Consider the following 72089-nt stretch of genomic DNA (forward strand, 5'->3'; position numbering starts at 1 on the left):
TTATGTTGTTTCCATAATTTGGCTATTATAAATAATGCTGCAATGAACATGGGAGTGCAGATGTATCTTTGATATCCTGCTTTTATTTTCTTTGCATATATACCCAGAAGTGGAATTATTGAATCATATGGTATTTCTATTTTTACTTTTTTTAAAAAGATTTTATTTATTTATTTGAGAGAGAGAGAGAGAGAACATGAGAGGGGGGAGGGTCAGAGGGAGAAGCAAACTCCCCGCTGAGCAGGGAGCCTGATGCGGGACTTGACGTGAGCCAAAAGCAGTTGCTTAACTAACTGAGCCACCCAGGCGCCCCTCTATTTTTAATTTTTTGAGGAACCTCCACACTGTTTTCCATAGTGGCTGTACCAGTTTGCATTCCCACCAGCAGTACACAAGGGTTCCCTTTTCTCCATGTCCTTGCCAATACTTATCTCTTGTCTTTTGGATGATAGCTATTCTAAGATGTGAGGTTATATCTCATTGTGGTTTGATTGCATTTCCCTGATAATTAATGATGAGCATCTTTTCATGTACCTGTCAACCATTTTTTATGTCTTCTGTGGAAAAATGTCTATTTAGCTCCTCTGCTCATTTTTCAACTGGATAGTTGGTGGTGGTTATTGAGTTGTATGACTTCTTTATATTTTGTAGATATGAACCCCTTATATGAATCAGAGTATCTAAATCCTTAAGCAGATACTAAAAGCTCTGAAACGAGAAAGAGACAATAATACAATAATAGTAGGGGACTTCAGTACCCTACTTCTAGCAGTGGATATGTCATCCAGATAGAAAATCAAATCAATTATATTCAAGTTGTAGCTGTCCCATAGTCCTTGGATATTCTGTTCTAATTCTTTTCAGTTTTTTGTTGTTGTTTTTTTTTTTTTTTGCTTTTTGCTTTTCAATTTTGGAAATTTATACTTTCATATCCTCAAGCTCAGATATTCTTTCCTTAGCTGGTTCTACTCCACTTATGAGCCCATCAAAGATATTCTTCATTTCTGTTATAGTGTTTTTGATCTCTAGCATTTCTTTTTGATTATTTCTTAGAATTTCCACCTCTCTGCTTATACTAGCCATCAGTTATTATGTGTTGTCTACTTTTCTATTAAAGATCTTAGCATATTAATCATAGTTTTTTGTTTGTTTGTTTGTTTGTTTTTAGAATTACTGGTCTGATACTTCCAACATGCCTATCATATCTGACTCTGGTTCTGAGATTGTTCAGTCTCTTCAAACTGTTTTTTTATCTTTTAGTAAGCCTTGTAATTTTTTGTTGAAAGGTGGACATGATATATAAGGTAAAAGGATTGGTGGTAAATAGTCCTTTAATAAGGTAGTGATAAAATGTAAGTGGAGAGGGGAAGTGCTCTGTAATCCTATGATTAGGTCTCAGTCTTTTGGTGCCTGTGCTTGTCAACTATGAACTTCAGTGCTTCTCAATTTGTTCCCTTCTTTAGGTGGCTCAGGATGGCTGAAGGAGTCTAGAGTTGTGTATTTTATATCTTCCAGGTAGGTTAAGCTCTGATATAGTCTGATATGTTTTTTTTTTCCCTTAGACTTGTCCATATTGTGCCTTCAGTAGTTTGCCAATTATAATTCAGGTCTCCTTACCCTGGCACTGGTACCTGTGGAAGTTTCTACTCTGGTACGTTGTGATTCTCTGTATTTGCTTTCTGTTTGTATAATTTTCAGGGCAGCGATTTCCCCTATAGCCTCATTTGTCTGACAGATCTAAGAAGAGTTGATGATTTTTCAGCGTGTTCAGCTTTTTTACTTGCTGTGAGGATGGAGCGAGGACTGGAAACTGGAAGTTCCTTATCAGAGTGTTTTAAATTGGTGAATGGACTGATTCTTGGAAAGAGTGGGAAAAAGCGGGAAAGCTTTTGAGGCTAAAATTTGGTATTGCATAGATAAAATATGTTACACAGTAGAGGAGGAGAAAAAATGAGGTCCTGCCTGACACAAAAAATTGAGACTTTTTTGGATGACTGAGATCCTGAGGATGGGACCTGATTTCATTGAGGATGTAAAATAGAGTACTCCACCACCCTAGTTCCCCTCACTTATTCCACAAACATTTAGGCACTGGAGAGACAAATGAATGTATCTCTGCCTAAAGAGTTCACAATATATTAGACACTGTTGGTTGCCTACCTGGCTTCTAGACTCATGGCCTTCCTTTATTTCTTCAAGGGCACCATGCTGCCTTCCATGTCAGAGTCTTTACTCTATTTGCTCTCACTGGCATGCTCTCCCTGCCTGCTTCCCCCTTCCCCTTGACAAGTCTCTCCTATCTAGCACAGACACTGATGGTTGCCCACATGCCATCTAACCTTCATGTTCATTCCAACTTTTTAGTTATTCACTCCTTCTCCACATGATCATGTGCACCAGAGATAGAAACTACCTCCTCAGCACAAGGGCAGGTCCTGGCTTAAGTTTGTCATGGAAATCCCATTTCCATGTATTTGACCTAATTCTGGTTGCGAGTGTATTTGACCTAATTCTGGTTGAGAAGGCATGAGGAGAAGCCTTGCAGAGGAGTTCTGGGAGGGGTTTCTATGCCTCTAAGAAGGAGAGGTAAGAAAAATCCGTTTCTTTCTCTTTCTGCAGTCATGTCGAATGTGAGACCTGGAACTTTGGTAGCCATTTTACCAGCTTTACCAGAGGATGAAGCACACATGTGAAGGAAGACAGAGCCAGAATAGCTCCGCAGAGGTGGGAATGGGGATATACAGTATGGGGAAGCTCCTGGACTTGATGTTTTGTGAGATAAAAAGTTTCCTTATTGGGGTGCCTGTGTGGCTCAGTCAGTGAAGCATCTGACTCTTGATTTTGGCTCAGGTCAGGACCTCAGGGTCATGAGATTGAGCCCCGTGTTGAGCTCCATGCTCAGTGGGGAGTCTGCTTGATATTCTCTCTGTCTGTCCCTCCCCCTGCTTGCTCTCTCTCTCTCTCTCTAAATATATAAATAAATAAAATAAAATCTTTTAAAAATTTTCCTTATTGTTAGATTTAGAGTTTCTGTTGAGGCCAAAGTATCATCCATCATTGTATATTATTCTTCATCAAACAGCTCAAAAGCTGCTTCCTCAGGGAAGCCTTCCCTGAGCCCCCACTTTCTTAGTCCTATCCTCTTATTTTATGCTCCTGTAGCTTTTTGGACTTTCCACCTATAGCATTTGCCATAATTCAAATTATTTATTTCTGTGATTATTTGATCAATACCTGATATTCCCACTAGACCATTAACTCTAAGAGAGCCCTTATGTCTGTCTTGCTCATCACTGTATTACTAGTGCTCTAAATAGTGTCTGGTACATAGCACATGCTCATGAATATTTCTAGAATGATTGGAGAAATATACAAACCTGTATGTAAGGCTCAGTGGAAGCCAGAAGAAAGGCCACACTTAAGCCACACTAGAAGAATAAGGAAAGGTCTCACAGTGGAGGTGAAATTTAACCTAAATTTTGAAGGAGGAGGAAGAATTTTCTAGGCTTAAAAGACAGTAGGGAAGAATATTGCAGAGACAGCTGCAAGAGATTTCAGTTCAAATGTGTCCTCAAAATCATATTTAACATAAAGGGGTATTTTTGTTTATAAAATGTTTCCTGTTTCCTAGTTTCAATTTCTGAACAGTGAAATTACCCTCAGTGTCACTCAGTTTCTCCATGAAATTCCCTCTTTTGCATAAATTCCCTGTACCAATATTCACTTGCTCACCTTTTAGTGGTTGGCTGGAGGGAGAAATAGAGACCAGTGAAGATACTTTGTGACATGTCATTCTCGTGACCTGTGGAGTTATTCCGATTACTCCAGCCAAGCAGCTAATATTCTCCAAGTCAAATCAGAGCAATGGAACAGACAGTAAGAATCCCCGCTGCCAAATATGGGTAAATTCCAGTCCAAGTTACCTCAGATCTATTATGAGTTTGGGGGAAAGTCAAATCTTTAGACCATTATATCCAGGAAACCCAATCATCTTTAGTCGGCACCAGCTGCCGTAGCCCATAATATGTCATGTCCTTTATAACACTTCAGAAATTGTTGCAACTGCATCCAATACTTCTGTCCCTCCTTTCCAGGGCAGAAATAATTTCTGACAGAGAAGGAAACAGCCAGGCCATGGGGTGCTGGCTTGGAATGCTGTCTTCTAGCAACAAAATATGATATGTAAGAGGTCTAGCTGAGTTTGAATATAAGCCACTGCAAATTCTTTATGTTTAAAGTGTAACTGATTCCACAAACTAGGCCAGTATCACTAGCTTATCATCTTACCATGAGGCTTGTGACCTTGGTCACAATCACTAAATGTGTCCAGGAAAATAAGTGATGATTTCATCTGCCATCTATATACTTTCCAAATGGAGCTGTCCATTCCAGGTGTCTGTCCCAAGCTGTGTGTGTGCATATACATCCTGCTGCCAAGTGGACTAACTCGGGGGCAATTCAAATTCAGTCTGCTCAAAAGTGGATTTGTTTTCTTGCCCACAATCTTGTTTCTGCTGTTGTGGTTTCTCTCCTTGTACTTGGAACCAATGTTAATGTATCCTTCCCAAGTAGAAACCCAGGAGACGTCTTAAACATCTCCCTCCTTCTTTATGTACCATGGGTCCTCAGGTCCTCTAGATTTGGCTTCTAAGTATCTCTCCTCTCCTTGTCCCTCTCCCAAGCACTCTCATTCAATCCTTCCTAATTTCTCATCCGACTGCTTGCAGTAAATAGATTCACAACCTCGTAAGTGAATTTATGGTCTTGCTCATTTACAATTCCATCCACAATGTAGCCAAATGCATCTTTAAATAATGAATATCGGATCAAGGCTCTTTAGTGCTTAAAAACTTTTAAATGGCTCCTCATTGCTTTCAAGATAAAAATATCAGCTCTTTAGTGCAACATACATTTCGACATTTCATGACTTGGCCCCATCTCTGTCTCCAGCTTCATATATCTCTTTTTACCCTAATCTACCCTCTTCCTCTACAACCTGTGTTATAACTAATAATAGATAACATCTGTTGAGTACTTACTTTCAGCTAGAAACTGTACTAAATGCTTTACATCAATATTTTTCAAACTTTTCTGATGAGGCATATCACCTGGGATCTTTGATAAAAATATAGTTCCTGACCCACTGAATTATAATCTTTAGGGAATGAATCTAAGAAGTTGTATTAAAATACACGCATTCATAGAACTAGAACAAATTCTAAAATTTGTATGGAATCACAAAAGACCCTGAAGAGCCAAAGCAATCTTGAAAAAGAAAAGCAAAACAATTCCAGATTTCAAGTTATATTACAAAGCTGTAGTAATCAAAACAGTATGGTACTGGCATAAAAATAGACAGATCAATGGAACAGAATAGAAAGGCCAGATATAAACCCATAAATATATGGTCAATTAATCTTTGACAAAGCAAGAAAGAATATGCAATGGGAAAAAGTCTCTTCAACAAATGGAGTTGGGAAAACTGGTCAGCAACAATAAAAAAAAAAGATAAAAAGAAACTGGGTCACTTTCTTACACCATACACAAAAATAAATTCAGAATGGATTAAAGATCTAAATATGAGACCTGGAACCATAAAAATCCTAGGAGAGAACACAGGCAGTAACTTCTTTGACATCAGCCATAGCAATTTCTTTCTAGATATATCTCCTGAGGCAAGAGAAACAAAAGCAAAAATAAATTATTGGGACTTCATCAAAATAAAAAGCTTCTGCACAGAGAAGGAAACAATCAACAAAACTAAAAACAACCTAAGGAATGGGAGAAGATATTTGCAAATGACATACCTGATAAAGAGCTAGTATCCAGAATCTATGAAGATGTTCTAAAACTCAACACCCAAAAAACAAATAATCCAATTAAAAGATGGGCAGAAGACATGAGTAGACATTTTTCTAAAGACATCCAGATGGCCAACAGACACATGAAAAGATGCTCAACATCACTCATCATCAGGGGAATGCAAATCAACACCACAATGAGATATCGCCTCACACCTGTCAGAATGGCTAAAATTAGTGACACAAGAAATAACAGGTGTTGGCAAGGATGTGGAGAAAAAGGAGCCCTCATTGCACTGTTGGTGGGAATGTAAAGTGGTACAGCCACTGTGGAAAACAGTATGGAGGTTCCTCAAACAGTTAAAAATAGAATTATGCTATGATCCAGCAATTGTACTAGTGGGTATTTACCCACAGAATACAAAAACACTAATTTAAAGGGATACATGCACCCCTGTGTTTATAGACACATTATTTACAATAGCCAAGATATGGAAGCAGTCCAGGTATACAAAGAAGATGTGGTGTGTGTGTGTGTGTGTGTGTGTGTGTGTATACATATGTATATATATATATACACACACACACAATGGAATATTATTCAGCCATATAAAGTGAAATCTTGCCATTTGCAATGACATGGATAGAGCTAGAGTGTATTATGCTAAGTGAAGTAAGTCAGTCAGAGAAAGACAAATACCATATGATTTCACTCATATGTGGAATCTAAGAAAACAAATGAGCAAAGAAAAAAGAGAGGGGGACAAATCAAGAAACAGACTCTTAATTACAGAGAACAAACTGATGGTATGTTAACTGGAATTAAAATAAAAACTTAAAAAAACAAAAAAAGATGTATGTGTGTGTGTATATATATGCATGCACACACACACATAAACTTAACTTAAAAAACTTAAAAACAACACACACACAAATCAACGTGTGACTCATCATTTGAGAAGTCTGGGAAAACATTGCTTTACATGAACGTTCATTTAATCCTCATAAAAGTTTAATGAGATCAGAACTGTTACTAGTCTCACTTATAGATAGAAAAACTGAAGCTTCAGGGAAGATGTTATATGCTCAAATACACAGTTAAGTGTCATCATTATAGTTTGAACCTAGGCATCCAGTCCCAGAATTTACACCACTGCTGGTCCACGATTTTTCACTTTAAGTCAACACATGCACTCTGTTCACTCTCAGTTCTCTGTGCCTCTTCTGTCCTTCGACTTGGACTGTTATGTTCCCTTCTTTGCCTGAAAAACTACTATTGACACCCGTTCAACTCAGTCTGAAGCTTTGATCAATCTTCTCAGTCTGGCTTGGTTGCCTTCCTATGAACTATTCTGTTAATATAACATATCATCATCTATATCCTTATCTGTTCCCCTACCAGACTATAATCGGGCAAGTCTCAAGTCCTTCTCCGTCCTTAGTCTTGCAGAGTGCATGTCGTATACCAGCTATATGATAAATATCTGCTGAAAGAATAAAAGTATAATAAGTCACTTTAGCCTGGCAAGTGCCTAGGGTTTAGATGCTGTAAATGGATGAAGCTAGGGTCACTACAGAAAATTATTTTTAGCTATTGAATGCTGCCTGTTAGAATCAGGCCGTGCCTCTATTGAACTCACCTGTTCAATAGGAGTGCTTTACAAGAGATGGGGTTGAGAACCCAACCCATTCCTTTTAGTTCAAAGACACTAATCATACATGATATATTACCATAACCTCGATCAAGACCAGATGATAGGAAAGGACAACGAAGGCCCAGAAAAAGGCAGTGTTGTCAGGGAAAGGGGAGTCTGGGCTGGTGATGTGGACTCACTGAGTTTAGAGAATCAGAGGGGTGTGCTGATGTGGGCTCACAACACCTATGATCTAGCTTCCCAGTGCCATGGACACCCAGTGAGTGCAAAGTAGAAGTAACACATGGATGGAAGTAGAGTTTTCATTTGGTCTTAAGGCAACAGGTAGAGCTCCACAGTGGTGACAGTCATTAATACTTTAAAAATAAGAGGGCTGGTTAGGTCCCCACAAGTATCAACTAAAAATCTATGTATTACCATGATTTCAGCAAATGGTAATTTGCTTTCAGCAGGGGTAGGGGAGGGACTGGGCTTAACAGGAACGGGACTTTCATGGCTGGCAGTGACATCTGTGTTCCACCACTGGGGACAAGGAGTGGCCATAGAGGAAGGCAAGATCAGCAGGTGAAGCTGTCCTGAAGTTAGCAGACATCGTGTCTGTGTTTGGAGAGTTGCGTGCACCTTGGTTGTAACTTTCCTAGTTATTAATTGAAGGCAAGGAATGAGAACTGATTCACAGACAGGTGTAAGCTATTCTGGAAATCCTTAGGAATGTTTACTTAGGGCAAGAAAAACTTAGGGAGACTAGGTTTTTTTCTTAATTTGACATGTTTGGGTTTGGTGTCATAATTCAGCTGTTAAAGAAAATGTTGAGATCACATGGTGTTGAGGTCTGAAAATTTGGATAATAGAAATCTATAATAAAAGTGAATAAAACAGATCTTTGAAAATATAAAGCCTTCTTCCAATCACGCTAGGGACAGTCACATGCAGTCATGAAAACTGAGACTCTACAGGCAACAGAGCAGAAACATGTTTTATTTGAGACAAGTTTTATTTGAAACACAACCTTTATTTGAAACAAAAGCTTTATTTAAAAAAGGCTTTATTTGAAAAAGTTTTATTTGATACAAAACTATTTGTAGGCATTCTGGAGACTCTCATATACAGGCAAAAGAAATTAGATCATACATGCAATAGAGCAGAAGAGATGCTTTATTTGAAAAGAACACTGCTAAAACATCTAAAAAATTGGCATTATATATGATTATGAAGAAAAGAAAACCCGCCCAAGAAAGGTGACATGTTCAATGTGAAAGAAATTAATATGTAAATGACATGGATCCTGGTCTGTGAAGACAACCTTGCCATATCTTATAATTGGAATCTTACTGAAATTATAGACAGGAGATTCAGTTTCTGTTCTGGATACTCTGCCTTAAGATACGAAGCCTTGACATCACTACATCCCAGTCGGCATAAGCTCCTTCTAGATGGCGGGATATCTTAGTTCCTGCTTCATAGCTACGTCGGCCATGAAGTAAGCGCCAGTTATCAAAAGTAATCACATCACCTAGACAAAAGATTTTTTCAACATGAATAATCATGAGTTTAAATGATTTGCAGAGCTAGAAAATATAAAATGCAAAATAACATTGCTACTTTGTTCGCATCAAGAAACAGTTATGTTTATTTGTTTGTCTGGGTTTTTTGTTTCAAGTTTTTATCTAAATTCTAGTTAGTTAACATATAGTGTAATATTAGTTGCAGGAGTAGAATTTAGTGATTCATTACTCTCATACAGCACTCGGTGTTCATCACAACAAATGTCCCCCTTAACACCCATCACCCGTTTGGCCCATCCCCCCATGCACCTCTGCTCCAGCAACCCTCAGTTGTTCTCTATAGTTAAGAGTCTGTTTTATGGTTTGCTTCCCTCTCTGTATTCCCCCCTATATTCATCTGTTTTGTTTCTTAAATTCCACAGATGAGTAAAATCATATGTTATTTGTCTTTCTTTGACTGAAAACTGTGCATTTATTTTTCACAGAAATCAGGCTATTGGACACAAACTGCTTTAGACCTTTTGACATTTAAAGTACAGGCATCTGTAGACACTTTTATAATGTCTATTTAAAATACTATCTTCGTGTAAAACTTTGAATTGTTCTTCCTTGTTGTTATTTAGCTCTTACTTAGAAATGTTTATTTCCAGTTTAACAGCTTCAAATAATTTTAAGGATAGTGACTTGGTTTGTCTTCTATGTTCCCAGTATTTTGTGTACATTATTTCTAAGCCTCATAAAAATCCTGAAAAGAGTATTAGCTCATCTTTTCGTATGAGGAAACTGAGGCTCCAGGAAGTTGAGGAATTTGCCTGAAGCAACACTACCATTAAATAGTGGAGCTTGGATTCCAACTTCTATTTTTTTGGTATTTTTCTCTTCTGGTATTTCAATTTCATATGTTATTGCTCTTAAAAATCAGCCTGTGGTGACTGCAGATCAGTGGATTTATAGAGATTTCTAGTATTACTTTATCATGCCAAAGATCAATTCAAAAAATAATCAGAAGTTAAAAGTATCTCCCACTTGGCCAAATCAACAGTAGAGAGAAATCCTGTTTTTTACTAATAGATATGGAAAGCCTCAAGTTTGAGGTCACTTCACTGAGTAGAGATGGTCCAGAACAAATACAATGCTTTCTGTTCCTTTATTTCACATAGCTGGACTACTTCCAATACTGCTTTATTTTAGGTGGCACTATCTCTGCCAGATCAGATAAGTTAAATGAGTAAAAGTGACTCATGTACTTCATGAGTGAGAATCATGGGGATAATTTTATTTGTTTACTGGGATAGAAGAATCAAACAGAAACCTCAGTTCATATTGACTATCAGGACAGAAAATAAAAGTCATCAGTCTTGACCTCAGACATGAGATTTCATTTGGCTTGTAGCTTGTCTTTCACATATTTCTTCTTTAGGTTGGAGGTTATTAAATTTCAGTGTGCTTAAAGATTCCCTAAGAATTTGTAAAGAATGAGTATTTTTAAGTCTGGAGAGGCAACAGAGCAGGGATGGGGGCTGCTCACAAAGATTCTAAGTGTTTCACATGCCACATTTGAGAAAAACTGCTCGAGATAATGCTCTACATGGTTAAGGTTGAAGAACATCCATGTTTTCAGTTGCTTAAGAAAATGTGCTCACTGACCTGGATTCATCTTGAAAGTAAACTTGGATTCTTTACAGTTCATGAGGTCAACAAACTCCTTCAGAGCAGCATAAAAAGGCTGAACTCTTTCAACAGGTACATCAAATACTGTATCTCTGGTTGCATTATTGAAGTTGATGCGAACCACTTGGCCTTTATCATCTAATCTGTTTTTTAAAGAGAAAAAAGTTAAAAAGCCATGAAGTATTTATTTACATTTCTGAGGGTCAATTTGTCTCGGAAGATATGTCTGAAATATAGTATTAAAGAATCCAAAAACATGTACAAAAGGTATTATGGCTATCTGTGGTATGATGTATTCATTTGTTCTTTATTCATTCATTTAGCAGTTTTTAAAGGATTTTAAATTCATTATAGTTAACATACAGTGTTATATTAAGCTTTATGTGTATAATATAGGGATATGGCAATTCTGTGCATCATCCAGTGCTCATCAAGATAAGTGTGCTCTTAATCCCCTTTACCTATTTTGCCTATTTCCCTGCTCCCCTCCCCTCTGGCAACCATCAATTTGTTCTCTGTAGCTAAGAGTCTGTTTCTTGGTTTGTCTCTTTTTTTTCCCTTTGTCTTGTTTCTTAAATTCTACATAGTGTAATTACTGCATTGTGGGGTAATTCTATTTTTAACTTTTTGAGGAACCTTTGTACTGTTTTCCACAGTGGCTGCACCAGTTTGCATTCCCACCAACAGTGCACGAGGGTTCCTTTTTCTCCGCATCCTCATCAACACTTGCTGTTTCTTGTGTGCTTGATTTTAGCCATTCTGACAGATGTGAGGTGATAGCTCATTGTGGTGTTGATTTGCATTTCCCTGATGATTAATGATGTTGAATATCTTTTCATGTTGGCCATCCATTTAGCAGGTATTTTTTGAAGACTTACCACTACATAAATGCCAGAATGATTCAAATCAATTTAAAATAAAAGTTACTGAAAGATTCCAGTTAAAAATTTTTTTTATATATTTCGGGAAATGAATTCATTCTTCATTTTTTAAAATAGTAGCTTTTATGTATTAAAGTATTTTTAATGTTACAAGTTCATGGGTCAACCACTTTATTAGGGTTTTAAGTATAATTTTTTTGAAGCATGATTGGGAAGAAAAATCTATTTTCTAAAAGTTTGAAATTCACTCTTCTAATTCAATCCCTAGTTTACAGGTAGGGAAACCAAGACACAGAGAAAAGAAGAATCTAGCCTGGGATATGTTTTTGGGGGATATGTGAAAATTTATTTCACACTTAAGACTCTATCTATACTATGTATCTTAGTATATAGGCTTCTAAAACACCAATACTCTATCTCATTTAATGTTGTATTCTCAGCATTTAACATAGAGCCTGCACATAGTAGGCAGTTAGTAAATATTCATTGCATATGTGATTCTCTATACTTTTTTCAGTACCTTGGGAGAATACCAAAGTCTTTTTAGTACTTTTGAGATAGTATATTGTGATCTCTCTATCCTTCCTTAGAATATGCATCATGATCATGACAACGTAAGGTAATATTACTTTCGATGTAAAAAAAAATACCATTATTTTTTAATTTAAGCTATGCTCATTATCAGTAGCACAGCATGAGCACTGTCTATACATGGAAGCAAAAGGAAGATATATTTTTAAACTTATTGGGAAGGTAAACTTTCAGCCAGTCCTAAAGCATCTACCAACTCTATCCTTTCTTTAGATAGAAAAACGGAAGGATGGATAAAAACTGAAGGTGGGCAAGGATGGTGGCAAAGTGCCTAGAGTTGTTCCTGGGCCAGCCCAGGAGGTGGTAGTATGATCCTACAGCTCTCGGGGATCCAGACCTGGTGGGTCAAACCAAAGAGATGGTTGCATGTACGCAAGGGCTTGGTGACATTGATTTGGGGTCTAGATCACACTTAGCTGACCAATCACACAGAGTAAACCATTATCAACAAGCAGGGTATAGGAGGAAAATGTGATTGCCTGTGCTATATAAATTGGGGCTCTCTGGGTCCCTGTGATTTGTGACTCAGATTAATATTCAATCCTCTGAGCCAAAGGCAGTTATAATGGTAAACTCTAAGAACTGGTCTTTAGCCCCAACGCTTTGCATTTTGGTAGTGATGGAAAATTACCTCTTGAACCCACCCTGGGGAAAGAAAGTGAAAGAAAGGAACAGGTTTTCAATAAGGCTCTTGGACTCTTAAAACCAGAATTTACATATATTGACTAAAAAGCAAATATGACTGAATAAGCAAGGAGTGCCCTCCCTCCTCCCCACATCCTCTCCACATAGATAAAGAATAGTCTGTGGCCTGCAGGTTGTGGCTTTATGAACAAAGAATCAAGGAAAACGTCAGTCAGCAGAAGAGACTGTGGGCCTCCAGGTTTGAGTGGCACAAAGGGCAGTACCTGACCTTTCAATTGCCATGTTAGAGTTTACACTGCGGGTTTCAGACCCTTTCAGTTTGAGGCCATTTTGTCTTTTAATCTTAAGATTCTAGCCTTATGGCTCCTGACTCAATTTCCCTTCTCTCTCCCTTTTCCCCAATCCTATTTTCTGTACATATAATGACACCCTTTGTACCATCCTCTGTGTTACCGACAAAGTTGTCATGACTTTGAAACCTCTTGGAGGTCTTCTACACAAGCACTCTGGTGATCTGTTTATTTTTTTTCATTAACACCATAATTCCTTGATGGAAATTGTTATGCTAGTAATGAGCTCTCTCTTTTAGAGTCTGTGTGTGTATCCTCATATATCATGAAAAGAATTTTGTAACTCATCAATTTAAGGAAAATCAGAATTGTGTGCCCCATGGACCATTGTATTATACTCTTCTTTTCCAAAGAGTTCACATATGTAGATAATAATAATATTTTCTCTCGATCTCTTTCTGGGAGAGAGAGAGATCGAGAGAGAAACAGTCTCTGTCTCCTTTCGCCTGGTGTTTACTTTCTATCTGAGAAAAAAAGACACAAATTAATTATTTAGCATTTTCAGCAATGACATGAGGGGAAAAGAAAGAAAATTTAGTTTTGAGGTCTAGAGAAGACATTATTCTAAGGATTGAACAATGTTAGAGGAGATGATTGGTTGACATCTTGAAGATCAACCTAAAACGCAAACTTGAGTCCCGGTAAGTGTTCTGTGTGCAGCCACAGAATGAAAGGGAGGTCCCAATGCAGCAGGGCTACATGCTCAGGAAGGGTAAAAAGCCTCCAAAGAGGAAGAGTAAGTGGTTACATTCTAGCAGTACATAAGGGGCACACATTTAAATGTAAACCAGCAGCCTGCTGACTGCAAATCAGCAAAAGCAAAATGTCATCAGTGATGCCAACAAAGGAACCCAGTGAAAGGATTGTAGAATCATTTCCTGCAATCAAATTTGGTGCCATGGATACTCCTTGTTAGTTACAATAGTCTGTCTCATTGAAAGTTGTGATATTTGATGGGACTACTTGATTTTGTTGTGGGTATGTCACTGTGGGTTTGCCCACCACATCACATTTTACTGGGATCTGCAGGAAAAATTTATTTCACACTTTAGAAGTGTCTTGAATCTTGCAAATAGATTATGTTCCCTTCTTGCTTTGGTTTGTAGAAACTCAGAGCTGAAACTGAAATCTATCACTAGTAGTTGTGTTGGACTTTATAGAATTTTAGCTAGCTAAAAAATTTATTCTGCTCTTTCAGAGCCAGGCAGTAGGGGAGTCTATCTATTGTCTCTATAATTCCCACTTTGGTTGTATGTGGTAGGCATTAATATTGTGACTGTAGCTTAGCAAGTCTGAGTCATTAGACCATGATTGGCACCACTAACGAGGCAAGGAGTAGGAACGGTATTCATGGGATTGAACTTGTAAGCATGAGGATGCACTGCTGTAGCTTAGTCTCACCATTATTATTTTTCCTAGTTTCTTTATCTGTTTATTTTTCATTATACTTCATTGTACCCTAACTCTGCCAGCAGCCTCCAAGATCTTTTTATACTAGATAGGACATAAACATCTCAAAGGAGTTAAACATTTAACCATGAGGAATATTAAATTAACCCAAACACACAGGCAACCAAGTCCCTCAATTAATTGAAAACCCTATTTGTTTCACCCCCTGTTGTTAAAAATACATTTTGAGTGGATTAACAATAACCACTTGATATTCTCTAGGGATATCCCCTGAGACCTTAACGTTTGACAATGACCAAATTCTGGAATTCTACTACAAAAAATAACAAAGACAAATTATGATTCAGATGAGGAGCATTCAGTTAATCTCACTCAATAACTAAGGGTTTGTTTATTTGTTTTGCCTTCGTTCACTAGCCTTGCAGAATCTGCGATTATATTCTGCCACAACAAAATTGTGCAATCTGTTGTGGATTGTTAAGGTAATTTTTGAATAGTTAAAACTGTCATGTTAAAACTAGGAGTCCAAGAGTTATTTCTTCTCTTTTCCACCTTGGTGACTGACCTCTCAGAGAAGAGTATTCTGAACTAGAATTTATTTCTGATGGCTATCTTTCTCTCACACCTTTCATCCCATCTGTCAGGAAAATATGCTCTTTGCCATAACACATCCTTAAACACTTCACACTGCCTCTACCACCACACGGGCTACTCACATTCAAGTTACCCTACCTGTAGCCTACCGTCCTGCAGTGGCTTCCTGACTGGTCTTCCTGTTCCTACCCTTGCTCTTCTTCACCATATTCTGCAGAACAGCCAGGGTGACCCATTTAAAATGTAAATAAGTTTATATAAATATAAATGTCTCTCTTCTGCTCGAAATCTCGCAGCAGCTCCCTATTTCACTAGGAGTGAAAGGCAGTATGTTTCTAAACAATGGATAACAAGGCTTGACATGAACTTACTCCCGTCTGACCTCCTCTCTTAAAACTCTGCTCCACACCAGCCTCGTTCTGTCCTTTGAACACACCAGATGTGTTCTTAGAGCCTTCTTAGGACACTTGCTCTAGCTAGGTCTGGAAACTGTTCCTCTTCTGGACAAACTCCTTCAGTCCTTTAAGTTTTTAAAGATTAAATTTTAAGATATGCTCAAATATCACCTACTCAGGAAATCTTTTCCTCACCACACATGAATAATGCAAGTTCCATCTTCCCTAAGTCTCTGGTTCTACGGATTCCCCTTATTCTTCCCTACTTTTCCTTTTTTCTTAAATACTTAAAAAATGTTTTAATGGTCACTGTAATTTACTCATTTGTTTTAAAATCTCAAGTTTCCTTTTCCCCCATTAGGCTTTAAGCTACATGAGGGCAGGAATCTTTGTTTTGTCCATGGATGTATCCCAACCACTAAGAAGAGTAGCTGCTTTCAATAAAAACTTGTTGAATGAATAAATGAAGGCCATATGTTTATATAAGAAAGATGAGTTTGTATATTGGGGATTTCATTATTTGTTAAATGAGTTAATTTTCAAATGATTTGGCTTCTACTAAAAGAAGAATACAAACGCAACTCTAAAGTTGGAAACACCCCTATGACCCAGTAACTGCACTACTAGGTATTTACCCAAAGGATACAAAAATACAGATTTAAAGGCATACATGTACCCCGATGTTTATAGCAGCATTATCCACAATAGCCAAACTATAGAGAGAGCCCAAATGTCTGTCGACTGATGAATGAATAAAGAAGATGTAGTATATGTACACATTGGAATATTGCTCAACCATCAAAAAGAATGAAATCTTGCCATTTGCAATGACATGGATAGAGCTAGAGAGTATTATGCTGAGTGAAGTAAGTCAGGCTGAAAAAGACAAATACCATACAATCTCACTCATATGTGGAATTTAAGAAAGAAAAAAGATGAACATATGGGAAGGGGTGGGGATAAAGGAGAGAGGGAAATAAGCCATAAGAGACTCTTAAAGATAGAGAATAAACCAAAGGTTGCTGGAGGGAGGTAGATGGGGGATGGGCTAGATGGGTGATGGGTATTAAGGAGGGCGCTTTTTGTGATGAGCACTGGGTGTTGTATGTAAGTGATGAATTCTACTCCAGAAACCAATATTGTGCTGTATGTTAACTAAGTAAAATAAATAAATAAGATAAAATAAAAATTGGAAACACCCCAAAATTCATGAACTGAGGTCTGATTAAATAAATCAATTCCAAGAAAGCACAAGGTAAGATAATTCTCGAATAAAAGGATAAATCTGTGGCCTTTGTAGATACTTAGAAAAATTATGTGAAAATAATGTTAAATGAAAAAATGATAAAATGTCGTATGCAGGGAAATATGATTTTTGTTGGCATCAATTTAGGCAGACATTCCTGTTTCATTCTCACAAATGAGACTGACTTTGCTCTGGAGATGAACATGTAATCCAGGAATGGCCAGTTGAATTCTCTGACTTCCTGGCCATGGTGAGTGTTTCAAGGATGGACTTAAATACAAATCTGGCAGTGAGTCATCTAGTTTTGTTGTAACTATTGGGAAACAAGGGCTTTCTGTGTATGTGATTACCAGCTCTGAGGACAATGAAAATGCAGAGCTTCTACTGACATCTTTGCAAAGGAAACCAACACAGAGGATGGCAAAGCTAAGAGATGAAGAAAAAAGAGATCAGTATCAGATGACGTTGTTTATCTAACAGCTATACCTAATTTGAGTTAGATTCTTTTCCTTTCTGGCTGAAGGATTCTGACTACTACAATCGTACTGATTATACTTCTGTAGAACTTGTATGTGAAAAAAGTCAAATGTACATAAAGTCTTAGTTATTTCTCTTATAATAATTAGGAAGAGAGTTCATGGAATTTGATAATGATTTTTTTATGGTGAAAATATTCTGTTTTTTCTTTTTCCCTCTAAAATTGGATTAAACTGTTAATAAAAAATAAGCTCTGGAGTTAATTGAAGCTTTCTTCTGTTTTAAGTTTTAGATTTAGGGTAATGAAGCTTTTGCAGTCAGCTATTTAATTGCTATGAGAAATGTATAAATAGTACTTACTCTATAATCTTGTGTTTGGATTGTACAGAGAAATCACAGTAATCCACTCCAATGTCTGTAAAGTCCACAAAAGTGGAGGATAAAATCTGGAATGCGCGAGGATTTTTTTCCTTGAGCTTTCGGCATACGTTAAACCCATCTACAATTTCTGAATCACCCCCAGTGACTGTTTGCTTTATGCAGTGCAGAAACTGAACCTGTAAAAAGAAATAGAGAAATGCATTTTAAAATGGTAAACGTTTACATTTTTTAACACTGTTAAAGATTCAGAAAGTTATGAATGCACTAAAGTCAACAAACCTCTTAAATCTCTTTTGTGTCAGCAGGGAAAGGGATTGGAGAGAAAAAAGTTGCTTTTAACCAATATTCTATAGTTCAAACATTGTTTCAGTGTGAGACATGAACATAGGCATAATAATGTTCATTAGTAAACAAAAGGCACAGATCATAATAGCTGCAGGGAGCGAACACTTCATGTTGGAGTATTGACTCGCTTCATGTTGGTTTTACAGGGGAGGTGGGATTTCAACTGGGCAAAGGAGGATGGATAAGATTTTGGATACGCAGAGCAGAATGCAGAGAGCAAATCAAGTGCAGTGATAACAGATGTGCAAAAATGCACGCCTCACTAGGTATCAAAAAGTTTGGTTGCAATAGAGGTTCGCGACTAAAAAGGATAAATCCAGTTGAAAAGGTCATTGAAGCCTTCGTCATGGAGTCTTGAATGTCAGATGAAGAATATTGAACATTCTCTTGTGCACAGAGAGGAATTGTTAAAGAGTTTTACATTATAGATGTAATGTAGCCAAGACTGTGTTGAAGAATATCAGTCCAGTGGTGTTACATAGGATACATTTTTTTTTTTTTAAGGGGGGAATTAGTGAGACAGTGACTACTTGAGATTTTAAAGAGACAGTTCAGGTATAAGGATAAGAAGGGAATGGAGGTTGGGTGGGGCTATGGGGATGGATAAACCCAAGAAACACTGGGAATAAGAAACAAAAAGGATATTTATTTTTACTAAGATTTAGGGGGAATTGTTCAACATTATTTCATTTTGAAAAGCAAAAAATAGTAAAATGTTATAAATATATTTTTTGGATGGAGTTTCTATGACTCCTTTAGTTAGCGTGAGTGAGTGATTTTGATTACCTAAGTTTAGAACCAGATTTTCTGCTTAAAGAAATGAACGCTGTTCAGCTGTGAAAACTTTATTCTGAGTTAAACAAAAATAAGAAAGAAGCAAATATGATCAAACATCCAGAATAGGGGGAATATGAAAGGGGAAAATACCACTTGGTTATTTCCATAAATGGTCTAGAACAGTGCTGTCCATTCGAACTTTCTGCAGTGACAGAAATGTTCTTCTATATTGCCCAATACGTAGACACTAGTCCCACATGGCTATTGTTGCACTTAAAATGTGGTCAATGTGACTGAAGAACTGCATTTTAAATTTCATTTAAACATAATTAATTTAAATTAAAATTTAAATGATCATATATGGCTAGTGTCTACTATATCGGGTAATGCAGATCTAGAACACAAATCCTACCTTCTTCCCCCAAATGCACACATTTTCTCAATATTTTCAATCTTATACATACTTGTTCTCAAATTATGATTGTACATTTATCAATTTCTCACAACAGTCCTTAGAATTTCATACTTTCCTCTCCATTTTATGATTGAAGAACCTGAGACTGAGAAGTGAAAAAGTTGGCCAGCTAGTAAGAACTCAGCTACACATGGCAAAATTGACATTCAAACCTTTGTCTATTTGCCTCAAAATCGTCGTACAGCAAGTTCTTTACCTATAAAAGGGGGAAATTCTTTTATGGGACTCAATAGTTTAGTACTGTGTGGTATATGTATGTATGTGCTTTGTAAATTTAAATTCCCATTTCAGGTTGATTATGCCTTATTTTCTGATGTTAGGAGAGGACTGATCTACATTAATAATCTTGTTCCAACCTTAAACTGATGCTAGTTTTTTAAGCTTGAAAAAATATGTGCATAAGCTGACCAGTCGCTGTAGAAAACCATCTCATCAGCAGGGCAATAAAGGGTGAAGCAGCATGATCAACAAGAGGATAAAATGGAAACATCAGCCTCAAGTCTACCAAACTCCAAGAAGGCAAAACAATGGCACAACTCTGTCTTTGAGAGAATCAGGGTTCTTTAAATCCTCTTAGATTTTGCCATAATGAAGTCACAGAATATTTCAAATATAAATCTTTAAAAAAAAGATCAATTGATGTCTTTTACATATATGACACGGCCAAATACTAATCTTCTTTTATATATTTATATTTTAATGCAATCTTATGAAAGAAAAAATATGATGGTGCCAGACAACACTTCTGTCACCTAATTCAAACAGTACATATACACCTGATGTGTATAAAATCAAAATCTATTTCACATAATTCGTTCAGAACCAAAAATATTTTCTTTCTAGATGTTACATTATAGCAGCATGGGACTTTTGGGCCAAAGACAGTGAGCAAAGGAACATCTGTGTTTCTTTAAAGACGTGTCACCTTGGGGCACCTGGGTGGCTCAGTCATTAAGTGTCTGCCTTCGGCTCAGGTCATGATCCCAGGGTCCTGGGATCAAGCCCCGCGTCAGGCTCCCTGCTTAGTGGGAAGCCTGCTTCTCCCTCTCCCACGCCCCCTGCTTGTGTTCCCTCTCTCGCTCTGTCTCTTTCTGTCAAATAAATAAATAAAATCTTAAAAAAAAAAAAAGATGTGTCACCTTATCCCTGCCCCACATGATCCAAATTGATGAAATTCAACTTTCAACAGATAACTCATTATTCAGATCATTTCATCTGCAGTGAAAAGTGACTTATTCTATTTGTTGTAAAAAAGCTCAAACTTTGATACAAAGACCCCTAAATGATTCCAAATGGAAACTTGACCAATAGCACAAACAGCTGCCTACACTCTAATTATTCTCCTACTACAATCTAGACATTTTAGGAATCATCTTTCACTTAAGAAGCTTCTATCAGTTCACTTATCTTTGAATGTTTCATTCACTGATGGAGACAGGTACAACTCTGTGGTGTTCCTTTGCCTCTTTATAGCATATCTTTGAAGTCTATTATGTGAAATGTGCTGGGCTAAGTCTTGCGATAGAAGTGGAAGATTCAGTTCCTGTATTTAAAGAGTTTGTAATGTCTGATGATGTCTCTGCTCATCACATTATGTAAATTATGGTAATTAGAAAGTCCAGCTCAAGAGCAGCATGGTATGGTGAAAAAACTTAACTAATCAGAGGCCTGGGTTCCATTTTAAATGTCCTTTTATCCGATGTCACTCAGTGAAAGCATTTAACGTTGCTGTGTGTCATTTTGTCATCTAACATAAAAACACATGATCAATCGTCTGCCTTACAGGAATGTTAAGAGGGATCAGACAACATAATATATATGTAGCAATACTTTGAAAAAGTAAAAAATGCTATGAAAATGTCAAGCATTATATTGTACTTCAAGAATATTTACAAAGCCATGTAATCACTTTGCCTTAGGCTTTCAATTTTAACCTGGAAACAAAACCTAAACTCATAAAAAATAGCAAATAAATAAAATATTAAATTAGAATCTTTAGTTTTCTAGTCTATTATTTTAAAAGATTTTATTTATTTATTTGTCAGAGAGAGAGAGCAGAAGCAGGGGGAGCGGCAGGCTGAGAGAGAAGCAGACTCCCCACTGACCAAGGAGCCCAATGCGGGACTTGATCCTAGGACCCTGGAGATCATGACCTGAGCCAAAGGCAGACGCTTAACCAACTGAGCCACCCAGGCGTCCCTTCTAGTCTAATTTTTTAAACTTTATTTTGTCCATTTGACATTGTGCTGATTACTAATGTAGGTCTCAAGAGGCCCTTATGTTTTGGCTTGCTCTCTGAAAATTCACTGCTGGAGGATGACAGATCAAGTGGAGCAGAGACAAGCCACCTTAGGTTTTCCACCCAGGTCAATCAGCTCCTAGTCAGCCCAACAGCAGAACTGCCCAGCTGAACACAGCCCAAACTGTAAAAACATGTGCTAAGTAAATGGCTATTCTAGTTATTTTTTTAAAAGATTTTATTTATTTATTTAAGAGAGAGAGAGAGAGAGCGCACAAACAGGGGCAGCAGCAGAGGGAGAAGCAGGCTCCCTGCTGAGCAGGGAACCAGATATGGGGTTCCATCCCAGGACCCAGGGAACATGACCTGAGTCGAAGGCAGATGCTTAACTGATTGAGCCACCCAGGCACCCCAATGGTATTCTTTTAAGCCACTAAATTATGAAGTGGTTTTTATGCAGTGATGGCTAACTGATAAGATTAGTGGCCATGTGACTTAATGGGAAAACCCTACATTGTGTTCCCTGGTTTCATTTTCCCTTTTAACTCTCTTGGGAATGGTAAATATGCAAAAGGACCTCAAGACGTACTGCTATCATAAAATTTGTCTAGGCAAAGCAAAAAGTGCCAATAGTTATTTCCAAAAGGAAACAAAGAAATATTTTTTAAAAAATACACCAAAATTTTCTATCCCTTGGGAATGTCAGGCTATTCAGGATTATAGGAACAGAGATTTCGTGTTTGGATTATGCTTGAAGAAGGATCTATGTAGGACAAATTAGCTAGTGAAACATAGAGTCTTTAGACTCAAAATATAGGAGGATATTGGTCCTTGGATATTGATCCTTGGCCTGCCTTGTGGAAAATATGTTGAGGCTCACCTTACCCCAGGTGGATGACGGAGGGCTGGATAATCAGTGTGAAAGCTTAGCTTCCCAGTTGTGTAAGCCACATTGTTTGCGTCAATTTTGTCTTGCACTTGCCAAGTATGTCTGTAAAATACAAGAAACGTGTTTAAATGGGCTGTCAGTAAGCCAGAGGAAATGTGTTAGAATGAACTGGATACATGGGGGAAATGGAAACTTTTCATTTTATGAAATAATTACCATAATGATGTGAGCCAGGAAGAGAGCCCAACCTTTCCTTGTCCAAAGTTACCATTTGAGAGTATGCACCTCCTCCTTTCTTGTTTCTTCTCCAGAGAAAAGTACATTTACACATTAGTCTATCCCACAGAGTTTATGACGAGGTATGTGTGGGATTGTAGGTTATATTTTTTAATAGCTTAGTGCATTTAAAATAATTTATTGAAGTGAAATTTACATAACATAAAATGAACCATTTAGTGGACAGTTCAGTGGCCCTCAGGACTTTCACAATGTTGGTAAGCATCAACTCTGTCTAGGTGCAAAACATTTCCATCACTCCACACGGAAACCTCTTACCCATGAAGCATTTTCTTCCCATTCTGCCCTCCTCCCAGTCCCTGGCAAACACCAATATGCATTCTGTCTCTAAGGATTTACTTATTTGGGATGTTTAATATAAATGGAATCATACAATGTGTGACCTCTTGTGTCTGGCTTGTTCTACTTAACAGAATATTTCTGAGATTCCTCCACGATGGACCATGTATCATTACTTCATTCCTTTTTATGGTTGAATAATATTTTATTGTATGGATATGCCACAGTTCGTTTATTGACTCAACTGATGGTCATTTGCACTATTTCTACTCCTTGGCTGTTGTGACTAGTGCTGGCATAAGCATATGTGTGCACGTACTTATGTGAGCGCCTGTTTTCAATTCTTTTGGGTAATGCCTAGGAGTGGAATGATGGAATTATATCATAATTCTATCTTTAACTGTTTGAGGAGGTGCCAAACTGTTTTCCAAACTGTGGTCCAAAGTGGTTGGACCACTTTACAGTCCCACCAGCAATATGTGAGGCTTCCAATTTCTTCACATCCTCATTAACACTTGTTCTTTTCTGCATTTTGTTGTTGTTGCTGTTGGTGGTTTTAACCATCCTAGTAGGTGTGAGGTGGTATCTCATAGTTTTGATGTGTATTTTCCCAATGGTTAATGATGTTGAGCATCTTTTCACATACTTTTTGGCCATCTGTATATTTACTTTGGACAAATGTCAATTCAAGTCCTTTGCCCATTTTTAAATTGAGTGGTTTGTCCTTTTGTAATTTCTATGAGCACTTTAGATAGCCTAGATACTAGACCCTTAATGGACATATGATTTGCAACTATTTCTTACCGTTTCTTTTTTTTTTAAGATTTTATTTATTTATTTGACAGAGAGAGACACAGTGAGAGAGGGAACACAGCAGAGGGAGTGGGAGAGGGAGAAGCAGGCTTCCTGCTGAGCAGGGAGCCTGATGCTGGGCTCGATCCCAGGACCCTGGGATCACGACCTGAGCCGAAGGCAGATGCTTAATGACTGAGCCACCCAGGCGCCCCTATTTCTTACTCTTTCTGTAGGTTGTCTTTTCATTTTCTTAGTGATGATCTTTGATGCTCAAAATTTTTTAATTGTGATGAAGTTCTATTTATTTATTTTAGTTGTTGTTTGTACTTTTGGTGTTATATCTGAGAATCCATTGCCCAATCCAAGGTCATGAAGATTTACACCTATGTTTTCTCCAAAGACTCTTATGGCTTTATATGTAGGTCCTTCATCCATTTGAGCCAATTTTTGTATAATATGTGAGAAGGGGCCCAACTTCATTCTTTTTGCATGTGCATGTACAATTGTCCCAGCACTGTTTGTTGAAAGGACTGTTCTTTTCCCATTGAAAGGTTTCAGCGCCCTTGTTCAAAATCAGTTAGCCATAGATGCATGGGCTTACTTCTGGACTCCCAGTTCTATTCCATTAGTCTGCCTGGTTATCTTTATCCCAGCACCACAATATTTTGATTACTATAGATTTGTAATAAGCTTTGAAATCAGGATATGCGTCCTCCAATTTTGTTCTTGTTTTTTATTATTGTTTTGGCTATTCAGAGCCCCTTGCAATTTCATATGAATTTGAGCATTGCTTTTCCATTTCCACAAGAAAGTCATTGGAATTTTGGGAAGCATTGCATCGGATCTGTAAACTACTTTGGGTAGTAATCACATCTTAACAATATTATGTCTTCCAATCCATGAATGTGGGATGTCCTTCCATTTATTAGGTCTTCTTTAATTTCCTTCACAATGTTTTATAGTTTTCATTTTATGTTTTTCACCTCCTTGGTTAAATTTATTCCTAGGTGTTTTATTCTTCTGGATGCTATTGTAAATGGAATTTTTTTAAATTTCCTTTTCAGATTGTTCATTGTGAGTGTATATAAATGCAACTCAATTCTGTGTACTGCTCTTGTATCCTACAACTTTGCTGAATTCATTTATTAGCTCTAATAGCTGTGTGCATTCTGTGGAGTTTTCTATATATAGGATCATGCTATCTATGAGTAAAGATAGACTTATTGCTTCCTTTCTAGTTTGATGCCTTTATTTCTATATCTTGCCCAGCTGCCCTGGACAGAACTTCTAGTACATTGTTGAATAGCAGTGGTGAAAACCAGCACTCTCATCTTGTTCCTGATCCTACAGGGAACTTAATGAATATTTATTTTATTTTATTTTATTTGAACTTAATGAATTTTTAATTACATTCTTGTGACTACTACTCAGATCAGGAAATATAACTTTAAGTTTATATGTCCTGTCCCAGCCAGTCTCATCTCTCTCTTCTCCAAAGTAACCATACCATGACTTCTATATTTATAATTTCTTTGCATTTTTTGAATGTGCATCCTTAGATACTTTGTTTAATATTGCCCATTAGCAACAATTGTTATGTCTTTTAAATCTCTTAATCTACAGGTTTCCCCTCCAGCCTGTTCTTCCTACAATTTATTGTTTGAAGAATTTAGGTAGTTGGGCCTACAGAGTTCCTCACAGTCTGGACTTTGCTGATTGTGTATCATGATGTGGTTCAACATGTTTCTCTGTTCTCTCTGTTTCTAGAAAACTTGCAACTAAATGCAGAGGCTTGGACAAATTCTATTTCCTCTCTTTGGCAAAACTATAGATGGCATTGTACTCTTCTGTTAAAGACACAGAATGTCAAGATGTCTTTCTTTTTGTGATATTTGTACATATGTAGACTCAGTGGCTAGATTCACTAATTCATTGGGGGTCCCAAATAGTGAAATTAATAATTTCTTTTAATTTCATTTTCATTTGTCAGTACTTTTAAAAATATCTACTTTCCTTCATCTAGTATTTGGTTACCTCATGTAGTAGCTACCTAGGGATACTGAGATAAATACTTGATTCTTTCCCTTTATTTACCATTTTATAATGTAATGGATTAGTTTTCTACCACTCCAAGATGAATAATTAGTTTTTTAAAAAATAATTTTATTAATGAGAATGCATTAAAACTAGATAGAGTTAATGGTTTCACAACATTGTCAATGTACTAAATGACACAAAACTGTACACTTTAAAATTGTTAATTTTATGTTATATCAATTTTACCTCCAGGACCAAAAGAAATAACTTGACTTAAAAGTTAAGAAAAAAAGGTTAATAAATGAACTAGGGATTACTTGCAACTCTGTCAAGAAACTAAACCAATATTCAGATTTTGTAAGGCTTTTCCCTCGGCAGATTGAGACAATGGGTAATTGGAAGGAAGTTGTGTTTTTAAAATAAGGCAAAGCTGTTTTGAAAAATGTGTCACCATATATGCTTGTCATTTTCTTGCTGTCATAATGTCTACTTATTAATTTATGTTCACTTTAATCAAATCATTTTTCAATAAATCTATATTGATTACCTGTTCTATTCCAGGCATTGTTTTGGCATTAGAGATATAGCAGGGAACAAGAAAGACAAATAAGTAATTACCAAATGTAATAACAGAGATAAGTGCTATAAAGAAAATAAAGCAAGGTAAGGAGATAAGGATTGGGGGCCAGGAGAATATCATGGCAGAGATAATGCTTTGGGAAGTGCTCCAGAAGACCTCTAAGAAAAGGAGAATGTGGATTTCTGGGTGATGTGTTTTAGGGAGAGGAATCTGAAGTGAAAGGTAGGGTTTCTTCCCCATTCTCTGGGATTGAGGATGAAACTATTTGCTCTGTTTTTTTGTTTTGTCTTAATATTTCATCTAAATGTAAAAATGGAGGGGCCTTGGGGTGGCTTAGTCAGTTAAGCATCTGCTTTCAGCTCAGGTCATGGTCTCGGGGTCCTGGGATCGAGCCCCAAGTCAGGCTCCCTGGTCAGTGGGGAGGCTGCTTCTCTCTCTCCCGCTTCTCCCCTCCTGCTTGTGCTCTCTCTCTCTCTGTCTTTCAAATAAATAAATAAAATCTTTAAAAAAATAAAAAAATAAATTTAAAATGGAAAACCTGGTAAATCTTCCACCAAAGTTTAAATAACCATCTCTATGTGACCATAAGCCAGAAAGAGACTCCATGAAAGAAGAGTATATATAGCCCTACTGCAACTCATTTCAAATATGAGAGTCAGACAACCCATTATACTATTGACTGTAGCCAGGAAATACATGTTCTCTATGAACCTCATGTCACTCTGTGACCCAAACCTAATGTAGATTCTGCCCATTGTCACCATCAGCATTCCAACAATACTCAACATGTAGGAAAGGATTTAAGGATACAAAAAAAGTAATTTCATCAAGTTGTGGAGTCTATAATGTCTTCTAAGAAGACGATGCTTTTGACATTGTGAATAGGAAATGACTATATTTAGATTTTCTTTTCAAGAGTGATGTTGGTTTTGCATTGATTCACCTACATTCCCTTTCCTGGGTCCTCCTATGATCAAGGGTAAACTCACTGAATTTTCGTGCAGCCAAGAGCTGGCTGAGATTCAAGGTGCATGTTTTAGCCAGGGAACGGATCTTTCCTTTGTTTGACATTAACCGGCTTCTACAGGATGGGGCCTGTGACTTGGCATCATTGGAGCAGTTCTCCAGCCCTCTGTGCTAACTGGCAGGGAATAATAAACATTTTTAAGCCCTAAAGTGTCTTAGGCACGGTGTGGGATACATAGCTTAAAAGTCTATGCTCGCACATAATGGTAAATCCCAGGAGAGGGGCTTGCCAATTCCAATCATAAAACATTCTCATAATTGTCATAGCATAAGCCTGGAAAAATCCTAGAAATGTCATTTGGTCTACCTTTCTACCTCCTTATAGAAATGAATCATGCCAAGAAGGCTGCTGCTGATTGTTTATGACCCTAAGCTTTCACGTATCCTTCTCAAATCCAAAGGAAAACACAGGAGAAATAAATGCAAATGTGATCCATTGGCCCGTGAAGAAACTGTTTTTTAAAAGCCCACTCATGGGGCCTTAGTGAGATGAGGGTGTATTTATGAGCATCTTTCATTAGAAGCAGATTCTAATGCTCCTCCAAGTAAAGCAGCTCAAGCAAACGGTCAGAAACTGTCATGACCAAAGCAGAGGTGCAGGACCCAGATTTTTCTAAAACTCAAGAGGCAGGCTCAGCATAGCATCTTAACCCATTGGTATAGACTTGCCTGGTATTATGCTGGGACAGGCAATTGAAACTGTGCTCATAATCCTGCTTTTGCCAGAGATCCTATTATAAACAAATCTAGGTATCCACTGAGCTACTTGTGTCATTCTCAAAATCGGGTAAACCAAAACACAGACTCTTAACTATAGAGAAAAAACTGATGGTTACCAGAGGGGAGGTGGGTGGGGGGATGGGGGAAATAGGTGAGGGGATTACGAGTGCACTTGTCATGATGCACACTGAGTGATGTATAGAATTGTTAACTCACTACACTGTACACCTGAAACTAATACAGCACTGCATGTTAACTATACTGGAATTAAAATTTTAAAAAAGAAATTCTTTTGTATTTTCCATTTAAGGATTTTGTCAAAAGCTCCTGTACATTAAAATCATGACTTTTAGAGACTATTTTGTGGGCTTGGTTTGAATACTTATTCACTAGATCCACTCCAGTCTAGATGGCCAGTCATAGATATTCATGATATTTCATGAAATTAATAGTGTTTTGTGACAAATTTGAACCCTTTAGTGTTTATGGAATGCTCAAATATTGTTTTTGCTAGATTTGTTCTTTATACCCTTGGTGTGATAGATTTTATAATCTTTTGGTTAGCAGCTCACACCTGGAAAACCATGTTAGATTTATTTTTAATCTTTTTCTTTTCTGAAGTACGACTTACATGAAAAGATGTTCTACAACTGCAACCTGTATTTCTTATCACCAACAGCTACAATTTCTAATCTCAACCTGCTGCAAGCTGCTCTCATCAGGTTAACAGAAGAATGCCTTCTTTTGACTATCACTATTTGTTCTGTTGGATCTAAAACATAATGCTCATACATTATTTTTATTTTTAAAGTTCTAACATAGACAATTATCTCCTAGCGGTGCCCGGGTGGCTCAGTTGGTTAAATGTCCGACTCCTGATTTTGGCTCAGGTCATGTTCTCAGGGTTGTGAGATCGAGTCTGTGTTAGGCTCCATGCTGAGTGGAGAGTCTGAGATTCTTTCTCTCCCTCTCCCTCTGTCTTTCCTCTCCCCTGCTCTCGTGCACGTATACATGTGAGCACATGCTCTCTCTCTCTCTCTCTCAGATAAATAAGTGAATCTTAGTAAAAGAAAATTATCTCCTAGCTAAAATAAACAAAAACATTTATAATTATCCAAAGGAATATTACACTGTATATCATTTCTTTTTTATTTTTTAAAAATATTTTATTTATTTATTTGAGAGGGAGGGAGAGAGAGAGAGAGAGCAAAAGCAGGGGGAAGGAGAAGCAAACTACCCACTGAGCAGGGAGCCGGATGGGAGGCTTGATCTTAGGACCCTGGGGTCACAACCTGAGCTGAAGGCAGACGCCTAACCAACTGAGCCACCCAGGTGCCCCTATCATTTCTAACTGTAGTTGGGACAAATCCACATATGACTTCCCAGATGCAGTCACCCTTCTGAGCTTCAGATATTTATTTTTCCATTATCATTTGTTAGACACACAATGGGCCAGGAACTGAGGATGCAGGTGTGAACAGAGCAGACATGGTACTTGCACCTCATGGAACATACTGTCTATAGGGAACAAAAATCAGTGTGACTTACCTTCCAAAGCTGAAGTACAAGGTGCTATGAGAATAAAGAAGTGAAGATTAGGTCGAGACCTGAAGATTGAGTAGGATATACCTAGAAGGGGACAGGTCATTGTGGGCAGAAGAAATAGCATGTGAGATGGTCCAGTGGAGGGAGAGAACATAGCCTCTCATGGGAAGTGATAGAAGTCAAATACGGGCCAGAATGGGGATGGTTTGCTCTATGGTTATTCCTGGCTTTGCTTCAAATTTCTCCTTCCCTTATTGTCCTGTAAAGTCTTACAAAAAAAAAAAAAAATCTCATCACATTAGGAACTGAGTTGAAACATACTCTTTATCTCATAGCATTTAACCCACTGGCAAAAATATTTGTTGAATGAAGGCATGGACTGTAAGACAGTAAATTGTGTTATGTTCCCGATTGTCTGGCTATTAACTTTAGTCCTGGCCAAAGCTATATGTTTTAGGTATATTTAAATTATGAATAATTTGGCCACCAATCATTCCTGTTGTCTGATTTCTAGGGGAAGCATTACAGTTGTTTGTAAACAATACTTGGCAAAATAGCTAGAGTTGTGTTTTAAAAAGCCATCATCTTTTCAGTTCTACTTATATTGTGGACACCCATTTTTACATTGCATTTATTCCTGAAAATGAAAAACTCCATACCATTTTTGGTGAGAATTAATATCTCCACTGTAAACTAGAACAAAAGTAACCTGTCTGATATCTAGCATTGCTCTTACTCAATCCATTAAACTCATATGGAAATCTCCATGAAGCATAAAGATACGAAGCAAACAAGGAGGATCCTGGGGTGATGATGGTGACATAGTTCTTAATCTCTCTGAATTTTCTTCCTAGGACATCTAGTGTGCAGACCCAAAAACTCAGGGACAACATCTAAACCAAAATTAGGTGACAAGATATATCCATGAAGCCCAAAATACGAGTGGGTTATAGAGACAGACTTTCCAAAGCCACAATATGTGGTATCAGAAACGGTGCAGAGGAGGAAGCAGAGGGAAGCAACTAGGTATTGGATGGATCCAAAAAATTCCCAGATCACTAATGACAGGTACTGGCGCCCGCAGGAGGGCACCTTGAGAATAGCAGTCAACCTGGGAAGTATGTTCACATTCCACTTAGCTGCCTATGAGGGATCTGTGGTAAGGGACTGGATTAGTCTGGGCCCTCGGGAACTTGAAACACTTAACAGACAAAACTCTCATCCATAATGAAGCTTCCTCCTGAGAAAACGATGCCAAACTGAGCAGTCTGCGGACAGTAAGGACAAAGGAAAAAGAAATTCCAGATAAAAGTAAAGGAGAGAAACCAGGAGATCTTAGAAGGTTATCAGCCATTGTTTTGAAATACAGCTTAAAACCATAACAAAATGTTTCTGAATCATATCTCCTTTTAATAATTAAGAAAAAAATTCACATAAAAATTAGAAATAGTACATGATTAAGGTTTAGTTTCATAAAGTTATTTTAAGAGAAAAAGAATGAATAGCAAAATAACATACCTATAGATAATATATGTCAGAAGGATATGCCCCCCCAAAGATAAAAAATGTTCTAGTTTTTCTAACTTCTATTTTTCTATTTATACCTACTTCTGTTGAGTCCAGAAGACATTAATGAAATGATACAATATATGAAAGAATAACTTACATCAGAGATAGAAACTCAGGGAGTGAATCACTCAGAAAGGAAAAATTTTAAAAATCATTAAAAATGAAGACTAAGCTAGAAGGGATGCAATATTGAATAAGCACAACAGATAACACCTTTGGATAAGGAGAAGATAAAAAGGAGAAAAACTTAAATATCAAAAAAGACAAGAGATAAGAAAGATCTGAGAGAAAGTAATAAATTTTAATAAATTTTAATTAGCAAATTTAATATACACATAATATGAATCCTCAAAAGAATAAATCCAAATTAAAGAGAACAAATATTAAGAACTATAATTAAAAAAATTCTTGAAATTAAAAAAAAGATTTAAAACATTGAAAGACCAAATCAAACACTCCCTGAAAAAGTTACCCCAGTAAAACCAACACCGAGATATCCTAAAAAGTTACTGGTCTTTAAAAAGAAAAATCTTCTGGGCATCCAAGTAAAAATATCAAATTATTTATAAGGGAAAGAAAATTAGATTACCAATAAAACTGTAGTGACTTATTAAAGATGATGTGAGCCAAGAATTTTATATTTAGCCAAACTGATTTTCAAGTATAAAGATCTTAAATTGCTGTCAACATGCAAGAATTTAGAGAATATTGTTCTCTTGGGGCCTTCCCGAGGAATTTACAAGAGAATAGGATTCAGACAACCAAAATGAATAGAGATACGTTCACACAGCACTGGTACTAAGTAGTAAATTTTATTTACTCATAGAACTACTAATAGGGGAGAAAAATATATAAAAAATCTAAAAAATTGGGAAACCAAACTACTGTTAAGGGATGCTCAGGAAAACAAGAGAGTGAATACCATAAAATTCAGGAGAGCTATTACATTTGGGGAGAAAAGAGAGGTTTGTGATTGCTTAGGGCATGTGGATTGGTTCCAGAGTGACTGGCAATGTTCTATTTCTTGACGTGGATGGTGTTTCAAGAGCACGTGCCTTACAAAAATTCATTAAGCTATATATTTGTCTTATGTGATTTTTCTGTGTCTGGATTGTATTTTACCATGAGAAGTGCTTTTTTAAAATTAATTATATAATTATTTAATCACATAATTTATAATTATGTGATTTTTCCCAATAATAAAAATAAAGACAGGTAGTGATAGAAAGATGGCAACCACCTCTAAAAACATAAAGAAAAAAGTTATAGCAATTTCCTCCAAAGTTCTAAAGTGTTTCATTATGAAAAACTAAGAATGCAGTGCATTGCAGAAGGAAAAAAAAAAGCTTATGAGAATTCTACATTAAGCATATTTAGTTTTTTGAGGGTGGTAGGTCAAATTGTGCTTAATTTGTTTCAACAGAACAGGAGCTAGATGCTGGTTTAGATTTTTGATGTTCAAGGTTAAAATATAAACCTCATTTTCTCTTGTCACAAGTTATTTGATTCCTTGTCAATTGTCACTTTCCCTTTGCATGAACAGTTGGCTGTAATTTGAACTTAATAGATGGGATGGGAATGAATATTCTGGTGCTGTTGTTATGACTTAGTTTGAGAAATTTCTATATAATCCTGTTAAAGTGTTCCCTTGCATCTGAGCTATAAATATGTGTGGAAGCCACATTTGGTAGTTAATAATTCTTATGGCATTAGGAACTATGGGGGGAATGCTAGATAAACCACCATGCGAGTACAGTGCCAAGGAAAGACTGCAGACTGCTGAATCAAGTAAACTTGGGTTTGAAGCCTGATTCTTCTGCTTCAGTTTATGAAGCAGAACACTTATCTCTAAAATGGTAATAATGGTTCTTATTAGAATTGTGAAGATTCAAGATAATGACTGTGAAAACATTGAGTTCAATACTTGGCACATAAAAGGTGCTTAACAGAAAATTATTTTGTCCCATCCCAATGCTCAGAGGAAAATCGAGGAGGTAAGGGGGAGTCAGGGCTTGTGGAGAAGCAAGTGGTTTACTAGGGTCTCAAAATTTCCTCAAGTGATTTCTAGGGGAGCATGAGACACAGAAATTATTTTTCCTTTCATTCATGAGATGATCTCATACTCAAGTGGTTTTGCTGGCAGCAACTTTAATTACTGCGAAACTGAGTATTACAAGGGGAACCCCGGGGACTTTCTCTTGGCTGATAACATAAGCTGGGGTTCACAATGGCCGAAAGAATACAGCTTGTTACTTTGCTTGGGAAACCCTAATACTCACAAGAATACACATTTTAAAGGTTCTCCCCACCCCTACTCAAACACTAGGGTCAGTACTAATTCTAAAACAACTCATTAAGAAATCCCAGTGTGAATTTTTTACAAAGTAGGATGGAATTACAACTAGATTCAGAATTCAGACAGGTTTTCTTTGTTTTCTTCCCAAGTCTAAATTGCTTTTAGGTTGGTTTTTCATAACTCAGAGCCATTTTTATTCAAGAAGGGCTATGTGGTTTTCTCAAGCAATTTCTTGGTTAGAAACTTCACCAAAATGGATAAACTTGTTTTTCCTTTCCCTGTTAAGTCTCCACACTTCACAAATGTTTTCTGGTAACATGTATATCAGACAAGTAGCTGTTTCAAAGTCAGGTTTGGAGGTAGTGCTAATGGTAGGAGCAAATTCTAAGGGGCCAGAAGCCAATGAATAATAATATTTTTCACTCATATACCCTCAATCACTAATACAACCGAATGTGTGAAATGCTGCTGGTCTGGCTTACCAAAATGCTAGCAGAAATCCAGTGAATGCTGGAAAGGATATATTCTTGTACTCCCCAGAGGCCATTTCATTATTGTTAATTCTTAACTGGCCTGGCTGGTGTATTTGACAAATAGCCCACTAGAAACATTTTTGGTTTGACATGATTTTATTCATCTGATGAAGCCTGCATGTAAGGCGCTCATGCAGATGCAAAACTGGGCAGCAGGAGTGACCTCTTACGTTTTCCAGCAAACTTTCATCTAAAGGTTTCAAAGGGCATGCCAGGTATTAAAACAGTTCTGTAGAAAGAGAGAAGCAAGCCCTCAGTAGAGGAGAATCATAGAGCTCCAGGAAATTACATGAAAAGCTTAGATCACCTTCTCACCTACAAATAGCCAGTGGTGGAGCCATGATTCAACTGTGTTTCTCTATTGGTCCTACAGGCAGCTCTCTGGGCAGTAATGTAATGCAGATTCTCTGGGGCGTTGGGTTCTCAACTCTTCCCCCAATTTTTAGGAATGAAGTGTTCCAAAGCATTTATTTAAAATTTCCCACTACCATTTGTAACCTTGTAAGTTTTATTCAGTAATTGTACAGCTTCCATGCTTGTCCCCACAAGATAAAATCTGACTACTACCAAGATCCATTAAGTTCCTTTTACCCCTTTTCCTCATTGTCACTGCCTATTTTATTCCTGATGTTGGTGCTTCAGAAAAACATATTTTTCATTTTCACCTCATTATTCTTATTAGTCTAATCTGTGCTACATGTGGTAATGCAACTTGCTTATGCCAGCAATAAAACATATTCTTAGAAAGAAGAAAATCTGAAACTTCTGGACTGTATTCTGGGAAGAAGGCAGTCTTGCTAGCTAAGGATGAAATTTGTATTTTCTTCTGCTTGACTTTCTGATGAAGAAGGGTCACTTAGAGTTACTCACAAGGTTAATTTTCTCACTAAGGGTTTACAGTGCTGGGGCACCTGGATGGCTCAGTGGGTTAAGTGTCTGCCTTTAGCTCAGGTCATGATCCTAGGGTCCTGGGATTGAGCCCCACATTGGGCTCTCCACTCAGCAAGGAGTCTGCTTCTCCCTCTCTCTCTGTGCCCTCTCTCTAGCTCTCACTTTCTCTCTCAAGTAAATAAATAAAATCTTAAAAAAAAATGTTGACAATGCTAAGAAATAATTTTTGATGTCTTGACCAAATGAAGTCCTCAATATCTTCCCTTTTATTAAAATTCCCTGAGTGCTCACCGTGTACCAGGCACTGAACTAGTACTGAAGATATCATTCTGATTAGGCCACCATTTCAGCCTACAAGGAGCTCAATATGACAGCAATGATGGCAATGAGATATGCATGCCTTATTTTCAGAGATTATCCTATTACAAGCAGAATAGCTAGTTAATACACAATGCTGATGGTAAACACTTTAAAAAATCGACACTTCCTTCTCTCCGTGTCACATGCATGTACACACACACACACACCATTACATGAACTTATGTAAATAACAAAACCCTGACCTGGCCAATTTAATTCATTGTCCAACCAATTGGAAAAGGAATATTTTCAGAGTCTGATTTTGCCCTTTTAGGGAAGAACATTTGATTTTCTCAATGTTTTCTTACCAGAAGTATGGTTTCAAAAGCCCATGACCAGTAAGCATTGCTACAACCCAGCAAACAGACAGTAAGGATATCTTACAGCAGAGCGGTTGATTTTCTTTTACACTGCATGCATCTCTGCTAGAAGCAGAATCTTAAAAAAAAAAAAAAAGAAATTGCCTTACTAGATGTTATGAATATGCAGGAGAGACGAGAATTTCCACTTCTCTTTTTGGCTAGGTCATTCAGAATGCAAAATGGGCTCATTTGAGTGAGGAGTAAAATGCTTATTTTGTTTTATTTATTTGCCTGGGCTTGGAGATGAGGTGCTGGTAGTGATCTCACAGAGCAGAGGCTGGAAGAGGGTTGTCTTTCCTAGAGCTACAGAGGCTTTTTCTTAAAGTAGTAACCCAAGTCTAGGTCAGAACAAAATGCCTAACACAGTGCCTTGCACAGTGTAGTGTACAGATGGGTAAAATAATAATAATGCCAATCAAGACATTCAGTGTGATCAACAGCAACTGTACTTCTTTTCGGATTTATTCTGCTGGTAGCATTCTTGAAAATGTTCTAACTTGGTATAATCATTGAGGATGGCAGTGTATGGAAAAAGTCTAGTTTACAATGACTATTTCCCATTGGGTTAGATTGTGTCATAAATTCAGATAATTTCTTCCATTAAGAAATTATCATCAAAACCACAATGAGATATCACCTCACACCTGTCAGAGTGGCTAAAATCAAAAGCATGAGAAACAACAAGTGTTGTTGAGGATGTGGAGAGAAAGGAACCCTCATGCACTGTTGGTGGGAATGCAAACTGATGCAGCCACTGTGGAAAACAGTATGGAAGTTCCTCAAAAAGTTAAAAGTAGAACTAATTCTACTACTGGGTATTTACCCCAAAAAACCAGAAACACTAATTTGAAAAGATACATGCACCCCTATGTTTATTATAGCATTATTTATAATAGCCAAGATATGGAAGCAGCTCAAGTGTCCTTCCATAGATGAATGGATAAAGAAGATGTGGTGTATATACAGTGGACATAAAAAAGAATGAAATCTTGCCACTTGCCACAACATGGATGAATCTAGAGGGTAAAATGCTAAGCAATGTAAGGCAGTCAGAGAAAGACAAATACCATATCACATGTAGAATTTAAGACAAAAACCCAAATGAACAAAGAAAAAAGGAGACAAAGAAACAGACTCTTAAATATAGAGAACGAATTGGTGGTTGCCAGAGGGGAGGCTGGTGGGGAGAGCATGAAGCAGGTAAAGGGCATCAAGAGTATACTTATTGTGAGGAGCACTGAGGAATGTATAGAACTGATGAATCATTATATTGTACACCTGAAATGAGTATCACTCTGTATATTAATTAAATGTAAATTTAAAAAAATAAATAATTAATTAAAAAAATTATCCAGAAACGTATTTTGGCTTTTGGCCCCACTCTGTAAAAACTATATCGATCCAAATGTAAGGTCTAAATCCTTCTGAAAATGTTATCTTATTACATACTGTTCTACATATATATATCTGACAAAATTGACAATGAGAGCTTCTTGACCAAGTCTTATTCTTTTCTCCCAGGAGAGCTTTCATCATCAAGGCAGTAAGGTGGCTGAGCATTTCACAGAGTTGCATGAAAAAAATATTGTCTAGATGATGCACTGACAAAATAATGATAAGCATCTGAGAAAATGTAGACATGGAAATGATATATACTTTTGTCCTCAAAGCTATTACCATTTTGATCTAGTATTTTAACATAATTTTATGATTATGAAATGCTCTGATAATTTTTGCATCCACCTGCTGCTTTATAGTTTTTTGAAAACATCTAGGTGTGCATCTATTATCAAACATTTATTCCTTACCTACTTTATGCTAAAACTGTGCAAAATGCTGGAATCCACTGTTTTTACTTATCCGACCAACACTTTAACAATTGAGATGACAACCAAGAACCAAAAATAGATATTATAATTCTCACTTTGGACCCATGCATTCAAATTCTCCAAACTAGTAATCCTACTTCAATGGAAAAGTGCTAGGTGGATATTTGTTTCCCAAGGGAGGCATGTGTAAAGTGGCACCATGCTATTATTATTTTTGGCATCTAAGCAAGAGTAGAAACCAGGCTCCTTGAAAAATCTACATGGAATGCAGTTAGCCTTCAGCCTTCGTCTTCCCGCTTTCCTTTCTCTATCCTTCTATTTCTGGCAAGCCCTCCTCTCCATTATTTATTGCCTTCATTTATTCATTGCATTTGCTCACTCACTTGTCAATTATTTTTCAAACAAGAATAAGGCTCTTTGCCAATGGAGAAACAAAGCTATGAAAGAAAGGGACCATGTTGCAGGCAGCTGCTGATTCTGTTATAAAGATAAGTCATGTCCAGGCATTACCACAGCACAAAGAAGAACATGAAAAATGCCACTTGGTGTATATAACTGTAAGAGCTGAGAGGATGTAAAGCACCCAAATTCTACACCAACTGAGACCTGCCTTCTCTTGAAGTAACTCTCCTCTCAACCAGAGGTTTGTAACCTTAGCTACACACAAGAATCACCTGCAGAGTTTTTAAAAGTCCTGATACCTAGGTCAAATCCAAATCCTGTTTTGAAAACTCTCTGGAGAATGGACCCAGATGTCAGCATTTTTAAAATTGGCTATTCCGATGTGTAACCTCAGTTGAGAACTATTGCTCTAAAAATCCCTTCTTTTGAATCTCATGTTAGAGAAATTTTAATATCACTTTCCACATTAGTGTGGAAAGGGGAAGAAAAGGGAAATCACTTCAGGAAACATTCACTTTCCTCATTGTCTTAACAAAAAACACATAAACAAACAAAAACAAAGCAACAACGGCAAAACTGTCCTCTTCTGTAAGTTCTTGAGGTAACAAATTAAAAACTAAAATTATAACAAAAAACCCGTAGAGATCTTGGTAATCAGTTGTGGAATTAGCAGTAAGGAGGCCAGAGAGGTCTTTCTTGGCATGTGGTATAGTTTGAGAGATTCAAGGAAGAAATGTGATCCTCTGCATGGAAGATGAGATTGAGTAGGTTAAACCTGTCTGGTTAGATGTAAAGGTCTTGGAAAAAGGAAATGCAACAGTAGTAGGAGGTCTGATTTGTTTTTGACAACAAACCTTGAGTATTTATTCCAATAAATTTCACAAGGTTAGATCAATTAGATCAGTGGTCAAATTATCAAGCCATTTTAGGATTTGTGACAACAAAACAAAACAAAATGCAAGTCATAAATCAGGACTAAGAATCTGACCCTAAATATGATGGGTGGCGGTGAGCATTAGGAAACTGTAACAAAGAGCCCCCCAAATTTGGCTGCTGTTGTGAAATTATGACATTTATTGCATAGATACAAAAAGTCTGTTGTCAGCAAATAAAAACTAAGTAGAAGAATATAGAAGAGATTTATTTTGAAGTATTCTCTTTACTTCTGGTGCCTAAAAGCATCCTTCCCATGTTCTTCCTTAATATCATTGATAGTGATGTGGATTAGGAAGCCCGTGGATAAAACAGACCCGGATTCTAACCCTGGTTCCTTTTCTACTACCTGTGAAAACTTGGGTTATAGTTTAATTCTCTGGACTTCAGATTCCTTATCAGTGAACTGGGGGAAATTACCTATTTCCGAAAACTGTGAACATTAAAGAACAAATAGATTAAGGCTCTTAATAATTTCAAGTCTTTTTCCAACTCTTTGTTTTGTCTGTTGTTACTGATATAATCTCTAAAACAGCTTAAATTTTTTTAAAGATTTATTTATTTGAGAGAGAGAGAGAGAGAGAGAGAGAACAGGCATGTGTGAGTGCACATGCATGAGTGGGGGGAGGGGCAGATGGACAGAGAGAATCTCAAGCAGACTCATGACCCTGAGATCATCACCTGAGTCAAAATCAAGAGTCGGCTGCTTGACCAACTGAGCCACCTGGGTGCCCCAAACAGCTTAAATTCTTGCAGATGTAGGGGAGATAAAAATTATGTAGGACACAGTGTGCTAATGGTAGCGGTCTAAGTTGCTGGGGTGGGGGTGGGGGCTGGGTCATTTAAGCCTACACATGATAGAGTCTTCTGCCATGAATAAACTTGATCAAATCATTGGGGGCAAGAGATTAGTTATTTTTGATCCTCTGTTTATCTACAGACAGGATTTTACTCTAGATTAGGGGTGGCAAACTCAAGGGCAGGCAGGGCCCTTGCAGGTCTGGGGGGTGGTGGGGACACAATTTGAGCAACTGGAGTGTGAGAACGTGCTCTCTTCAAGGGGCAGCCTCCGCTTACATCAAGCAGGTTCCTGGCACGTAGGGATTTAGTCTCAGTTGTTGCCAGATTTGATTTTTCAAGAAAAGTCAGATCCATATTTAATGTAAAATCTCCCAGTTTTTAAGTGTTGACAACTAATTCTATTTTCTTTCAACATCCTGTGGGCCAACCAAAACATATCTGAATACAGCCTGTGTGCTACCTGTTTTGCAACCTTTGGATTTTAAAGGTCATTTTCACTCCCAATGCCCTCTGGTCCATGAGCCCAAGAATCATTGTATACGTCCCGCATGAAAGGTTCACCCTACAGATTAGATATACAGTCATACCCCAGGAAACAACAGGAAACACTTATTTGGAAGTGTTTCCTGTTAGTGTTTCATTATCCATAATGAATGTTACCTCCCAGGCAATTCTTATGCAAACAGCTTCTTGTTCCAAAGTTAAAATCAGATACATTTCCTGTTACTTGCCAAAGTGCATAGACCTAATTTTCTGCATGTTAGTTTTATCTTTTTTAACACATCTGGAGGCTGGTTTCAGTTCCCCAGGGCCCTACTTTATTTTGCACCAAGTCTTGGGCGGTAAAACTTTAATGAACTTAAGCATTTATAAAAGTCTTAGAGAAACACAGGCTTCCATCCTACCTGCTATGAACTGAATTGCGCTGTCCCCAAAATCAAGGGACGAAGCCCTTACCATCAATGTGACTGTATTTGGAGATGGAGCCTTTAGGAAGGTGATTAAGGTTAAATGAAATTGTAAGGGTAGGGCCCTTCTCCAACAGGACTGGTGTCCTTATAAGAAGAGGAGGAGACACCAGCAGTGCAGGGGCAGAGAGGAAAGTCCATGTGAGAACCCATCTCCAAGTCAGGAAGAGAGCTCTCACCAGAAACCAAACCTGCAACCACCTTCGTCTTGGACTTCTGGCTTTCAGAAGTCTGAGGAAATGAATTTCTGTTGTTTAAGCCACCCACTCTATGACTCTGTTATGGTAGCCCTAGCAAACTAACACACCCTCTATAACTAGCCTGTCTTTGATATCTGATGCCCCTTGGGCTTTTAGGATCCTTTAAAATCCTACTTAGGGATTTTAGGCACGTCTTCCCATTTGACTCCTGCTCAGGGCATTATGGAAATTTTGTATCTCCAATAAAAAGTGTCTCCCTTCTGGGAAATATATCAAAGTTTATATATAATGGCAGAATACAAACTATTTGGTGACTCACCCATAAAATGTGAGATAAAGGAAACCAATCCTTTTCCCAAGTTTTAAAACTTGTCCTTGTTTGTCAGATGCTCCTGTGAGTCGTACTATGCCTACTTTCTTGAGGCTGGAGAGCCACTTGTAGGCATGTTCATCATTTTTTAAAACATCTTCAAAATCCAGTGTAGGTAGCTGGAGATCTGCGCCCCAGTACTGACATTCTGTGAATAAGAAAAAGAAGAAACCAGATGGGATTACATTGCTTTTATATAAAATGAGAACCTCTGAGAAAGGACTAGTTCATTGAAGTTGACCTTTGATTTATCGTGGGATTTATGAAATTTCAGTCACATTCGAATTGCCCAAGCTACTAGATTTTCTTCCCTGGGGCCATGCCAATCTACTATATACCTCCCGCCTACCACTGCCTGACCCATGACAGGTATTAACTAGACCTCATTTGTCGAGAGAACGTTTAGCTCATGGATAGCTCTTGGTCTGTATGTCCTTAGGGCTTCTTTGCCTGGACTCTGCTTAGATACGTCTCCACTGAGACACTGTGTGTTTTAATGGCCATGTTACATTGCCCAACTCCAAATAGATGATAAAATCTGAATGATGGACTTAGAACAGCATATGCACATTCTTAGAGGTGGGAGGAGTGTTTGCCTTGGTACAGCTCCTTCTTCCTCTTATTTCACCTGATAAGAAGCTTCCTCTGAGGTCAAATCATTCTTGGGAGTCAACAAAAACTGTCCATAAGGGAAGAAAAGATGAAAGGTGTGGTCCTGGGATACGTAAAAGATGCATTTTGCATAGATCCTTTGATGACAACACCACAGTAGATAAAATCAAACGCCTTCATTAGCTTTCTGATTCCTCATGATCAAATGCTTATGAGAAAAGTTTACTTGAAGAAACAGAAAGGAAATCAAATGGAAAAAATAATTTGCTTTTCAAACCGGGCTCTCCCAAAGGAGGCAGAACACAGAGATGTCATTTTGCCAAGGGAAATAACTCAGATATTAACAACTGCATTCAGGAGAGACCTAATTCGATCTAATCCATTTGCTTTCTTCAGTTTTGGAAGAAAGAATCTGCCTTAGGAAGGCAAACCTTCCCAACAAGTGACGGAACGAGATCCTATGATCTCAGTATCATCCTGATCCATGCCTCATTTCTCAAACGGGGGAATATATATCACGTTATGGAAAACAGCCCCAAGCCTATAGTTTAAGAATGAGGACTGGATCAATGTTCCTGTGTAGTTGTTGTAGACTGGAAATCATGGCTGTTTCTGCAGAAATGGGGATTTCTCAGGAGTCAGATAATAGCTTTAGAAGTGAAAAAGTTCCTGCAGGTTGAGGAGGCCCCCTCCTGCTCTCCCATCAGCTAATCAGCCACATGCAGCCAGTACTGTATGAAACAGGATATGAATAGGGTAAAGAATGGAGGCACAGGGCCTGGGTTTGAATCATTGTCCTGCATCTTACCAGCTAGTTTCTTGGTGTCTATTCTGAGCCTCCATCTCTTAATTTATAAAATAGCCATACTTATATTTACCGTGCAGGTCATTTGTTGACCATGCAAAGAGCCTAGAATAGTGCCTGGCACATAGTAGACAAACTGCTATTCCAACCAGCTATAGTAATAGCCAATATTTGCTGAGTCCTTTCTAGATGGTAAGGCACAGTGTGAGTGTGAGGTGCTTTCCATATGTTATTTCTTTTAATGTCCACAATAAAAAATAGATGCTTTCAGCATTCTCAAGTTATAAGAAGGGAGGAAGAGAGATCCAAATCATGCAGAGCTAATGATTTGCAGAGCTAGTTAGTCAAATCCAGGCAACCGATTCCAAAGTCTATAATTTTGACAACTACACATAAAATGAACAAATGATGCCTTGAAATAGTGTTGTCACATGTATTTTTATGCCTTATGTCTGAATGTCCATTGCTTATTCTGTCCCTTACAAAGGAAATCTACTAGATAAAAAAAGAAAGCAAAGCAAGTTACACTTAGGACCACTTTGTCCAAACTTGTTCAAGCAGGGGTGTTTAAAGATAAATCTTGAATATAACACTGTGTGTTAATTATACTGGAATTAAAAAAAAATTACTACACTTGATCTTAGCCAAAAGGCCAAGAAACGATGGAATTAAAAAAAAAAATTAAAGATAAACCTTGGCTGCTAGTCAGGATTTTAGATGCAGAAAAAACGTGATGAGTAGGTTTCATTTACAATGACATTGCTGTCCACCTTTTGTGAAATGAACCGAGACTTAAAAATCAGCGAGCTTCTCTTCTTAATTTATGCCAGTGTATTTCAGGGGTCCAAGTCGGTTTGCTTTAACTTAGGGCCATTATCACTTTCCAGAGAGTGTCAGTGACCATGTGTCAGGGAAATAGAATACACAGAGATTGAAAAAACATTTTCCAAGATGTAAATGTTTTAAAAAACTTCGAGTTCATATTTTGACTACTTTGTGGATTTAAGGAGGGTCTCCTTAGGGCACACACCATATACATCTATATACATTTATAGCATGTTTTAATGAGTTTTTGTTTCCACATGAGTCATTTTCCCATTATATAATACACATGCATGTGCATGCACACACTCGCACACACATGGGCACACACACTATTTTTTGTTCTAAAAACACAGAATGAGTTAGGTTCTTTCAATAAATCTGTTACTCTTTACATGTGTAAAATTAACCATGTTCATGATGAGACTCTAATATAAAGCAAGGCTCTCAGTACTACACACAGTGTAGTCTCCACTATAAGTAATTTCAGATTTACAGGATTTTACTATCAGAGGGTGGTTACAATGCCTTTTAAGTTCTGCAAAGTTCACTGTTTTCCAACTCCAGCTCTCATTCTGGCATGCTCTGGCAAAGACTTGACAAAAATCAGCAACCAAGGGCCAGAGCTCATTATAGAACCTGTGTCCTAATATGAGCCACTCATACACTCACTTATAAGTGACTTTCCGAGATAGCACTGTGACTACCCAGTTTCTAAACTCATCATAACATCCAAAGTATAAAATATTCTAATTTGTGGGGAGAAATAAACTACATTTCAATAAATCCACCAGTAAAATCATTTCATGATATCTGCACAGAAACTTCGACATTGAAAAAGCAATTTAGAAGCACCTCCCCAGTCTCCCCCAATCACAGAACAGAACTACCATGGACTCAAGAGAAAACATGTTTGACTAGAGTAAATCATTTGTGAGGTGAATACATTAAAAGCAAATTTAAATTTCACACTTGGGTCTGGATACATAAACAGTATGGAAAATGACGGAATATTTAAGGCATGAACCACTCTTTCTAATTTGACTTATGGCCTACTAATAAATACTTCCTTGAACATGTGCTTCACACATCATAAAATTTATGAACACGCTACATGCTGGCTTTCAAGGAACTGTTTGTACAAGATTTCCTTTTCAGGGTTAGGCATCACATTCCTGGATCTTGAGTTGTATTTCAAAAAAGTTGTATTTCAAAAAAATTTCTTCTTCACAAAGAAGCTCTTTGGTTAAAGATTCCTGAGTGCAGCATGCTGGGTTGCAATGTGTTATTTTGGGTTTAGAACCTTCCGTCCACCTGCACTGAACTGCTCTTGGCTCTGAAATACCAAGTCTAATGTGCTTCAGATCAGCCAATCACTTACTGTCTCTTCCAGTGAATACTTAGCAGGGCCCAGCCAAAACCAAAATCTGACCCTTGTAGAGGAAACGTACCTAGTTGTAGATAGGGTTTTCAGTCTCTCCCCTGGGCTAAGGAGATCCTGCCTCTCTGGATACTCTTTTACTTCTCGTCTAGTGAATTTGACATGTCTCAAGAATCTGATCACTGTTCTCTCTTAGACTGAGATCTTCCAGAAGCTGACCTGAGATGAGGATCTGAATGCAAGCCATGTATTAAGGAGGGATCCCTGGAAGAACTACTAGGAGGTAGGGAAGTAAAACAGGGAATGAAGCCTCTGGAAATCATTTTAATGACTGGTTAAATGAACTGCTAGGCCTTATGGCAATACTGTAGACTATACTTCAGGGTTGTCCCACCCAGGAGAAGGAAGCTGGGGTACACATGCCACTCATGCCTACTCCTCTTTGGCTGCTTCTCTAGGCACTTCTGGAGACCAAGGCAGAGAAACCCCTCCAGCCGAGTGGCAGTCTGTGCTAGAAAGTGGCTGGCATGCATGGGAAGAGTACTGCAGGGCTGGGGGGGCAGAGGGGGGGGCATGGCCAGCCTCTGCAATGCCCTCCTTTAGGGTCTGTAAGACTGAGCTAGATGACTGTCTTCTGTGGTCCTCCCGCACTGAAACACACCTCAGCCTCAGCGCTTGCCACGTTGTGCTGAAATAATCTTACACTTATTCAACACATACTTGTGGAAAGCCTTGCTATTCAAAAGAGATCACATTCGTGAATAAAAATGATGTGATCGCACATCTGTTTTGTGAAGGGAAAAGTGAATAAGCAAGGAAGCAAACAAGTAAATACATAAGAATGAACATTGTATCAAGTGCTCCAGAGGTAACAAATGGAGTGCCTCTGCAAACAATTACTGGGAGCCAGATGGGGAACATATTTAGACATGGCAGTTAAGAACCATCTAGCTAAAGAGACACTACTGAAGCCAGACACCAGTGGGTGAGAGAAGGCAAAGATGCAAAGAGCAGGGAGAAGAGTGTCTTGGCGGAGAGACAGTAGGAAGAGGGAGAATCTCTCATCTTGTTGGGGGAACTCAAAGTTTCTAGGGCTAGAACCCAGGCAAAGAGGAGGGTAGCAGATGAAGTGGAAAAGTAAACAAGGGTCGATCAGGCAGGACTTCATCTCTCTTTCTTCCACTAGATTACAAGTTCCTTGCAAGGGTCGGACAGCATGTCACATATCTTTAATTCCTCACCTCTACTCCCCCTTTCTCCCTCCACCCTCCAGCATAGAGCCCAAGGCTGGCATGCAGTAGATTTCCAGAAAACTAATATGTTCTGTATCCTAAACAAATCTTCGCTTATTTTCTAATGGGGACTAGAGACTGGAGGCACCCCCTGAAAGCTGAGATTGTGTCTGAACACTCTTTAGTATTTTAAAAGATGGAGAAATCTATAAAACCTTTTCCCTAGGTGATAATCCCACCAAACTCAAAAAGTCTCCCTGAGGATGTATAAAACACACTTCTACACAAGTTTATGTTGCTTGAAAGGAGAGAAATACATTTTTGGACTATTAGGTACTTGTTATATTCTATATGCTCAGCCCTATGACAACAGTGACCTTCTCGTTGGAGAATCCAAGAACACACAATAAAACAAGGCAAGGACATGAAAAGGCAGGGTGTGGTGAGTTCTTGAAAATGGAGAGCTAACATTTATGGACTGCTTAGGATTCTAGGCGCCCTTCTGAGCACCTAATATGGATTAATTCATGTAGTCCTCACAACAACCACATAACAGAGGTCCTAGTATTGTTCCCATTTTATAGATCAGGAGACAGGCCTAGGATCTTAGATAATTTGTGTAGAATCACACAGCTAGTGCTCATCAGAGCTGGGAAACCACACAAGTAATTTGATTACAGTTTTCAGAAAAAAAGTATATGTTGAAGGAAAACAATCACATAAGGTGTCAGAAAGGGAGATGATTATCTCAGACTTCCTTAGAGTTTCAGGGCAAATAGAAAATTCAGTTTTACCTGCTGTTCTTGCTGTGACTGTCCCCTAGGACATCCATGTAAAGGTTATGGAAAACCCTCTTGGTCACTTTAAATTATGTACACTGCACACATTTTCCTATGGAGCGGCCCTTATTGGTTCCAGAAAGCTCCAGTTTTCATAAGCTTCCTCCTATGCTAAGATACAATCTACCTCTGTCACCTTTCTTTTAGGCCCTAATTCTGTGCTCCATAATCCCATAGAATATGACAGTCTTGGAGATGCATATAAGAACAGAAACTGTGCTGTTTCTCTTTCTAAGTCCAAATAGCCTTTTTATTCCCCACGTTTTTCATGTCTTATGGCTTCCAATCCCTGCCCTAGGCTCTCTGCTCTTCATTGTATGATGTGTTCAAGTCTGCTGATACTCTCTAACAGCAATGATGTCTTGAACCAGACATAATACTATAGATGTGGTCTGGCCCATGCCTGCATGGTAGGCTCACTACCACATTTTCGTTCATGCAACCTAAATCTAATTAATCTTTTTTGGCTGTCTCAACTCTGTTGACTCAGATTAACTTTTCAATCAGTGAAAATGTGTAAAAATTGTCTGTCAGTCATGTCTTCATTTCCGAAGGTAGTTCATTGAGAATGTGTGAAGCATGTGTGGAGATGGGGATGCAGGTCCAATTTGATTGTGTCACACATTGTGTCAAAGTTAATAACTCGAGGTTTGAGGGTGACAGATCTGGATTCAAACCTGAATTCTGATACTTCCCATCTGCAAGAATGTCAGAAAGTGATACAGTCTCACAGTTCAGTTACTTCATCCAGAAAATACAAGATGAAAATGACTTGCAGGGTTGTTACGAAATTTAAAGGATATGCTACCTGTAAACAATTTAACACAGCATACCTGATTAAATCTGCACATGAACCAGGGCAGCTGAACATGACTGAAGGAAAACACACCATGATGACTGATCTTATTGCATGTCTACTAATGTCTGCTTAATTCTCTTTTACCAGCTGACCATTTCTCACATTCTCTGTCCTCAAACCTTCCACCTCCTCCTCCTCCTCCTTATACTCAGCTGACAGCTTTGCCTCTTATTTCGTGGAAAAATAGAAGGACTCAGAAGGGAACTTCTATACATTTCCTCCACCACATCCACCAACCTGCCTGTGTCCATGTCCTTCCTTATGGCACTTGATGTGTTGTAGATGTACTTGTAAATTTATATATATTATACATGGTGTGTGCATATATATATGTATATATTTTTAATTTATTGATCTCTTTCTCTAATAGAATGTAAACCCCCTATAGATAGAGTCTTTCTGTTTTGTTTACCACCGCATCCCCAACACCTAGAAGAGTGCCTGTTCTAGAACATAGAAGACACTTAAATATTTGCTGAATAAATTCATAGTGCATGGTAGGTACTCAGTAAATGACACCTTTACTAATATTAATTATTCCTCAGACTGGGGAAGACAAACACACAATGACCATTCAGTGCAATAATTGCATTGACACAGAGACAGAAGCCCACACAAATCGCAGCAACCACCTAGAAGAGGTGAGAGTGATAGAATGGTATTTAATAGAGCAGATACTCTTTAGTCAAATCTTGGCTTCGCTATGTATTGTCTCTTTGATTTTGGACTACTTACTTAATTTCTATCATGTGTAAAATAGTTATAATGTAATGCTATTATGAGGTTGTTGCTAGGATTAAATAGAGCAATAAATATTAGGTGCTGAGCTCAGTGCCTGATGTAGAGCAATGCTTTTAAAATGTGAAGAAGAGATTGGCGAAGGAGTTAGGAGAAGAGGTGGAAGAAGAAGAGTGTGAATGACGTTGGAAGTTCAGACAGAGATTGGTGGTGGAGGTAATAAGATGTGGATGGATTCTAGATTATTTTGATAATAGGGCTAATAGATTTTGTTGATACACTGGATGTGTAGTAAAAGAGATAAAGAGGGGTCAAGGATGATCCTGCTGCCAGAGAGAAGGAATGGCATCAACTAAGAAGAGAGAGTGGAGCAGGATTCTCCAAAATCATGTGTTCCCATCAGGGGGGCTGTCTTTCCTCTGGTTTCCTCATTTTTTAAAAAAAATTGCTCCACACAAATCACTTCATAAATCCCCTTTTGGTTGTCCATTGTATATTTGGCTTGATGAATTTATTCTGGGCTAGAAACTTCTATCACGCTCTATTAAAGTTAGAGCTTAGAGATTCTGCACTTCCTTCATGCATGAGCACACTGTTCTCTTTCGATAGCTTCCCTTTATCTTTGTTACTGAGATTATCTGCTTTTATGTGATCATGAGCTTGTAGCTCTTTTGGGTCAGGGATTTTTTCATTGAAGTATTTAGCTTGTATGTGAAAAATATGTCAGCTGATGGTTGGTATACTCATCTGTAGCTGTCCTTAGCTTAATAGATAACACAGCCATTTTCCCCAGAGTTTGCTGATCACCCCAGCCTCAGTAAACATTTCTACATCCCTGATTGGAATGAGGTTCATAGCTGACCAGCCCTTTCACTGACTTCCTTAAATTTATTTAAATGAAACTATCTGCCAGGTGGGTGAAATTTTGGTCCAGACTTCAAACCAGTGTCTGAGCGATTAAAATTCTTTTCATGGCAACAATTCACCTCCAAGCCACTCTCATGTTTTTAGTCAGGAATAGAACATGATTATTCTCCACGTAAGGGGAACTCAAGCATAAGATACTGCCATGTCACTGTTGTTTATTTCTCCTTCTGTCCTTGTCCAAATACTCTTTGCTCTGCCTCTGCTCTTGTGTTCATCTATGTTCATGGCTGTCTAAATTGGAGGAAAAAGGGAGTAAGTACTTTATCATTTACTCTTCACATTCCAAAACTGAGAGGCACTGCCTTTTTTTACATATGGAAAAGGTGAGGTTCAGATAATTTATGAAACTAAGTCAAGTTCACAGAGCAGAGCCAAAGCCAGCTCTGCTGATCCCAAAGCCTGTTCTCATTCCATAACACAATGTTGTTTCACAGGTGAAGAGTTTTCTTGACATACCACACTTTACTTTCTCTCCTAAGGTCTGTTTTCTGAGCTTTCTTTCTTATCTGTAGTTTGTAATTTGGCTTAGGGATAATATAAATATAGGGTGGAATTTTTGGCAAAGGGCTTCACTGGGATGTGAGGTGGGCCTTGCAGAATGGATAGGTGAAGTCTGGCCGGACAGAAAGAATGGAATAAGTGATCCAGGAAACAGGCAGAGTTTGGACAAAGTCTCCATGTTCGTGGAGGGGGCACCAGGCTGTGGGATGATTGGAAAGCTCCAGTGAAGACTTAGGACTTTATCATGCCACAGTAAGACAGCAGAGCGAGGGGGAAGAGAGATCAAGGTGGGCATCAGGAAGATTACCCTGCAGGGTTGTGCCAGGTAGGTGGGAACAGAGGCCATGTTATTTCAGTAATCTAGATATGAGATGATAAAAAGCCCCAACTAAGTTGTTGGCAAGAGGGACAACCCATACAATTGTTTCTCCCTATAACCTGTTGAATATCAGTCTTTGGACAAGCAAGCCCTGTGCATAGAAGCCTGACAGCCAGTGGGAGTAAAGGAGAAAGAATTTCACTAATAGAATTCTGCATTTTTAATTTTAAGTTTAATTATTTTTTGCAAACTGATATACTGTTCAAGAACAGCTCAGGGCTGTTCTCTGGTTATTTATAGTGCTTTCGAGGGAGTGGTGTAAAGATGAAGTGAGTTTATACGTATAGTGTGACAGTGCTTTTCACCCAACCTGACACTGCTTAAAGGTAATTAGGTGCTATCTCTATCATACAGATAAAGATTTTGGGGTATAGAAAAATAAGTTGCTCAAAATCGCAGACCTAACAAGGCCTAGGGTCAAGAGCACTCTGATTTTAGTGCTGTATTGTTCTTTTGATTAAGAGCAAAGTTGCAGATTGAGAAGAATACACAATTTTGAGAAAAATAATAAAGTTAGTGAATCCACTGAATGGAGTAGAGCTTAAAATTATTTTTTTTAATTTACTAAGTTAGAAATTGGGCAAATCAACAGAATGAGTAAATAGCAACATCATTTGTTTTAACCTTTTTTTCCCCCTAAGGGATAGAAACATTGAAAAAAAATTAATCAAGTTTTTTCCATGGGCACATCTGAAAGTTTGGGATTGGAATTTCAAGGAAGAAATTTAAGTATAATGAAGATATTATTATCCTGGAACTAAAGTTGTGTATTTCAATGGTCTGCCATCTTGAAGAAGCAAAGTGGAATCAGAAGTGAGAAGTAATAGTTTTTAAATCAGTCGTCCTCTTTTTTTTTTTTTTTTGACTGGTGCATCTCCTGGTGTGTAGGCACTAGCAAAGATGACAGCTTAAATATGTAACTCGGGCGCCTGGGTGGCTCAGTTGGTTAAGTGTCTGCCTTCAGCTCAGGTCATGATCCCAGGGTCCTGGGATCGAATCCCACATCGGGCTCCCTGCTCCTTGGGGAGCCAGCTTCTCCCTCTGCCTCTCTCTCTCATTCTGTCTCTCATGAATAAATAAATAAAACCTTTAAAAAATGCTTAAATATGTAACTCATGCGTAGATTTGGTAAAAATGAAGTCAGCATATAAAGCAACCCAATTTTACTTCTTGAAATTGCCACCATTTGGAATTTTCTAAATTTATAAATTCAAAATTTACAATCCAGCTGCCTTATGCTATAAAATTCATTCCTGGGCTGTAAGAAAAAGCAAGACTAGTTTGTGAAAAACAAGCTTTTCACTCATTGAAGAAAGCCCATTCTACCTTTATTCTCTTTGGGGAAAAAAAAAGAAAAGAAAAGAAAAAAAAGGAAAGAAAAGAAAAGAAAAGAAAAAAGAAAAAAATATACTTTAGCATAATAACAGAAAATTACTTTTCCAAGAGTAAAAAACGTTAGTATATTTTCCTTAATTTTGGATGTGGTAAATATACTGAGAAAATATGAAAAAGAAACATTCTGCAATAATTCTTCCTTAAGACACATTTGCTTTAGGTTCTCAAAAATATCCTCAGGCTTTTTCAAGACTTTTAAAGACACCAGCTTTTCAAGGTCCTGTTTAGCATTAACATTGGATGATGCAACGATACTTTGTTTTATGAAGTTATTAAAAAATCATTTTTTAATTAAAAATCATTTCTTAAAAAGAATGTAATTAATGTTTCTTATCTAAGAATTCTTAAAAGGAATAAAAGAATATACATGCTTTTTTTTTCTTTTTCTTTCTGCATTTCTGTCATGTATCCAGTTGTATAAGAGACTTCTCTTTAATATTTATCTCTGAGAATGTGGTTATGTGTTTTCTTGCTGGAAGTATGGATGGAGATAAGAAAGCATGAAAGGAAGCAGATTTTACCTAAAGTTAGAAGTGATTCCAAACTAGGCAGATGGCTGTGGGAACAACCTCCAGGTCAGTGGCATCTGCTGCATAGAAAGCACTGCAGGGCTCTTCTCAAGCTGTGAGTCTCCCACCTTGGGCTCACTGACAGGACAAGGGATGCTCCATCCCATGTAGGGACGTTACACTCTTTAGCTATTATCCCCAGGTTTGTCAAGTATAATGCAGACATTGAGTGGGCTAATAAATGACAGGTAATTCAGAAAAAAATAGGGCACATTGGAAGACATCAATAAGGCACAGAGGAAAAATTAAGCAAAATACACATTTGTCAACTCACAGACTTTGAAGATACCTGTATTCATTTCATCAACACCCCAAAGACATTTCTCTGGAACTCAGTAGGTCTATTTCAGATAGGATAGGCAAAACAGAACAGAGACTTGCTTCTTAAACATACGAAGACTTGGAGCTAATCTCCCACCTGTGCATCAGAGTGTGAGCCTGGATAATGGCAGGCAAATAATGTTGACTAGGTCTTTCTTGGGAAGGCAATACATTTGGGTACATGACACGGTGGCTTGATTGTTCTGAGGCAGTGGGTTGTTTTGTTTTTGTTTTTGTTTTTAAAGATTTATTTATTTATCAGAGAGAGAGGGCACATGATCCAGGGAAGGGGCAGAGGGAGAATCTCTAGCAGACTCCCCACTGAGCAAGGAGGCCCACAACCCCAAGACCACAGCCTGAGCCTGAGATCAAGAGTTGGACACTCAACCGACTAAGCCACCCAGGCTCCCCCGATGCAGCTGTTTTCACAGAGCTGTTCCAAAGCCATAAGGACCTGGCAGCCCTGATCCAGTTGGGGCCCTCTGAGGCAGTCTGAAAAAAAACAAGCTCCTAGACTTTTTTATAATTACCAAGTAATATATGAAGCAAATACCCTCACTCCACCCCTGACTTGCACTGCAGACTCCCACCTCTGGGGGTTCAAGAATGGGTGAAGTGTGGAGCAAGGTTTAGGGACATGGGTGAATTATCAGTTGGAGTTAGACATACTTATTGTGTTCATTACTTGCTAATTAAAAAAAATAGTGATTTTTGCTTTTTTTGACAAATTTCTGTAAACATAGCCCCTGCACCAGACCAACCCTGTTCTTTGTGCCATAATAAAAATTTTCATTTTCAAGGACATGCATGGCAAGAAAGGGGGAACTCTGCTTCCCTCCTAACCCCCCCCCCACCCCGGCTATGTGAGAGGCACAGAAATTTTAGAGGGCCCTGACAGTTACATGAGAGTTTTGACTCCCTCCTGTGGCATGTGCCTCTTGAAACAAAAGAGGGGCTTATAGCTATGAAATGATGGGTGGTAATCCAATTAAATAGGCAGGTGAAGATTTGCTCTGCTATATTGAATTGAGGGGAAATGTTCTTTTCTGACTATGCAATGTACTCAATCTCTGGATTGCTGAGAAAAGTGAGTAGACTGCTTCCATGGAAAAAAGATTTTCTTCAAATAACAATCTTCTACACCTCAATTTGAAATAACAAATATTATTAAAGTCAGAGAATAGTATACAAATATTGTAGTACCAATTCAAAGAGATAGGAAAACGAGCATTCATTCTGACACTGAATGTTAATAAAAAGAGCAAAATATTTAGGTTCCTATATATAAGATCAAACTATATATAGGTTTTTCCCATTTTAGTCCTATCAATTATATTTTGGGAATTTGGCATCTCAAAATTAAGTACAAAAATGAGAGTATAATCATTCCAATTTGACATGGAAGCTAAAAGATAATTACATTAATAAAATACTTCATATTTCCAATGTTTTATTAAAGTTTTCAATTTTCATTCATATGTTTGGAAACATTTACATGCTAGGCTTCAACATTCAGCTTTTAAATTGGTGGAGAATAGAGAACAAGGCCAGCAACCTCGTATCCTATAGGCCAATATGTTTCTTTGAATTCAAATTCTTCCCCATCATCTCTGCTACTTCCCTAGCTTACGTTCTCAATGCCTCTTGTAGGACTATTTCTAGGCCATGCTACGGTCACCCTCTTCCCTGTCCCACTCGCCATGGCAGCCCATCCAATACAGATGACCATTACCAAGAATTTCCAACACAGATCTGATCACTCCAATCTCTTTTGGAAAATAAATACAAACCAAGAACCAAAGGGACCTACTGGGGCAGGGGAGAATGCAACCAGAGAAAGAGGAAGCTAAGAAGATATTCACAAGCTTGTAAGCATTTGAGAAATAATATGCATCTGGTTAAAATTAGACCGATATAACTCTGAAGATGAAAAATGCATTCGCAAGAAAATAAAGCAACCTTCTTAAAGTTATAAAGATATTGAACTCATTTCTTTGGCCCTATAGGAAGAGAATCAGCATGGAAAACAAATGGAAGGGAATATACCTGAGCTCTCTGGTGAGAAAATGTCCTTGTCACAGGGTTTTGGACTGAGCTCCTTAGTAGGGCATGAAGTCGCTTCATGGTTTGGCCCCTTCCTTCTTCTATGTTGCCTTAACAATTTTAACTTCACTGATATTAAACAAATTGCAGTTTCCAAGCCTACCCTCCTGTTTTATACATCCATGATTTTCTTCATGCCCTTTCCTCTGTTGAGAATTTCCTCACTATCTTTGCCTAACAAACTGTTTCTTCAAAATCCAGCTCATAGTATCACCTGGTTTCTGAGGATTATTTTCTTGTCTTTTCAGATTCCTTCTCTTTGTTATAATTAACCTTCTCTGCATGCTTTCATGCACTTAAAATAAAATATTATACTTACTTGTTTTCATGGCTCGGGTCCCCCTCTTAGACGTGATAAATGCTCGAGGACAGAATCTGTGTCTTTTTTTAACTTGGTATTTCCTTAGAGTTTCCGGCACAAAATAGATGCCCAATATATGTGCAACTGAATAGAAATTTATGAGGGAATGACTATTATCCATGTCTTTCCTTCCAGCTGTGGCTGTCCATGGACAAGAGTCTTTTTCTGGCTGATCATCATATGTCTTTTCATTTTTGAGTTCGACAGCTAGTGTCAAGGGAAGATCAAGGAAAAGTGGTCTGCATCTTGATGCCAGATTTTAAGTTTTTCCTCATTCTATGGAAAGAGCAGTAAAGGCAACATGGCCACTGAGGACAAAAAACAAAATCCCTTCACAAATGTAACTGAGTTTGTTTGCACGTTCTGGAGTATAAATGTTCGAAAATACGCGATGGGAGAACGATAAGGTGTCAAATTCTGCAGGCAAAAAGCCAGAGAAGCAGTACTCCCAAAATGGCTTGTTGCTTTCTCCTTTACCCCACCAACTGCACAGCTTGAGAATATATTTTAAAAATCTGATCTTGTTTTAAGCCATTAAAGTATTTTCCAGTGTCAAAATAGCAGCCAGGTCTCCTTATATTATTCATGACCGCAGCCTGTCAGTGTGACTGGTTTTTTCCACTACTTAACTGAGTGTAGTATCATTTCCATTTTGCTACTGCCTGATAGTACTGAGAAATGTAAGCTATAAAACTGCATTCGTCAAGAAATATTAATGGAGGAGGGTGGCTATATCTTTTTACAATGCTTAAAAGCTTAAGCTGTAATAATAAAAAGTTGGCTTTTGTTCCCTGAAATAATCAAAAGAAGAACTTGAAGGAAATGAAAGCAAAATCCAACAGGATTACAAAATTAGGGCAGAGTTAAGGAAAAATATTTTGAGTACCAGAAGAAATCTAAAATAAATAAAAAATAATAGTACATTCGCGAAACAGCTATTTGACCCAGATAATCACTACTCAGTTATGTAACTGGAGACTCCTTGAAGAATCTAACAATACCCTCTCTGGGGAAAGGCAGGATAAACGTCTTTCCCTGGATGCCCATCTGGTTTCCACCAGCTAGCTAGGTAAAGAAGAAAGTGGATTCCTGGCAGTTTAGACAGAAAGCACTAAAGCAAAACCTCGTCCGTTGTCAGAAGGATGAGACTTAAGGATATAGAGGAACCTAGTTCTTGACAACATGGCCTGTGCCTAAACAGGAAGGCGACAATGTCATGCCTATTTGTTGATAACCATAGGACAAGGTGGAGCTGTGTGATTCAAGCTAATTAATTGGCAACCTCTCCATACCCAGGAAACTAGCATTTAAAACCACTTACTATACATGTTTGAGAATTTCAGATCTGAAAGGAGCAGGTGAAATCTCTATCTTGGTGTGTGACCCAGAATCCTCAGAAGGGGTGTTACAGAATTCAACAAGGCTGGTGCAATATATCTGGTTAACAGTGGAAAAGAAAGTTCAGGGAGACTTGCCTTGTTAGTGTGTGTGTAGAAGTCAAAATTCTGGTAAATACATAAGAATCATGATATTTTTAGAATTTGCCTTTGACCCACATAGTCTTATGATACAAATGTTTAATTTACACAGAGTCAATATTTAACTTTTTACCCGTATTATTTCTTTTATTATGTCTCTCAGCTCAAGAATAAAGTCTTTTTCCACCAAATCCAACTACTGCAGATTTTCTGAACATTTTTGTGGTTACAGATTTTCTTGAGACCCATTAATCTCTCCCCACACAAACTTGCTATGCACACACATGCACACATGCACTCACACACACACTCCCCGTGCTCACTCAGTGTCGCGTATACCATCCCATGGGGTTCGGGGATCACATAATTTTATTTCCTTTCATCTCTACCCAAACGATCTGTGTTGGTAAATCATTAAACATCCCGCATAAATTACAATAATGTTTTAACCAAAGCACAAGGGTTTGAATTTGCTTCTCTGAGCAAATTTCTTACCGTACAAGTTTTAAAAGACATTGACGACCACGGCAAGGTTACCTGGCAAAAATAACTCTCTTTGGAGTTTTTCTCTGGCCTGCTGTGAAAAGCATCTTTTCTTCAGCCAGTCAGCTTCAAATTCGCTGTAATGCTCATTTGGCCACGTGATACAAACCTTGTAACACAGAAAGCAAATATCATATGTATATGATATTATGTATATGTATAGTATGCTTCTATGTACTTTGGTTTATTATTGCTATTTCTTTGTTCTGGTTTTTGCTTTTGGGGTCTTTTTAAGATTTTATTTATTTATTTGATAGAGACAGACACAGCAAGAGAGGGAATACAAGCAGGGGGAGTGGAAGAGGGAGAAGCAGGCCTCCTGCCGAGTAGGGAGTCGGATGTGGGGCTTGATCCCAGGACCCTGGGACCATGACCTGAGCCGAAGGCAGATGCTTAAACAACTGAACCAGCCAGGCGCCCATACTATTGCTCTGTTTTTGAATGTCAATCTAAGATATTCAGGGGATCCAATTAGCCCTTAGTTTTTTATTTTTGTTTTACCTTATTTTCACTTATGTACTCACAGGCATAGAATACACTTTTGGAAAACAAGAAAACTGAAGGCCAAGGGGATACATCTGTGGTTTGAGGTCCCTTAAATATCACACAAGAAATAAAAGCTGGCTAGATTGGAAGTTCTTTTCTTGCTCTATGTCCTCGAAACCTGTTGTTTACAAACTTTCTGTGATGACTTAAATTCAGGCACCAATGGATTTAGTATTCCTTCCAAGAGGATCAGAACTAGGAATGATGATGATGAGACAGATCATCATTATAATAAGTAACAATGACAACAGCACCTGGAGTGCATCCTGTGTAACGAGCACAGCAGACATAACTCATCTAGTCCTCATACAATTCTAGAAAGAAGGTACTGCTGGTATTCACATTTTTCAAGTGAGGGACGTAAGAGTAAACAATTCTAAGGTCACACAGCTCGCAAGCCGTGAACCCTGGGAGTAAAGTCCTTGAGTCCAGATGAAGACAAGAAAGGGGGAGAGCCATGACCTCGCTGGTCACACTTGCTCTTCTGATAACTATCCTAGTGAATCTGGAAGAGAGAAACGCAGGCTGGTGGCCGCATCCAGTTTGTAATTTTGAGAGCTATGTTTTTGGGAATCCTAGAACAAGCCTCGCATTTGACTAAAAATACATTAATCAATACACGTTTCTGAGTGCTCACCACATGCCAGACACCATGTTGAACATTTTACTCATATTATCTCACTGAATCGTCACGTCATCTCTACGAACAAGTTCTGTTAGTATCCCTATTTTACAGGTGAGTAAACTGAGGCCCAGAAGCATTCTTTTTATTATAGAAATCACCTGTGTCCTCAAGGCTGTCCACATACTGAAGGAATAATGAGCAATACTGCAATTTTTCTTCAAAATAGTAGTAATAAAAATAGCAGTAACAATAACAGAAGCTCACACTTACTGAGCATGCTTACTTTGCACCAAGCACTAAGCACATGTGTTTCTAGATGTCACTATACATACGATCAAATGAAAAGTAATTCATTGTGTAAGTTATCGGAGACTAGCCCCTTCATTGAACTTGGGAGAGAAAGGAGAGATCATTGAGAGCAGATTACCTTTTTTCTGTCAAACGTCAAGCTTTTAATACCGATGTTCACATCAAGAGCTTCGATGAGAAGTTTCCGCGCTTTTGCAGAATCCAGGTAGCAATCAGAGCATGGGCAATTGTCTCTCAGCCATACAGCTGGGTAGAGAGACTCTGCGCCGTCATGCCAGAAGATCTGCATCAAATGAGCCCCATCCAGCACCGCTGCATTTTGGATGGCACAGTGCATGTTGCCGGTCCTTGCAGGGAAATCTTGTCAGCTACCTGCTATGACAAATCCTGGTTGAAAGGAATCTCAGGCAGATCAAGTCTGAACTTGACTTCTAAGCCTGTGAACAATTCAAGTGGGCTCTGGCTCCTGCTGTTCGCTCGGCTGCCAGAGTTTGAGGTTTGCCTATCAGCACTGGGACCTTTGTTCTGGTGAGAGTATTTCATATGCTGTAAACAGAAACACAGTGACTAAAAGTAAATAAGATAAACATGCTGAATCAGGATCCGGATAAAAGAATTCTTTGTTTTTTTCCAGAAATTTTAGATAACGAGTTCAGAACCAATGACATAGGCACTTTATAATTATGTTGGCATAAAAGCTCTGAAAATTTTTTAAGGGAGAAAAATGCTCCACAAATTGAAAGTATCACTAATGACAACTGTGCTATTTTAACTGACATGCATGTGCCTTTTGGAAAAAAATGTTTTTATGACACTAAATTAGTAACTCGTTCTACTGAGGGAAATTTTAATGCAATTTATTTATTTTAAGAGGTACTATAATCCAGTACATTGTGCTATTTCTATTCTGTCATTTGCTTTTTTACTTATACAATTCATTTTCTAAATGCAGTATAAAAGTTCCCGGGCTCTGCAAGCTCCCCATTCTTGTCTTGCTTGATTTGTTCTCTGGGATTTTCTGTTTATTACAACAGAAAACAGTTATCTATTGAGAGTGTGCCTCGATATTGTGGTTCATTTAATCTAAACCTTCACTGAGTATTTTCATGAACCTTCACCTTACTTAGGAATAATGAATTCTTTTTATTAAGAAACACACCAGATTTTGAGGGCATGAAGTATTTATGAGAAAGGAAATCAAGTGAAAAGAGAGGCACAAGGTATTACAGACTGAGCACCTCAGTGTTGATTATGATTCCATTAATGACTACATGGGGGGGGTCTTCTGAAATTGTGTCAATGTTCTAAATCTCACTTTCTTCATGTATAGTTTGCCAGGACTCTAAACTTAGATGGAAGAAGTAGAACTTACCTGGAAAATGTAGAATTTATATGGAAGAAGTAGAACTTTTTTTTTTTTTTTTAGAAGTAGAACTTCTTAACCTGTTCCATATGATGATTAGCTCATTAACAGAAGGTGACATGTGCTGATAGAAACAAGACCTCACTGTCTTGGGATGAAGGGGAGGCACGCACACACACACACACACACACACACACACACACACACACACACATACACAGTGACTGCTAAACAAATTCCTTCTCTGTATTAGGCACTGCAGTAGACACTGGAGGGTTCAATGACAAGCAGGACAAAGCAGCTCCCTGTCTTCCTTGAACTTACAGATAGGAAGACTTTATGTACCATTAACATAACTTTCAAAAATACTTTACACTACATTAAAATAAAACAACTTTTAGGTGATTGTTTTACATATACTTCCTCAAATCATTAACTTGGATTATTTAGTCAGGTTATGAAGCTGGGCCAAGACAAGAAAAGATTGCTTTCTCCAGTTAGCTCAACCACACTGAAGTTACCTAATGATAAAAGAGAAACACAATTCATAGGGCTTCGTGGTGATGCCTACTCAGGAACTCTCATCCATTTTTTTTCTTAATAATTTATATAGAAACAGGGCAGCACTATGACTTAGAAAAATCATCGGAAATATTATTAGTTTAAACTTGGGTGTTTACCTCATAGATTTCAAGTAAGGGGACCTCAGAAAGTTCAGACATACGTTTCTATGTGGAATGGGTAGGGTACTTAATTTCCCTGATGGGAGAAGGGGAAGCTGGCAGGTTTTTTCTATGTGTGATTTCAGAGGATAGTGATGATTCCAGTAAATATAGAATAATCTAACCAGATCCTTAAATAACATGGTACACAAGGGCAAAAAGGAGATGTGTAGCAACTCTTTATCTAAGTCAGGGTTGACAAATATTTCCTATAAAAGGGCAGACGGTACATATTTTTGGGCTTTCCAGGCTATCTAGAGTCCCTAGCACATATTCTTTTTTATTTTTTTAAATTTTTTTAAGAATGTAAAAACTAGCCTTACCTCACAAGCTGGAGAAAGCAGGCTGTAGGCCATACTCAGCCCACAGGCAAGAATTTGCTGTCCTTGAGGCATGCTTTTATTACAGTGGTAGACAATCATACTTAAATACGGAAAATAGTTCTCTTCATTTCTCCTTATATATAAAGTTAAACCTATTCAAATAATACTAAGCATCTTCTTTTTGTCTGAAATGCTGTATCAGAAAGTTCAGATTTCACCATGAAGCTCCAGAGTTCAAGAAAAAAGTGAGATAATTATGAAAGTAAACAAGAAAATAAGGCTGGGGAAAATAGCACTGAGAGTTGTCTGAGAAGTTCCAGGACACCTGCTTAGAGAGGATGTCTATTTGAGGAAGTCTTAACAGGATATGATCAATGCTTCTGAAGGCATATGAACTCCTTGTTCCTATAGATAGCCATGTGGAGATGTGGATATGTTTACCAGACATGAAGCTATAACAAGTCTTCTCAGTACAAGGCTATGTTTTTTTCAGTGGGTGGCAAGCAGATGAGAGATAGAAAAAGTTCTGGTTTCACAGCAAATAAATATCAACATGGATCATGGAGAGTCCACAGGCAAAATAGAAGCAGGGGAAAAAAAATACATGCATGTATCCTAATATGTTTTTCTCGTTATTTATTCGTTTTGGTACTTAACCTGATCTATTTATAAACTGATGGATTATTCACTTGCTAAAATTACTTGCCAAGAATCAAAGGCAAAAGATACCTCAAAATATCAACACACACAAAATAAACATATGTAGCTTTCAAGCTCACCCTCTTTATATTGAGAACATAGCTATGTGTGGCGGGGGGGGTTGGGGGGAGGGCAGAGAGAGAAGGAAAGGGAGAGAATCTCAAGCAGGCTCCACCCTCAGTGCAGAGCCAGACGTGGGGCTCATTCCCACAACCCTGAGATCATGACCTGAGCCAAAATCAAGAGTCAGGACACTTAACCCACTGAGTCACCCAGGCACCCCAACATAGCTACCATTTAAAATACATTTGACGTATTGGCCCTGATCTGATTTCAAAATGGTATAGGATGTATTTAACCCACTGTAATAGTCCTTCAGATAGAATGAACTAAAATCACCTGTCTCCTTCATTCCCTCTCTTCTCTAAATCTACTCCATTTTTCAGCCTATTTTTTATCATATGTGATCTCTTGATTCTGTACCTTTCAGGATGCATGGTTACTTTCCAGTTTTAAATGTCCTTCACAATGTGGGACTTCAAATTATACAATATAGCACAGATGTAACATTTCTAGTATAAGGAAAAGAGTAATTAGTATCTTATTGAGGAAAGAAGTTTTTTAATTTTTAATTTTTTTTTTTACCTTGAGAATTTGGAAGAATAGTGGTAATTTTATGGGATCTTAAGAAAAAATAACTAGTTTGGTTGTACAATAAGAATATTGGTTTTAATTATATTGCTGGTAAGATTACAATACTAGTTAATAGTAAAAGTTTACATTTACCAAATGTCTTCTTCATGCCAATCATATGCGAAGTGCTTGACATACAATAACTCAATGAATCTTCATCACAACCCAATGAAAAATGTACTGCAATTACCTGAATAAGCAGCAGAAGAAAGAGGCTAGGGAATATCAGCATACAGATGGGAGCAGAATCCATCTTAAGTTCTCCAAGAGAGTAAGACAATTAAAAAAATAAATTCTTTTCATTTATTTTTATCATCAAAATTCCATGAGTGTCGGTGTATATTTCAGACTCCACTCATTTTCTTTTTTTTTTAAGATTTTATTTATTTATCTGACAGAGAGAGAAAGAGCACAAGTAGGCAGAGCAGCAGACAGAGAGAGAGGGAGAAGCAAGCTCTCCGCTGATCAGGGAGCCCGATGTGGGGCTCGATCCCAGGACCCTGGGATCATGACCTGAGCCGAAGGCAGACGCTTAACTGACTGAGCCACCCAAGCACCCCTCCACTCATTTTCTATAATGGGTTCATTAACGGGTTTGAAAAGGTTTTGGTTGAAAGGATTTTTATAAAACTTGAAACTTGATACATTGATTCTAAGTGAACACATTTTTTCTACTATAATATACATTGTCCCTGTACTTAAAGATGGCACTGTGCCCATATCCCACTTACTGTTAAAGTGATCACGCCTCACAGATATCTGTACCAACCAACATCAATTACATTCCAACCTGCCCTCTGAAGCTTTCCATTTCTCTCTCTTTTCTTTTTTTCTTTCTTTGTTCTATCTATCTAACATGTTTGAACTGGAAAGGAAAAACCACACTTCCAGATATAGGGGAACCTGACTCTGCCCCCCACCCCCCAAACCTGCAGCCTGTTTGGCCGAATGGAGATCCTGGGGAGGGTATTTCAAGAGAGGAGGCACTGTCGGGACCAGAGGCTGATGGGAGCTGCCCGAGGCACCGGGGAGAATGTGGAAGAACTGGAAAGACTCGGGTGTTGCTGAAGTTAAATTGTTTGGGTATCTATGAAGGAGCTTGTCAGGTCATTTCTATTCTTCACAATCCCTTTCTCAGTTTATGACAAAATGTGATTGGTAATCCTAACAAAAACAGAGAGAAATGGGAATATGGTTTCCCTCTTTAACTCATCTTGTTTTACTTAAAGCTCTATTGGGGCAAATGTGATGAAGATTCAAAAAGAAAGGAAGATCAAGGATCATCAGCATTTAAAGGCAAATTCTTTCTAAAAGTTTATAGGCTTGTACATAAGTGTGATTTGTTGAAATCCGTTTTTCTATTTAGCCCACATGACCTGTTAAAATTGAGCCCTGATGAAGCATCATAGACTTGTAGCTATTTGATAAACTACTGTTTCTTTGAAGAAGAGAAAAAAAGAGAAAAAGAAAAAAGTAGTATTCCTAGCTACATATATGTGTATATATATATAATATATAATATATATATATCTATGTATTATATATTTTATATATAATATAAATATTTTATATATTTTATATAAATTTTTATTTATATATATATAATTATACATATAATTTTATATATAATATAAATATATATATTCATATACAGATGAATATATATATTTTACCAGTGGGTCCTCTTTGCTAAATTAAAGGGCACCTATAAAACAAAAATGTTTATTTTAGGACTTAATTATTATTTGATTTCTCCTTACAATTATAATTTGGTTTATGAAATATCAGATTGGTTTGGGTGGGAGGGAGTAGATTTGCTTGTCCTGGAAAACAAATCTTGGATTAAGGGGATTCCAATCTGATAGAACAGATTGCTTTTAATTTAATCCCATCACTTAGGGGGGGTGGTGTGTGTGTGTTCCTTCCTAACTGACTCACCATATTTTTCCCCTTCAGAGTTATGGAAGTTTATTTGGGACTCCTGTTTGGCACAACTAAATTGTCTGTTTTAGAGATTATCCACTTCAGCAATGGGTGTGGTTTTGTCTTTTTAAAAATTTTATAAATTCAAGTTCTTTCAGCTGGTTTTCTCTAGCACTGTTTAGAAACTCAAGAAAATAGCTCTGAAAGTTATTTCATGCATTGATCTTGGAAATAAAAGAACTTAGAACTAGAACTCTCAGAGCCTGAAAGAAACAACTCATGATATCAATGGGCTCAGTGCCCTCATCTGATATGCAAGGATAATGGAAGCTCAGAGATGCTGGGTGTGATTTGTCCAAGCCCGCAATGCTGGCTAGTGGGAGAGGTTGCTCCAAACCTAGGTTTGCCAGTTCACTGTGCACATAAAAAGTAAACATTTCCTAGTTCTAATAAAAGAGAGTGCAAAATTTCCTCAAACACTAATTAATTATACTAATTTGTATGATGGGTTTTAGATAGTATTCTCAGGAAGTTGATGTAGAAGCTCCACAGTTACTATACATAAAATTTAAATCAATGGAAATTAATAATATACATCTGAGAAGGCTGATTCATCTAATAGATTACTGACCCCTAAAACAAAAGGCTATAATTTTTGACTTTTTTTTTTTTTTTTTTTTTTGGTAAGAGAAGGAAAGAATAGAGTGGACTCATGTTATCGAATGTCAGTATCTGTTAATTTCCATCTTCTCTTCCTCAGGTTAAGTCATCAGACCTGCTATGATCAGATAGCAGGATTCTCTAGTGTGTCTGTCCTGCTTCTAGGTGGTAGGATCAGAAAATGATCACAATGCAAGAAATATGCAAATTGTATGGGAATGTGTGTGTGTGTGGTATATGTATAAAATCATTTATTTAGCACTTATTATGTTCTGGCCCTTCTGCTAATGCTTTTGATTCTATTAATTATTTAATCTTCCAGAAACACTGGGTTTAGTGCTATCACTTCTATTTTATAGGTGACCTTGAGTTTGGACAGGTGAAGTAACTGACTTGAAAGCAGAGGAAATAGGAACCCCACCACTACACCAAACTACATCACGGAGAACCTGTGGCTGAAAAATTTCCCAGGCAATAATTTTAATTTACCAAAAATGTACTATTAAAATAGTGGCCAAATCTCATGTTTGTTGGTCATTAGTTGACCTCACTATCTGACATTTCATCACTGCAAGAAGAGGACAGGAAGTTTTCCAGACATTATACCATAAAGGCTTAGAAAGTATTACTATTCTTTTATATATCAACCTTTAAATAATAAAACTCAACTCATTTCCATTTGATAAGGTAAAGGTTGACCAGACTGTATTTGAGTGACTGAGTGTTCGAACATTAGTATCATTTGAATACATGCACACTCTACTCATTACACCTGCTACCTAAGGGCCTTCAACTTAGAGCCTGTGGTTTTTAATTTTTTTAATCTTGATTTAGTAAGTGGCTGAGCTACTTAATAATTCATGAATATACTCCTGTGGATAATGAATTCTATAAAGCCATTAGAAAAAACAGTCTCCATTCTCTTGAGTAGGTTTACCATTCTGCCTGCTACCTTGTTTAAAGTATCAAATTTTGTGTAAACACTTCCTTCCTAAATTATAAACAAGAAAACTTTTTATAAAAAGCTTTACTCTGGTAGAATTACCACATTCAGATTGAAACTCCTACATCAAAGTATAATGTAATTATACTATACATTATATATATATGTAATATATATAATACATTATACTATACAGGTAATGCAGCATACTGGGTCTAGATTTTAAGATTTCTAAATCATTGAACCAGGACATATATTTGTTATGAGAAATCCTATGTTTTATAATAAAATCAATTCAAAATACCTGTCATGTCTCTTCTTGAGCTACATTTGGGGAACAACTGAAAGCACACACAAAGGTCAGTCTTAATTGACCAGTATTCTAGAGAAGCATGTTCCATTAAGTTTTTGGACTTAACAAAGGGCCAAGGTATAACACGCAGTCTCTGTCTTTGGGCTGGGCTGTGGATTATTCAGTGACTGTTTCCAAATCCAGCCAGAACCCTCCCTTTCCCACCACCCAGTCTGCTTTTGAGACAGTATCCTCTCTGTCCTCCCTATAGGCTTTCTGGATCAGCTTAGGGACTGTAAAGTAACTTGGCTACTAGACTAAGCCAAGCATAATTGGGAAAGGAAAGCTGCCAAGAAGCAATCAGATCCACTGCATTCCAAAATCAAGCCTATTCCAAATGCCTGATGGACCATCCCCTTCACAGCCCACATGGCTGTGAGACACATGTGCCTGGATTTTCAATTAGATGTCCCCCCCACCCCCAATCCACAGACCTGAAGCTCTTCAAATAAGGCAAAGTTGAGCTCAGTCCTACCTGTTCTCAGATATGCTTTAGTCGCCAGACCATGCAAAATTTACCAAGAAAAGACAATGTCAGCTTTGATCCTCAACGTCCTTTGGGGAGGGAGCCTTCTGGTAACCGGCACATCCCAGTTGATCTGCCCGCAGTTTCCCTACATCTGACATGTGATGTAGCACCTATTACTTGGGAGCCTTTCTTTCTGCTCCTGGCAGCTCCACGGAAGCCCTGCCCCCAGACACAGCTGAGGTTTGCCAATGAGGAAGGATGTCCCAATCTGAAGGTGTAGCAACTCCTGAAGGGAGCTTGGAGGTAGAAAGAGAAAGAAAGAGAGGGAGGTGGTGGGGAGGGAGAGAGAGATAGGGAAGAAAGAAAGGACAGAAGGAAGGGAAAGGAAAAGGAAAGAGTTTTTATGGCCCGGAGGAGAAGCAGTTAGAAAGAGAAGAGACTTGATCTCATATTAGTGCCTGAAGCCCCAAAACCCCAGGGCTCAATGCAAAGCATTGCCTTAGTTTAGTCTTTCCTGGTGGAAGGAAGAGCAGTTCTCACCTGTCTGTTCTTCTGACCCTGAGCCAGCAGCAGCAACGGAAGCCAGTGAAGGAGACTTCTGTCTCACCTGTTCACAGTGACAATCCTTTTACTGTCAAACTCACTTGTAGAAAAGACATTGAGATGTGTGGTTCACAGGGAGGAGCCACCAGCTCCCACCTCAGCAGAGGAGAGGTGGTATTTGCTTGCCCATAGAATATTCCATTTGAGCCTTTCTGAAGGGAGCTTGACTCTTTCTGAGGCTGGGAGGAAGGTTGGGATGGGTCCCCTTCAGCCTGATGCCCTCCTTTCTTGGCAGCTTTGGCTGAAATGAACAGTAGCTGCCAGAGAACATGGGGCTTTTCTGAGGGCACCTGGTTGCCCAGTGACTTGACTCACAATTACACAGGCCTGAGGGCAACAAAAGGGAAAGGCCGGAGTGGGCTGTAGGCCAGGGACCCAAAGCCTGGCTGCCAGGCATTCAGATGGAGAGTGCCCAGTGCAGGGGGAGGGCTGGTGGACAAGTCTCAAGTCCTAGTTCCTAACAGGGTGGGGGATTCCACTAAAAGAAAGTCTGCAGGTGGCAACTGAGGTCCAGGAGAGAGCTTCATGAGCCCTCCGCCCCCCTCCCCCAAAACCACCCTTCCCAGAAGACACTTCATGAAGCAACCCCAGCCTGCAACTTGTTGCTTCTTGCCTGAAGGACTCTCACAGCTGTGAGACAGACAGGCAGGAACAAAAGAGCTAACCCTGGAGAGAGAAAATGCAGCCCAACTCTCCCATGGCCTCTGCTGTGGGTTCCTGCCCAGGACAACTCCCCCTCCCAAAACTGCAGCGTCCCCTCCCTCCATGATGCCCTGTCAGCTCCTTTCACAGTAAAATCTAAATGGTATCTCTTCATTTGTGGTCTCCTCCCCCATCTCCCTTCTTCCTTTCCCCAAGTCCCCAGGTCAAATTACTGACACCCAGTGTCCAGTGAAAATAACAGCAGGTTTGGTTTCCTAAGGACAGGAGGGAGGGTATGTGCATGTGAGGTGCCCTCATACACGTTGCCAGCATTTTAAAGCCCACGGTAACTGAGGCTATAGATGAGCCAGAAGCAATCAGTTAATTATTTTCTAAACATTTAGATGACATCATAGAAATATATTCAACTAATTTTTATTTCACACTTTGTGCTTTTGTAACCATCACTGGAGTAAATTAGGTAAATTCGGCTCCAGCTTTAAGAAAGTTGTTGAAAAAAAGTGTTGCACATACATGACTTCTAACAGAAGAGTAAATCAAACAAAACAACAAACAGACCTGTCAATAGTTCTAGATTTAAATCCTGCACTTAAGGAATGAATTCCCACACTGAAAACAAAAAACAAACAAATCATACCCTTGACTGTGAGAAGCCTCTTTAAGATTAAAAAAAATAAATAAATGAGCATTTCTCTGCGGGCTCTCTCCTATCTGTGTCAATCTTTCATTGTCTTCAGCTTGCTTTCACATATGGCTGTTTAGGGTACTATCCGGGAAGTAGCAAACCATATCACTATTCTGGATTTTAGATGGAGAAAATGAAACCGCAGAGGTTCATGAACTACAGAAGATAACCAAATGTGCAAGAGGTAGTATTGGGTCCAGAGCCAGAAACGTTGACACTTTGCCCATCTGTTTCTTTCTTTCTTTTTTTTTTCAGACTTAAGAAAAGTTTATTCTTAAAATTAAGTCCATGTTAAGTGCAGCGAATTGAACTTAAGTACAGTCAGTGTGTTACACAGGAGAAACATAGAAATGTATGATGAGCAAGCACCAACAAAAGCGGCTCTGGATTTCTTGAAAGCCTTCTTCAGTGTTGCCCTAACAGAAAGATTCGATGAGATTGAGCAAGACCCCACTCAGAGATTTGAAGGTGGGTGGTGTTTCCAGAGGAGGAAGCCGGGTGACTTCAGCAGTGGCACACGTACATGGTATTATATTTAACATATGGTGATGCTCAGGGAGTTGTCCTGGGTTTAAGAACCTATTATAGATGGCAGGACTAGTTAGCCTCAGTGAAATTCAGGACTTAAGGGAAAATTCTGCTGCTTACACAATTTCCTATTTTGAAGAAGGAAAAACAGTAGGATTTACAAAGAATATTTACCATATAAACAGTTGATATATAGCAGCATTCTTTTTGTTTAAATTTTAGTCATTTTCAAAAGGTTTAAGAAGTTCAGAAAAGACTGGGAGCACCTGGGTGGCTCAGTCAGTTAAGCGTCTGCCTTCAGCTCAGGTCATGATCCCGGGGTCCCTGCTCAGTGGAGAGCCTGCTTCTGTTTCTTCCTTTCCCTCTGCCCTTACCCCCTGAGCCCCCCACTCCTATCCTTTCTCTTTCTTGCTCTGCACTCTCTCGCTCACCAATAAATAAATAAAATATTTTGTTAAAAAGACTCTAATTTATATATAATTTATATAAAGGAAACCAAAATGGCCCATAATCCCATTATCCTCACATTATTAAGAAAAATATAGAAAGGTTAAATGAAAAGTAAGTCTTTCTTCTCTCTCTCTCTATTTTTTTAAGATTTTATTTGTTATTTATTTGACAGAAAGAGAGATAGTGAGAGCAGGAACACAAGTAGGGGCAGCAGGAGAGGGAGAAGCAGGCTTCCTGCTGAGCAGGGAGCCTGACACGGGGCTCGATCCCAGGACCCTGGGATCATGACCTGAGCTGAAGGCAGATGCTTAACAACTGAGCCACCCAGGCACCTCTTTCTTCTCCATCTTTTGGGTTCCTTTTCCCAAATATAATTACTGTTTATATATATATATATATATTTTTTTTTTTTTTTTTTTTGGCCTATACTGAAGTTTTACTATACAAATGTGAAATCCAGAGCTGTGCTGGTAAACAATGAACAACCAGTTCTTGGTGCCCACATGGTCCTAATCCTTAAGTAAACAACGAAAGTGTTTTTATCACCCATGGTGACAGGTCTCATGAGTAAGGAGCAAGCCCAGTCTGGAATTTGCAAAAGGATTCAGTCAGGTAGTTTACAAGGAACATTTGCATTGAGGGGGAAGCTGTCCTGAGTCTGTCCCATAACAAATACTGTGATGCTAAATAAATATTAGTAATCATTTTGCTACCTAAAATCAGTAGCTAGAAGATGGCGGAAGAGTAGGAGACCTTAGTTTCATCTGGTCCCAGGAATTCAGCTAAATAGCTATCAAACCATTCTGAACACCTGAAAACTCAACTGGAGATTGAAGAAAAGAATAGCTGGAACTCTACAAACAGAAAAGTGACCACTTTCTGCAAGGTAGGACGTGTGGAGAAGTGAATCCAGGGCGATACATGGGAAGATAAACCACAGGGGGAGGGAGCCTCCATAAGCCGGTTACCAGAAAATGATAGAGCAGCAGAGCACAAAATCGAAACTTTTAGAAGTCTGTTCCAGTGAAGGATGCCACTGCCTGAAAGGTGCTCAGGTGGTGAAGTGGGGGTGGAATCATAGGTGGGACAGTGTGGTCGCAGGATCCTCAGGGTCACAGGAAGCCTGGGGTGCCTAAATACAGCAGAGCTCTCAGGCATCAGAGTGGGGAGCCACCTGCAAAGAGTGAGCCCAGGAGTGGGCTCTCAGCTCGGGATTACCATAAACTGTGATCCGCGGCACAGTTGGGTGACGACTCTCTGAGCAGGGGCCTAACACAAGGCAGAACCAGTGAGACCTCCCCCCTCCCCTTCCTCCCCAGGGAGGAGTGGTGCAGGAGCACACCACAGGAGTCTGCAGAGTTTGGAGACTCAAAACAGGATCATGTGCCAGATATTGAAATTCTCATTCACAGGCTGGGTGAACATGGAGAGTGGACAGAGACCAGGGAGACAGGAGTGATTGACTGCTTGCACTGAAGAGTGGGGTCATGAGCTTTTGGCTCCTTCTGGGCCAGAGATTGGGAGGCCACCATCTTCATTCTCATCCTCTAAAGCTGTACAGAAAGCCTTCAGGGGACAAAAGCCATGTAGAGCAAACCGGAGGGGATTACTTAGCCTGGCAAGGATGGTGCAATTCCACCTGAGGCAAAGACATTTGGGAATCAATGCAAGAGGCCCCTCCCTAAGAAGATTAGCAAGAACATCCAGCCAAGACCAAGTTTACCGATCAATGAGAATTGCAAAACTCCAGCATTAGGGGAATACAGCACATAGAATTCATGGCTTTTCCCCCATGATTCTTTAGTCTTTCAACTTTAATTTTTTTAAATTTTTTCTCTTTCCTTTTTTCAACCAACTTTTTATTTTATCAACTCTTTTTAAAAATCTTTTTAAATGTTCATTTACATTCCATCCTTTCATTGTATTTATTTTTATTTTTGTATATATATATATAAGTTTTTCTTTCTTTACAATTTTGGGATGCAGTTTCTTCTAACAGACCAAAATACACCCAAAATCTAGTGTATGACTCTGTTCTATTCACCTGTCTGATCATATTCTCTTTTTTGTTTTTTTTTTCCTTTGTTTTTTTTCATTCTGTTAGTCTTTTTAAATTTTCATCTTTACAGTTACATTCTATACTCTCAATGTATATAAACCTGTCTGTTTATATCCCTTCCTTTTTGTTGTTGTTGTTATTTTATCTTTTGTTTTTTCTTGTCTTTTAATTTACATTTTTTACAGTTGCAGTCTATCCTTTCATTGTATTTAATTTTATTTTTGTACATATATAAGTTTTTTTTTTCTTTACAATTTTGGGATCTAGTTTTCTAAAAAACAGACCAGAATATGCACAGAATCCAGTGTGTTGCTCTACTCTGTTCACCTGTCTGATTATATTCTTTTTTCTTCTTTTTTTTTTTTTTGGTTTTGCGTCCTTTCTGATTTGTTTAGTCCATATTTCTCTGGGGTCATTGTTGCCATTTTAGTATTTCGTTTTCTCATTCATCTATTCTTCTCTCAACAGAATGCCAAGATGGAAAAACTC

General features: G+C 38.1%; 1 protein-coding gene and 1 pseudogene across 1 annotated transcript; both read right to left on the reverse strand.

The window, feature by feature from the left end:
• Positions 1-8808: 8808 nt before the first annotated feature.
• BBOX1 (gamma-butyrobetaine hydroxylase 1) lies at positions 8809-58802 on the reverse strand. The gene is made up of 7 exons (XM_028117734.2): positions 58584-58802; positions 56980-57094; positions 41070-41268; positions 22324-22429; positions 17582-17778; positions 10609-10775; positions 8809-8969 (listed from the first exon to the last, which is right to left on the reverse strand). The coding sequence occupies exons 1-7, from the start codon at positions 58800-58802 to the stop codon at positions 8809-8811; spliced, it is 1164 nt and encodes a 387-aa protein (XP_027973535.2).
• LOC114220069 (U2 spliceosomal RNA) lies at positions 43055-43201 on the reverse strand (annotated as a pseudogene).
• Positions 58803-72089: the final 13287 nt, after the last annotated feature.

Source organism: Eumetopias jubatus, unplaced genomic scaffold (genome assembly GCF_037043125.1).
Source record: "Eumetopias jubatus isolate StellerSeaLion01/CBP00866 unplaced genomic scaffold, mEumJub1_p1.0 scaffold_13, whole genome shotgun sequence".
NCBI lineage: Eukaryota > Metazoa > Chordata > Mammalia > Carnivora > Otariidae > Eumetopias > Eumetopias jubatus.

Coding starts and splice junctions, on each gene's coding strand:
- BBOX1 (XM_028117734.2), bottom strand. CDS start 58,802: ATGCACTGTGCCATCCAAAATGCAGCGGTGCTGGATGGGGCTCATTTG. Junction 17,779..22,323: donor CCCTCCGTCATCCACCTGGG/GTAAGGTGAGCC, acceptor TTCTTTTTACAG/GTTCAGTTTCTGCACTGCAT. Junction 8,970..10,608: donor TACTTTCAAGATGAATCCAG/GTCAGTGAGCAC, acceptor TCTTTTGTCTAG/GTGATGTGATTACTTTTGAT.